At 44.2% G+C, this 72,089-nt stretch overlaps 1 long non-coding RNA gene across 1 annotated transcript; it reads right to left on the bottom strand.

The window, feature by feature from the left end:
* Window positions 1-9,925: 9,925 nt before the first annotated feature.
* Window positions 9,926-30,648, bottom strand: LOC146172448 (uncharacterized). The gene is made up of 3 exons (XR_014702446.1): window positions 30,459-30,648; window positions 30,010-30,110; window positions 9,926-10,126 (listed from the first exon to the last, which is right to left on the bottom strand). It is a non-coding gene; the product is annotated as an uncharacterized LOC146172448 (long non-coding RNA).
* Window positions 30,649-72,089: the final 41,441 nt, after the last annotated feature.

Consider the following 72,089-nt stretch of genomic DNA (forward strand, 5'->3'; position numbering starts at 1 on the left):
TTCCCTACTTGCTCACCGAGCGCAGGTGTTTTACCAGTTCGATGTCAGAAGACACTTGATAGCATCATACGTTGTTTTTATTCTGAGAAGAAAACATTTTATATACAATATTTTGCACGCATAATAAAATGTCCGAGCAGGACATCCTCCCATGTGTCGCTTTCACAAATAAAGCCGGTACATGGTGGGCTCAGAAATGTGCTGTACCTGCGTAGAAAAAAGAAAAAAGATAACTACTTTCGACAAAATACACGGACCAGAATAAAAGTTAAAATTAGGATTGCTTGTCTACCTAGGATGCAGTCTTTTGTTTCCTACGTGTTAAAGTCGTAGTTTCTTTGACAATATTATTGCGCATTGCTTTTGTAGTGTGCCATGTACAGCTATATTAAAACATGTCTTTAATTAGAAAGGCAGCTCTCACCGATCACCCGGCCCTTAAAGGACACCCTTGAAACTATACGGCACACATAGGTTGGTCGATAAGCGCTTCGGCAGAACGCGCGTTAGCGCGTAACACTCGCTGCCGCTTCCTTCTGTAAGCATCTGTAATCAATAGAGCGATCCCACCGTCTGTAATTTGATGATAAAATTACGAAAATGTAAGGCAGCTGTAAACATTTCAAAGAGATGCCACTAGTCCAGAAAGACCGTTGAGTCTTTCGGATTGGCTTTGGACATTTGCTGGGAAAACACATCGCTTCGATTCTTTTGGCATTTATCCTTAAGGACAAGAGGAGATTAGAACCTGTCGAAAGGCGCAGACGTAAATAACAAAGGTATCTATTTATTTATTTTTTATTTATTTAAGAAATACGGCAGGCATATTAAATGCCCAAGCAGGAGAGGTGGTTTGCATCAGATGTCATGCAGTTTGAAAACAATAAAACAAAGAATTTTACACAGCGATGAACTGATAACACAAAGAATACAATGCACAGTACAACATACGACAATCTGCGTGCTCTGACATTCAGTACTTCAGAAGGAATTGAGAACCGCCTGATTCATTATATCGAACTTGACTCACGGATTAAACTGCTTAAATACAGCACTGACAGCATACGGCCCGGTGGGTTGTCATAGAGTGAGTGCACGCCAACTCTGGCTAGACGACCGAGCACAAGTATTTCCCCAAAAAATGAGGTTACGCCGACACTGTATACAGGAAATCTCGTCGCATAGCAAAGCTTACTGATCCCGTGTAGAGCGCTAAGTGCATTGAGTTTACCACGCTCACAAAGAGGAATTCTTGTTGCAGCCACTTTCAGATAATCTGATAGTGTACTACTGCGCCAATGAGTAAAAGATTTCATGAAACTTCGGAAATATAAGGATTTCTGATGTGTGTGATGTTGATAAATGGTAAATTAGTAGTGTAATATTTTTTACAATGCCAATAAATCTCACTTTTTGAGAGCAGTTTGACACGCTGACAAAATATAGGATGATCAACGAGTAATTTTCAATAACGACAAAATGTAAGCAACGATTCGGCCGCTGCGAAGACGTCGCAAAAAATTGCACATGGGCGCTATCATGTTATGGCAAGAAATCTTGAGGCTAAAGATTTCTTAATCATTGTAATTATTGAGCAGTGACCCAATGTTATGCGGAGCAAAATATTAGGATTACTTGGAAAAAAAGTGTCGGATATAAAACTGTCCCGAAAGAGAGAGAGTTCATCTTATCATCCGACTATAAAGATGATTTATTCCCGACCTAAACATCGATTGTTAAGCTGTTACGAAGCTAGATTTTACTCCTATTGTCAGAACGAACGAATTTGATCGGGATACAGCAGTTGCGCTTAGAAGAAATGGCATTTTAACTTGCTACGTTTGGAGTACAGGTAGAAGCAACATGAAACGGAACATGCCAGCGCGTGGCCCCCACGATTTCAAATGCGCTGTCCCTAACAGTTGATAAGAATCAGTGTTAAAGACGCATCTAAAGTAAGCTTGGTCGGCTGCTCTTTCTCATTCTCGTCTAGTGTATGGTACCGCTTTGTAAAGCGCGGAGGTGATGTCCTCCCGTGCTGCCTTTCATATTGCTTCTAGCTGTACATTGTCCTATGTATACGATGTACAATTTAGTTTAACGATTGGGTGATTGGAAGATACATTTCTTAAACATTCGAGAATACCTCTTACGCAAAACTTGCTCACTGTTCCTGTTCCGGATGCGTAGAACCTTTCAATAGCAAAACAAAATGCTTATTGGTTTAATGCACCAAAACGACATCGGCAATGATGAATGATGTAGCAGCGGGCTGCGGTGTCGTTCACCATATGACGTTAGTTAACCTGCAGTCAAATCCCACAGCAGAGGAGTGCCTTACGAAATGGCCGCGATTCAACACCATTGCGCGAACTCAATAGTCGAGCTACTTACCACTGAGCCACCGTGACGGAGGTTTAACAGCAAAAGAATAACAATAAAAGTAAAACAAAGAAGAAGGTACTCGAGCAATTCGATCGGGCATACAGAAGACACAGCGTGGCCTGTTCAAACTGCGTCCTGCTATGAGCAGTCTGCCATCGCATGCATCAGCAGCTGTAGTATTCTAAACAAAAACGGGAATTACGCCATTTCTGAGCATTTGCCTTAAGTTGTCTTGACGGCAGCGACCTGTTGTGCTTTGACACGGCGCCTAAAGACGAGAATTGCTTCGTTTTAGACGTCGCGCGTCAAAGAAATTCAAGGGCTGAATACAGATATATGATATATTTATATGTCCAGGATGACATAATCGAAAAAGATAAGTAGTTTTTTTTATTTTTATTTTATTGTAAACGTAGCATGATAGCTTATTCACATTTCCTTTTCATGAGGCAGAAAGGTAAGCAAACGCGCACAAGAACCACGAAACAACAGCCAAAAAGACATGCTGGTACTCGGCGTATGCACGCACGTCAATCGATGCAGGCTGGCACACGACGCTAACACGCATCCACAATGAGTAGGGCTCGCCGCTGCGCCGCAAGGCGGCGACTAGGCTGAGGCCAATACTAGAAAAGAACGATAGCAAGACGGCGGAGCTCCCGAGAGGACCGCCGGTATCCCCGGGAAGACGTTTTCGGCGGCTGAAGGCGGCTCGTTTTGATGACATGTACCCAACACCACTCGTAAAGGGTGCAGTTCGCCCTGGTGTGAATGCCGTTTGATGGTCATGAAACACCGGCTGAAGTTTGGTTCGGGGGCAAGCGGCTACGAGTGCGCCATCTCCATTCGAGCGGGCATGAGGGGTGGACCGGCTGCTGGGTATAATACGTTTGAACCTGAAACTCTTTCTTTCATGCCTGTGCTAGTAATTAGGATATTTTTTTATTTCGCCCTAAATTAAAGTCGGCGTAATGTATTCGCGTCAGAACTGCAATTGCAATCTGCTTGCGTTTAAATGAAGAAGGCGCCGCGGCCGAGCCACAACTGGCTCCTCAGCCGTATAACTTTATAGCTACACGCTCCCATAAACGCGCGTCTACCTTTGTCACTCTTATAACGGAACGCAAACATTACCAAAACGTAGTGGGCTCATTACCCTACAACACGTAAGTAAACACTTACCGGTGCGCGGCACGCCGATGGCCGTGTTAGAGACTGTGCGCGGTAGGGACTAAGCGCCATGGTGGCATATCGATAAGCGGGGACAGGCGGGGATAAAGATAGTCAGAGGCTGCTTAGTGTCCACCCTAATTCTTCTATTGGATTTATGAATACGCGAGACACTATTCCGATTCGGAGCAACACGCAGCTATATCAGTACACGTTACGAAGAAGTAGTGGCATCAGTACTCACGTTTTCATGATAATGTCAGATATTTCACCTTGGACATCTCGTATGATGTTCTTAAATCTACTGTCCATAAAGCGATCAAAAGTTGTCTGCAATGGTTGAATCTCGAAAGAGAACAATTATTGGAACGCATGTTAACATGTGTTTACAATGGTCACTTCTACGTGGAATACATAGTGGCTATTTTAAAGTATATTTCCTTTTAAATTGTGGACTATGTTCTGATGTTCACGACTGTTGTTGATAAGGGATGAGACACAGGTACACAGCGGCGCAAAAAGACAAACGCTTCTCTGTATGAATTATCGTGGCCCGTGCCCTCCGTTAATACTTTCTTATGGCGTCAGCAGCGCCACACCTTCGCGTTTAAGTCAAAGATTGATGCTGCATTTTAAAAATAAATTACTTTATACCATCCACTGAGTAAAAATGTCTGTCGGGGCAATTTTGGGAAATTTAAAGCTAAGGAAGGAGTAGCAGCTGCTTCACGGCCGCCATTGAGGTGTCCTTGCCAATGCTGCAAAATTGACAAGTTGGCGCTCTCGTAACTTTATAAGGAACAAAATAATGCAATATGCCTTTTCATATTCTTTATTGCCTACGTCTTGAGCATTGTTAGAAGAACTCTGAGCAAAATACGAATAAATTTCTTTATAACTTAATGTTGAAACGCCCCGTTACAGTCAAAAATGCAAATTTTGGCATAATATCTCTTTTACGTCATTCTATATACATTAGATACAAAGTTGATGAGCGTAAATGTTGCACAAGTGCCTATTATTTGGGAAAATTCGAAGAAGTAGCGGCTGCTAATCGCGTAGAAAATAATTCGTAAACAAGGCCTGATTTCTCATGAGCGTACATACTTGTTGAATTTTTTCTTTGCAAGCAGTACCTTCCTCAGAATGGCGGAAAGACACATGACTTACTCTTTGCAACATATGGTTTGAGTGAACTGAACATATTATCCATGGATTGAATGACTACACTTGCTTACGTCATTGCAAAATCCGGACACAGCGATATGAGCGAAATGCCTGCCTGTGGCGGGCAAACTGCTATATTTTTCTCCCTTAATATTAACAATAAAAAATATTTGCATTCTTGATATAATGGGTACTACGGGCACAACATATAGAAAGTAATAATCAGTTCTGGTTAAGCTCTGGTTAACCTTAGTTAAATTGCGAAAGCAACGGCGGGACCTTATTTTGCCTGATGCGTTATTCCCCTATCAAACCCTGTCAGTGTAAAGTGCTACATCATTGGGGACACTTAAGCTCATCCTTTAAGGGTATGACACCAAAGCGTAATCTACGAGCCCAAATATAAAGTCAGGCTTCAACCAAGCCATATGAACGTGGATGCTTGTCGCGAGTGTAACGAGCATGCAAATGGTTCTGGCAGGCTGATTCTGATATCACCCTCCTATATGAAAGGAGAGACCCGAATCGGCGGCTCCTGCCCGTTGCATAGAGATAACGTGAATTCAAAAGTCATGGCAGGCCGATTAAAGTGAGGCAAAAGGCGCTTATATCCGCGCAGCGTCACCTCCTCTCCTCTGACCGCGGAGCACACATCTGGCTGAAGCGAGTGGCAGCGGCACTGGCAGTCAAGTTTACTGCTTGCATGGCTAAAGCACTCTGCCCCTTTTGAAAATTTGAGCATCTGCTCTAATCTGCGTTATTAAAAATAATCTTTTGTTAACTAACTTGCTGCGATTTCTCGTGTTTCTCATTTGCCTTTTTTACAACCATAAATAATGATACAGCTATTAGTTAGCTCTGGTTTATTTTTTATTCCAAGCCTATCATCATATTTTCACATTCACTTCTACTTGTTTTGAGTCGCAATACCTTTCAGATGGCAGTGTTTGGAACGCACACTGTGCATCCAGGTGCGTTGTGGCTAGCGCAATAAATTTTGAGCGCGTGATTTTTTCTTTCATTAAAACAATTTTTTGTCTGTTATTTCCAAAATTGTGTTTTAAATATGAGGACGCTGCTTCTCGGCGAAAATTTACTTTGGGAAAGAATGCAAGTGCACGCAGTGTACAGATATAGAATTAACACTTCGACAAAGCGTTACTGGTGCTAATGGGGAGATATTATTTTTTACCTGCCGTCCAGTTTTTTTTTTTTTCACCAAGATCGTGCTTGTTATCAAATTCTAATCTCTTGCAATGTAACTAAATAAGCAATATATTGCGCTGCAAGAACAGCCTGCCTATTGTTCGCTTTATCGATGCCTTCCCCGAGTGAAAACATTGCTTATGGTCTCCAGAACTCGTGCATCAACTTCACGTCTGTAAATGCCACTGAGCAGGAGCGGCCCAGCTGCTGTAGGCATAGCTGACCCAGGAAACTTAACCTTTCACGCAGAGGATGGGCAAAACTCTGCTTGTACAACAGGTACGCAATTAAGCCTTCCCAACCACATTTACCTACTGCCATGCAGTCAAAACTTGAAACTTCGATACGTTTTCAACATTACGCGCGTGTTTGAGCATACCACGGGCATGCATCGTGCTTCAACAACGCGCACTCTGAATTCGGGGACGCTTTACGCCTAAAATGATGGTCCTTTTCACAAGTTTTCTTGTCTGATTTTATAAGGCATCATTAGGGCAGAGGAATAAAATAAAAATATCGGCGCAGAGCTTCAACAAAGTTTTCCGCGTTCTCCCTCCGGTAGCGCGTAAGCCGTCGTGTCCTTCGGGTGGTCCGCGATAGACGGCACCACCATCGAGGCCGCCCCGTGAGGGAGAGTGGAACGGAAAAGAAGGGAAGTGGTTGGCGCTACTTTCCTTTGAGGGAATTTAGCATGGATGGATTGATGCAATATAGGAGCGTCCACTTTGAAACAGGGTGGTAGCAGTAGCTATCATGCTCATTTTTCTCCCTATATCTTAATTATTGTTTTCGATTAATTAACTATACCATCATTCTATTTATTGAATTGTTGTTTCTACATTACTAATACAATATAAATTTTTGCTTTTAAGCCACCAATTTTCCAGTCGTTTTTTGCTAGCTTCCACAGCTGGTTTATTCACCCGGCCACTGGTGTCTCTAAACCCCAGATCTTCAGGAAGATTGACTGCGCCTGCACCGACTTCACTGCATCGAGCATGGATGGGATGGAATGTAGGAGCGTCCCCTTTGAAACGGGGTGGTAGCAGTAGCTATCATGCTCATTTTTCTCCCTATATCTTAATTATTGATTTAGATTGGTAAACTAAACCATCATTCTATTTATTGAATTTTTGGTCCTGCAATACTAACATTATGTCACTTCTCTGCTTTTAAGCCACCAATCTTCCAGTAGTTTTTTGCTAGTTTCCACCGCCGGTTTATTCACCCGGCCACTGTTATCTCTAAACCCCAGAGCTTCAGGAACAGTGATTGCGCCTGCATCAACTTCCGGATGGATACAATTACATTCGAGTATAATATGGTCAATTGTTTCACTGGAGTTTCCACATACAGCACATGCGTCATCTCCATTGTTAAATTTCTTTTTGTAGCTGCGTGTTCTAAGGCACCCTGATCTAGCTTCAAAAAGTAGGGCACTGCCTCTTGAGTTATCAAAGATATCTTCCTTCCTGATCTGCATTTTCCACTTTCGGTATAATTCCACACTCTGTTTCTTTTCCATCGAATTTATCCCATTTTTACCTTCTGTGTTTTCCACCTGTTGCTTAATGCTCTTTATTTCTCCGTCCTTGTGACTAGCATACTTACTAGTTAGTTTTCTAGTTCTTTTCCTTCATTGTGAGTCAACGCTTTTTAAGTACAGGTATTTAAATACTTTAGCTGCCCATCTGTTACTCTCCAATTTCCTCAGGCGTTCTTCATATAATATTTTACTCTGAGCTTCCCGTACTTCGAGAGATGCCCAGCCCATATCTTCCTGTACCGCCTCATTTGTAGTTTTGCCGTGGGCACCTAGTGCTAATCGTCAAACGGATCACTGATTTATTTCTAATGTCGACTGTACCTCTGATTTTAGGCACAAAACCGCATTTCCAAAAGTAAGTCCGGGCACCATAATTCCTTTCCAAGTACCCCTCAAAACCTCATACCTATTGTATCCCCACAATGCATTATGCTTCATTATCCCAGCATTTCTTCGCCCTTCGGCCTTAATTGATTGCTCATGCCAATCCTTCGTTTACCCATACCCCCAGATATTTATATTGTGCAACTCTAGGTATTTCATGGCCTTGTATTTTAAGACCCTGATCAGTTGAGCCGTTGAAAATCATCAGACCCGACTTGACTGCGCTGGAACTGAAGCCTAGAGCGTCCCCTTTGTCTCCGAAATACTTAACCAGAGTTTGCAATTCTTCCAGACTCTCAGCTAGCAGCACAATTACGTCTGCATTCATCAAACAGGGGAGGCGCTGCTCTACCGCCTTTCCACCTAATCTATATGACAGGTTAAAACCTAGGTTACTGTCTTGTATCCTCCGTTCCAGGTTTATCACCGGTGATAGAGGACAGCCTTGTCTTCATCCTTTGCATACTTTGACATCCTCCGTACTTTGTCCCTTCCCACGTAATTTCTACTTTGTTATTCCGGTATATTTCCTGTAGGAACTCTAATATCTCATAACCGATACTTTCTTCTTTTAATATGTTCCACAGGAGTTCCCTGCTTACGTTGTCGTACGCCCCGTTTATGTCCAGGAAGGCCAAAACAAAGGTCTATTTTCCGCTCTAGATATTTCGATGCATTGGGTAAGCACGAACAGGCTATCATCTAAGCGCCTACTATTTCTAAAGCCGTTCTGAAGTTCTCCGAGTATCGTGTTACTTTCTACCCATGCTTGCACATTTAAATTCACCGCCTGCATGGCTAACCTGTACATAACAGGTGTTATGGTAATCGGCCTGTAGGACTTTAGGTGCATCCTGTCTCCTTTCTCTTTATAAATCAAATTCATTTTACTCTGCCGCCAGCTGTCCGCAATTTCCTTATTCGTTATTACTGTTTCCAGAGCTTTTAACAACGTTTCCTTACTTTTTCGTCCGAGTTCATTAATCAGCTTGATCGGAATTCCATCTATTCTTGCAGATCTGCTTTTAGGAATATTTTTTGTCTTTTTCCAGTTTAGATTGGTCAGTTCTAAGCTGCTTTGTATTCTGCTACCTTGTGTTGCTTCCTGATATGCGGAGATTACCCTATCGTCGCTCTTAAATGACTCGGCTATAACTGATGTAATGTAGTTCACTGCGTTGTCTCCCTTTAAACAATTTCCCTCGTTATCTTGAACCTGATCCTGCTTTCTTTGATTCTTCTTCCGTAGCCAGCTTATATGGTTCCAGAATTTTCTTGCTCCGTCTCTAGAGACATCGTGTATGTCAGCTATCCAGCGATCGGTGGACTGCCTTATTTTACTTTGGACGAGGGCCTGCACCTCAAGTTTCGTTTGTCAATATGATTCCCATTTTTTGGTCGATTTCCTCCGTAGATACCTGTGCTTTCTTTGCCATTCGGTGTTCCCTTGAAGCAGCCCGTCGTTGTTCAATAGCTTCCCTGATTTCCTTATTCCATCAGCACTCTAAGAACAGAAGGAGTACTAGAACTCCATTTGGAGGAGTTTTCGCTTGTCCCATATACGACTCCTTTTTCCAGAGTAAAAGAACTCTCTCTAGCCATAGAGTAATCGGACTCCACTGATGGAGTACTGCGCTACTCCTGTGAATAGAGTAAAGGTACTCCTCCGAAAGGAGTAAAACTACACACTGTAGTAGCGTCCTACAACTCTTCCAGGAGGAGTTCAAGGACTCCACTGATAGGAGTGCCTGTACTCCTTCAAGGAGAGTTTTATTTTACTCCTTCTGATGGAATTTCATGGCCTGTTTTACACATCCTACCATTTTTTAAACCAGTTACAGCCATATGTTTTGTAGGACTCACTTTGGCCATACCTTCCTCTGCAAAACGGTGCACAATATTTCCACTACACACTGTTCAATGGTGAATGTACAAATTTTTCCACACTTCTTGCACCATACACACAACAGTCGGTGATGTGAAATCGGTGCTTCAATAAATAGGGATGCAAAAGCACGCTGATGACAGCTTTTATTTTCTCACAATTGCTGTGCATGCCAGCAATACATTTGGAATGTGCTCTGTGAGGTCTAGGCCCATCAGTGTTTTCGACACCACAGTCTACTAGACATTAGATGCCCAGAACATTGCTACAAGCCAAGTGATCCTGTGAGCAAAGTTTTAACCAAGTGATCCTGCCGCTCGACCACATCGCAGCTTGCCGAGCCGAGTGAAGCCGCTCAAGATATCCTTGCATTTTCCAGGTGCCTGCATATAGAATAAAAACAATGCAAGGGAGGTTAAAGCAAACCATTATAAGCAACTAAACATACTCCTATACTCAAGTTTTCATTTTAACCTACAGCTAATGCAACAAAACAAAACTTGGTGTGAAGGCCTGGGGTCGCCACCTAGGTATGCCCTAGCAGTGGCACATCATGACCAAGTGTAGACTTTTCATTACAAATCATTAAACAAAGCTAGTGATCTAGAAATCCACATACCTCGTTTATTCTGACTGCCAATTTGCTATACCTCAAGTGGGAATACCACTATGCTAGTCCCTCAGAGGCTAAACACAAGCCTGGCCGGCACTGGACCGTTTGTTGCTCGAGAATTGGCTTTGGATGTAGAACACATGCAGCTGTACTGCGAACCTCCACTCCCTCTGGAGTTTACTGAGGCCGCTTCTGCAGAGTGGCATCCATCTACAACTAAAAACAGCGCTGCAGAATCTTAATTGGAGTAATGCGAAAGCACGGAATCTGCTGTTGGTTGCTTCTGTTTGCTTAATTCACTTATTGTTTACCCATTTTCTTTGGTACTTTCAAATTGTGCACCAATCCCTTCCTATGCCCTTCTTCAGCTAGACTTCCGGTTGGTAGTGTGACGTCACAGCCTCTAGCTCACATTATCCACTTCTTGTTTATTCATTTTAGTCTTTGGTACTTTCAAATTGCACAATCCCTTCCTATGCCCTTTTTCAGCTCTATTTCCAGTTGCGTGACATCACACCTTTGACGCCACTCTAATTGAGTGCCTTAACTACTTTAGTCTTTGGTACTTTGAAATTGCATGCTAATCCCTTCATATGCCTTTTTTTAGCTCGACTTCAGGTTGTGTAATGTCACATACTTGAAGTCACCTTAATTCACTGGTTTAATTATTTTAGTATTTGATACATTCAAATGTGGCACCAAGCTATTAGCTAATGAGACCATTTTTGCCTTTACTGTTTCATTTCTTGCCTCTAATTAATTACCTAATTACCTTAATGGCCTAATTCTTTGCACACATTACATCACCCTCTATCGATTAACACCACTCATTAACCTCTACGATTTCTCAATCACTCACAACTGCTACGGACACGATTTTGCATGTTTTGCCTCTAATTAATTACCTAATTACCTTATTGGCCTAATTATTATTTCGGACACAACACTACGTCACCCTCTATCAATTGGACTCATTAACCTCTACCACTTCTCAATTACTCACAACTGCTGCAGAGAACTTTTACATTTTTTGCCTGTAATTAATTACCTAACTAGCTTACTGGCCTATTTTTCGGCAGCAACATTATGTCAGCCTCTATCGATTGACACCACTCATTAACCTCTCACGTTTCTTGATTACTCGCAACTGCTGCGGACACGGTTTTGCGGGTGCGGTCTACGGATAGAAATTTGTGAACATAGCGAAGTAACGCTTTCGTGTTAATAACTTGAATGAATCCTTGAGTTTAGTTATATTTAGAATCCAGGAGAAGAAGGCTTTTGTGTCAAATATCAAGAAGGTCATAAAGGCACGTTCGGTGTGATGACTGCTCCTGAACCAGGCTAGCTTCAGCGATATAGTGAATAAAATCATGAAGCAGATATTGCAGTTTCTTGTTTTTCATGCCTTCCATGACCTATACTGATTTCTGACACAGCCATTGCTATGGCATTGAAAATGAAACAGATGATGGGAGAGATTGTATTATTTAGCAGCCATAAACAAATACTATGTGGTAATCCATGTATAGTCATGCACACTGTTACAAAGACAACACGCAAAAATATCGGGGGTCCTTTAAACTCTACCTTAAGTGTATGATGGAGCACATTGGGGCTTCCGTGTGGATTCTCATTCATGTACAGACACTTCACTACAGGGTAATTGAGTAACCCCACAATTTATTCTATTATATTGTGCATACTCATTAACGCAGTTGTAAGCCATCACATTATGTTAGACCACATAAAGATATAGAGACCTGCTTTAACCAAGAGATCTGAACCTGCCTGAGTCACCTGGGGATGCCTGGTTGACTGGATCCAAAGAACCTTGGATCCAGACAAAGACATGCTACCCCTAGGTCACTCGGGCACATTTAATGGCTTGGTTAAAGCCAGAATTCCTATCTGCCAACTTAAGGTCTATTCACACTTGCGACTACCAGTCGCGCGACCAGGGGAGAGGAGCTCGCCACTACCGATGTTCACACTTGCGACAGTCGCCTTCTCGTTCTGTTCTCGTTCCGAACAAGTTGGGAGTAGGAGAGCTCCTGGGCGATGACAGTGAACGTCGGTAGCTGCCGCCTGCCAGACACTTCAGCTTTTTCAGGCGAGCCGGTACGCATGCCGCGCTCTCGTGTTTCCAGGAAAACGCCGACGACGAATAGACAATGTCAATCACCGTGGTGTCAATATAAAATGTTGCAGCTGCCTGAAAAACCCATTTCTCAAAAGTTCATGGTATTTACCAGATAGTCCAAATATCGTTCCAATCTCCTCCCAGGCCATATCCTATCTCCCTGCCTTCGAATTCCGGGTGCCGTTTGTTGAAAAGGTAGGGGTATTCTTTAATTGCATTGAGAAGGTGCTCGATCAAGTACTCCGGGACCTCGCTGATTGGTGAAATGGTTTGCGACTAGTAGTCGCGCGACTGAAAATTCGAGCAGTGCCCGATCGGCCCGCGGCAGTCGCACGGGCCTTTAGCCGTGTCATGTAGACTCGTGACATGCACAACCACTGAGCAGTGTCCAGCCATGTCACCAGCCAACCACCACCTGCTAGAGATATGCCCATGATTTTTGCTCAAAATGCCTATATCAGACTATATCCAAAATAAAGCCATGAATGCTGTGGCATTATTATGGTGTCTATACAATTTTAAGTTAATACTGCCACTCAGGCAAGACCATGACAATGTAAATTTTGAAGTGACGCTGCTTTTGTAGTAATGAAATCTATCAAATGACAAATTACATAGGGAAGCTGGCAGCCAGCGAAACTAGAGAAAGCATAAGCAACGTTTTCAATTTTTATTCATATTTGTCTTGTTTGTACCTACTGGCAGCCAGACATGGCAGGATTATTTTATGCTCGCTGCAGCCCTCCAACTAGTAGACAATGGAGAGGTGATATAGAAGTGAGAAATTTATGCACTATTTTTAAACTGACTAGAAGGACAGGAGTATCATGCGACATTTCTTTTATCCGAGGGCATCATAGGTGCTCTTAGCTGATCCATGGTGCCCACCTATGGTATCTTTTTCTTTGTCAGCTGTCGCTGCTTATATACGTATAATATGCATGCGGCACTCTTTCCCACCAGGCAACTGACAATTGCAGATTTCTATTTCATAATGAACTCACTGAACTCGGATTCTCTATATATCTTTCATCTGTCAAGTGCATAGCCTCAGCTTATTTTATGGTATCATTTAATGACCTTCTCGAGTGTGACATCAGATCATAGCCCTCAGTACATGCTCAGGCATGCGCATTCATGCAAGCAAATCGTCAGTGTGTGAAGCACACTCTGGGTGTATGGTATTTTATTTTTCAATGCAGTGGAAATGAGGACATGCTCTGGTAATAGCTCAGATATATTTGAGATGTACCACATGCATGCACTATCATGTTTCACTTCAGCCATCAAAAAGCAATGTTTCTCAAATGGGAGTCACGATTTTAGGAGTCCAAAAACATATGTTAAAAAAAATTGAAAGGTCATGCAATAGCTTTGACCCAGCTAGACACAGCTTTAAATGGCTAAAAGGGCACAGGTTTAAAGCTGATTTTAGTTTCTCAAAGCTCAACATAAAAGGAGTGCGGAAACAGGGAGCATGAGAGAGAGAGCATCAATGGGATTTGTCGATGCCAGCATCGGTGATGCTCGAACTTTGGCTCCATTGCTGGATGGGAATGCAGTGCAGTCTTAGGAATCTATCAGGGGAAAAGAGGACACTATGTGGTAGAGCTGACACGACAGTGTGTCCGTTGCATGCCGTCATCCATGCATAATGTCGATAAGAATGTTTTTAATATGCAAGCGCCTCTACCATAAATAAAAGTTAAGCTGCACACCGCAGGTTTGAATTCTTTATGCAATTGGGGCTGGTACAAAAGCAGCCAATGGTGTGTGCTGTGCCGTCACTGTGGAGAAACCGCTAGCATGACCAACGTGACAGTCCTTGCATGTTGGTGTCCATGCATGATGCATGACGGGGAAGATTGGGAACGAATAAAGTGATAGATAGCGCATGCATTGTTCATTTCTCAAATATTTGAGTGTTTTCCAAAACACGTCCTTTTTCCACTTTGCAGAAAAATGAAATGAAGATGTGAAAAATGAGTGCACTCATGATACTGATGTACATGTACGAATTAATGTGCCTTCCTGACTAAGCACGGGTAGCTTCCATCCGCGCTAATGCCCGAGAAAGCCCTCAAATAGCAAGCTATGCAAAATAAACCGAGTATGGACTTGAGATGAAACGCATTTTACAAATCAATCGGCTTAATGCGCATAGTATGACGCAAACATCTGCACTTTTAAATGGCGAGAAGAGATATGTTGCCCCACATACACAAAATAAGTAAACAATGGCAATGGAAAGACACGCATGATGTCCATCACGAGTGGCAGAAATAAGCACTATCCTTGAGATTGTACGATATGTCGTGTTCAATGAAGTACCGCACATGCTCACCACTTCCATATCACCTCTGTTGTCTGCTAGCTACCCAAGCGCAGCCCGCACTAAATCGTCCTTGTGAAAGTCTGGCATCCAGCAGCATATCGTCGAGAAAAAATGAACGCATTCTGGAGCAACCAAAAGTAGCCCCTTTCCCCCCTACACACAGAAAAATGCAAGAGCTGGCTCCACGCTCGGGCGCCCCGTAGGCTAATGAGATAACTTAAGTGCAGTCAAAAGGCAGCACGTATGCAGAAACTAAAATAAAAACGAAGAGTAAGTGTGACAAATGTCTCAAATGTAATTTATATTCATTATTTTACCTGTTTTTGCTGTGGTTTTGGTCATTTATTTTTAATGTGACAGTATTGAAGGCCCCATTCTCCCCAAAATCTTGCATTATTGTTGACAATGTCGTGAGCAAATAGTCATAAGCAGGGTTCTAGCATTTGGTAATAAGCAGGTGACATTTTTGTGGGTCAGGCATTGAGTTTTGGTGTTAGTTTGTGTGGCATCATGAGGCCGCATGAGATGCCGAATTGCTAGGAGCTCCTTGTGATTGAAGAGTGAGATGGCAATCAAGCCCCTTCGAGTCGCACTTTTATACAATTGTTAAAGCAAGTATATATATGTCAGGTTGTCTTTCAGATAATGTGGTAGCTTATCACTGTATGCTAATAAATGTTTGAAATAAATGGATCAATGACGAAGCAACTAGCAGCATACCCTTAAAGGCAGACTTTAGGTATCCCTGCAGGTTTTAAAGTTAAGTTTAATTTATTTTTCCGAGATTTTTAATACCTGCTTTCCTTCCGGACTTTGTTTCCATTTGTAGCACCGCGTCGATTTAAGGTGGTCTCTGTTCCTGCAAGGGTGAAAAAATGAGCTAGCTGGTAGTTCATCTCTGGGAAAAAAAAAATCAGCACTCTCTTGAGACAAGGACAAAGCGCTGTGTTGTCATCTTTCTTTTTCAATGTCTTAGGAGTGCGGTTTATTTTTTTCCCAAGCTCTCTATTCTTACTGAGTTTTTTCATTCCACCCCAGATGCATTACCTACAGCAATGAAGAAGATGAATTTGTTTACGCATTATCGCCTACTGTTGTTTTTATTTTTTTTAACCTAATTTAACAGCTGCCACATGTGTGTGTATTCGATATGTCAGACTAAAGAGAAAATCCTCGACAGCTTGGTACCAGTGAGTACTTATGGAACTTGTTGGTACTGGTTTCACTACTTTTTTCTAGCTCTGAAGTAGAGCCCACCTATATTGGCCTCAGCTATAACAACTGCTTATTGTGAACGAGGGTGGAGCTACTGTCAAAATATGTGTTTATAGCCTTGAGTTTGAGACAAAAAGAACTACTGAGGTCACCCTGCTTTGTTATAACGGACAACAATGCACCATAAAGTCACCTTACTGACAAAACATGCATGAAGATCAGAGTACATCCTAACTCCCATTATCATCCTCAAAGAAAGTGTCGAGCATGTAAAAAACAGTGCAAGAAACTATAAATCAGAAGCACTAGTAAAGTTAACCACTGCCCGAGCACATGCTTACAGGCTACAAGGTCGATCAGTTGGTCCGTCAGTGTGCCGGCTAGGCAAAACTTCTGAAGTGTGAGCAGGGTCAGGGTAGCAGCAGCTTCACTAATGCTATTCTACACTGGCAGTGATCAACCACTAACAGGGCTTTGAGAAGTTTGAATACGAGCCACGAAGTATGCTTTGTTAGCCGAACTGGTCACATGACAATGTGTCACCTGCCCAACTGGATCTGCACCTTCTCAATTACTGGAGCGTGCAGATAGCACACAGAGCAAATAATCTGCACCTCTCCTTTGTAGGTAGAGCAGTGCACACTCATCAATTGAAACTAGACAGCAGCCGATGGTGTTATGCTAAAGAGCCACTTCCTACCAGGCTTGTTGGTATGTGCAGATCTACTTGTGCAGGAAGGTTGCTTCAAAAGTAGAGCAACGGCGACTGGGTATCAGTTTATTTAAAGCTCGATGTGCAGCCAGAATGCTTTAAACAAAAACTATGTGTACAATTGATGTTCTGCATGCACATGTGCTTGGTTAGCCTTTAACTGTTGAGGGTTGATGACAAAAACACCGACCCACCTAACCAACAGCTGTCGTGAACACCTCAACTGCTTTATTATTGCATTCCTAAAGCGGCACACCCACAACCAATGACTGCATCAGGCGCCTGAATGCTTGGATATCTGACTTTATTTGTATTTAACAGTAAACAAAAAGACAATGTGAAGGTGTATGTATCTATAGATAGCTCTGTTGCTGACTTTTAGTGGTCAGATTAAAGAATGTGTAAAGGCCAGCACTTTTCCACGTGCGTATGTCCATAAAATTTAGTAAGGGTTACATTTTTCATTCAGAACTGATACTGGTGTCTTTCTAATGCACCGTTAATGTGTGGTAAAAACTGCAGATTCAGTTCTTACAAAATTAATGCAGTCATGTGATTTATTTCCCAGCAGATGGCTGCGGTTTCACCCCCAGAGCACATATATGGCAATTTTGCAGTGATCTTAACTGAAGGGGTAAGGAAATAGCATCATGAAAAGGCAAGCAATTAGCTGAAAGAGCATAAATAAGACCACTGTAAAGGCAAATTGCTTTACGTTGCTAGTGGGGACGCAATAAGTATGCTTATTACGGTTGCCTGTGCATAGTGTCACTTTCCCTAGTAGCCTGAAACAACAGACGGATGCATTGCTACAGACAGACAACAGATATCTTTCAGCAGGGTGGCAAGAAGGGAGAGGTAGACTGCAGACTATCTTTGCATAATGCAGTCTAGCACTTTGCCAAGTGTAAATAATACTGAGAAAGGGCAACCCTTTTATGCAATCCATTTTCTCAAAAAGCCTAAACGACCTGATCATCCATACCAAGGAAATATAGAGTGCCTTTTACACTCGACTAAGGGCTACATTAATGTATGAGCCACTCCTTGTAAATTTGGAACCTGTTATTTGGAAGGAAATGGAATCTGCATAGTACACTGGCCCTGCATACACCCCGAGGTACTGCCCCTGCCTGTTGCCATCATTATGATCGTCTAGCTCTGTGGCATATAAAGAACAATTCAGACACATCTGTACTTTGCGCATGGCAGCAGTCAACCACGTAATGACACCATGAGGTTAGCTTGGAGTGTCACTTTAGCCTGTCTGTTTGCGTATTTTCAAATCTTTGCATGTGATGTCCCCAGATGCTGTTGTTGTTCAAAGGTTCAAATATATGGGTATTTGAGATGCAGGGCCTGTAATTGATTACTTCATATACCAGGGAGATGAGGAGCCAGGTTTTAGTACTGCAGACAACAATAGCAAGAAACAAGACTAAGAGCTGGGGCGGCCCTTACCCCATCGGTAACATGCCGATGGGTATCTCAAGACATCGGACCCGCCACATGCCCGAAGTGTTCCACACCAGCTGCAGAAGTGGATGTTCGCCACCTGCTATGCACTTGTGCAGGGACCATCAAGGACAGATTCAGCAGGAAGTAGGACTAACTGCAACAAGGCAAGAGGACTTCTCCAAATGGCTCACCGACAACGATAAGAGCAAGAGCCTTCTTCGGTTACTTATGGAAAACAATTTAGATGGGTTTTTATAATATACCTTATGGCGAGCTTGCGGAATAAAAAAAACCTAAATGTATGTGCAACTAGCCAGATATAGCATAATACTGTATTGCACAGCTGATTCCACCGAATATATTTGCAAAATTGACTGATAATTGCTACTTTCATGCAAGATCCACACACTGCCAAAAAAATTTAAAAAAAAAAGAAGTTATATCTAGCAGAGTGTAAAAGTTTTAGGACTGCCACCACTTCCTTTTTTGCATGATGCTTGCCATACCAAATTCAGTAAGCACCCTGACCCTGTCAAGCTAATGTCTAAGCTCTCTGGAGTGCTTATGTTCTTTTGACCGAGTCATTGGTTGTGGATAAGCCACTGTAGCAACGCAATAATATAGTAATCGAGGTGTTCACAACAGCTGGTGGTAGGTAGGCTGGCATTCTTGTCATCGATCTTGAATAGTCAAAGATACTGCGGCAATGCTACCAAGCACATGTGCATGCAGAACATACATTATACATGTAATATTTGTGTAATGTACTCCACCAGCCCAACAACCTTTAAGAAAGGTGATATCGGATCGCTGTTGCTTGGACCACAAAGCAACCTTTCTGCTCAATTACGTCTGCACAGACTAATAACACACTGCTCTACCTACACTCTGCAGTAGTGGAGAAGGCAGAGATCCAACTAAGAAGGTGATGCATTGCAATGTGACCAGCTGGACCAACACAGCATACTGCGTGACAAGTATTCAAACCAATTAAAACCCTGTCAGTGGTTCATTTCCTGGCAGTGTAGAGAAGCTGCTGCTACCCTAATTCTGCTAACACATCAGCCCTTACACACATACACACTGAGTGGCTGACCTCGTAGCCTGTGGGCATGTGGTCAGGCGGCAGTTAACTTCACTAGCAATGCCTACCGCCTTATTGTTTCTGCATACTAGACACTTTCTCTGAGAGTGATAACGGAAGGTAGGATATGCTCTGATTTTCATGCATGTTTTGACAGCGGGATGACTTTATGGTGCATTGTTGTTCAATATAACAAAGCAGGGCGACCTCGGTCGTTCTTTTTATCTAAAACACAGAGCTATAGACATAAGAAAAAAAAATATAATACCACAACATTAAGTGATAAGGCATAAACAAAGAGGCATGTCCTTCTTCATTACTGTAGGTTATGCATCTGAGGTGAAATGAAAAAGCTCAGTAAGAACAGAGAGCTTGGGAAAAAATAACAGCGCATTTTTGAGACATGAACAAAAAATGACAACACAGCACTTTGTCGAGTGTGCAATCATTTTTTCCTTTCCCAATATGAACCAGCAACTAGCCCGTTCTTCCATCCTTGCGAGAAATGAGACTACCTTAAATTCACACAATTATAAATGAAAACCAAATCCGGAAGGAAAACAGGTGCTAAAAACAGCCCTCGGATAAATAAATTAAAATTAAGACCTGGAGGGATACTTAAAGTCTGCCTTTAAGGGTATAATGTGGTAGTTTGACTGTCTCCAGTCTGCCTTTCTACAAGGTGACCCTCCTTTTCGTACCTGCATACTGCTATTCGCTTCGTCACTGATCCATTTATCTCAAACATTCATTAGCATACAGTGATAAGCTACCACATTATCTGAAAGACAACCTGACATAGATATATATATACCTGCTTTAGCAACATTGCACAAAAGTGCGACTCGGAAGGGCCCATCTCACCCTTCAATCGTAAGGAGCTCCAGGCAATTCGGCATCTCATGCGGCCTCATGATGCCACACAAACTAACACCAAAAATCAATGCCTGACCCACAAAAATGTCACCTGCTTATTACCAAATGCTAGAACCCTAATCATGACTTTTTTGCTCATGACGTTGCCAACAACAATGCAAGATTTTGGGGAAACGGGGCCTTCAATACTGTCACATTAAAAATAAATGACCAAAAACACAGCAAACACAGGTAAAATAATGAACATAAATTACGTTTAAGAGACATTTGTCACGCTTACTCTTTTTTATCGTTAGTTTCCGCATATGTGCCACCTTGTCACTGGACTTAAGTTATTAGCCTAAGGGGCGCCCGAGCGTGGAGCCAGCTCTTACATTTTTCTGTGTGTATGGGGGGGGGTCATTTTTTCTCTGATGATATGCCACTGAATGCCACACTCTCACAAGGATGATTTAGTGTGGGTTGCGCTTGGGCGGCTAGCAGACAACAGAGGTTATATGGAAGTGGTGAGCATGTGCGGTACTTCAGTGAACGAGACATTTCGTACAATCTCAAGGATAGTGCTTATTTCTGCCAGTCGTGGTGGACATCTTGTGTGTCTTTCAATTGCCATTGCTTACTTATTTTGTGTATGTGGGGCAACATATCTCTTCTCACCATTTACAAGTGCAGATGTTTGCATCATACTATGCTCATTAAATCGATTTATTTGCAAAATACGTTTCATCTCTCAAGTCCGTACTCAGCTTATTTTACTTGACTTGCTGTTTCAGGACCTTCTCGAGCACTGCCGTGGGTTGCAGCTCCCAGTACGTACTCGAGAAGGCACATTAATAAGTGCATGTACCGTCTTTGCCAAAAGTAACCAGGCTGCATGTTTTGCTTCTTGCTTGCATTCTGAAGCTAACATGGCTCCCCTGAGGATCATAACTTTTTGGCAAGTGAAGACAGGAGCTGTCATTTATGTTGCACCAATTTACAGCATCAGAAGTTTTATGAATTCTCTGCTAACCGACTGAGAAGCGGAACACGCAGCCTGGTTACTTCTGGCAAAGACAGTACATCAGTATAATGAGTGCATTAATTTTTCACATCTTCATTTCATTTTTCTGCACAGTGAAAAAAGGATGTGTTTTCGGAAGCACTCAGAAATATTTGAGAAATGCCAAATGCATGCACTATCTATCACCTTATTTTTTCCCAATCTTCCCCGTGTGAGCCATCATGCATGGAAAACAACATGCAAGGCCGTACTTCCACGCTGGTCATGCTAGCAGTTGTTCCCCACAGTGAAGGCACAGCACACACCATTGGCTGCTTTTGTACCAGCCCCAATTGCATAATGAATTCAAATCAGAGGTGTGCTGCTAAAGTTTTATTAAAGTAGAGGCGCTTTCATATTAAAAACATTCTTATCACTGCGGACATGAGACTATGCACGGTGGAGCGTCGTCTGAAATGCAGGCTGCAATATCAAAGGACACTTTTTTTTTTTTCTTTGCAGGTAGGGGGGGGGGGAGGGAGTTGATTGACTCAGTGGCCGACCGTCAGACAAAAGCGCTTGATGAAGATGCTACTGCACAAAAGCAATATAGAATAAGGCATGTTTTCTTCAGCATAAGGGACGGTCAGTCAGCTTATCAGCTTTAGCTTATCGACGCATGATGTTTCGCATTACACTGGCGACGACGCCAGCACGACCAGCACCTATCACCGTAGTGTGAGGTTTTCGGCCCCGCGACACCGACGGAAGTGATCAATGGAAGGTCGTCAAGAGGTACTGCTTTGTTTAAAAGTTTTGTCTGCTCCTTTAATGTTGCAAGGTACGCTCTCGCCTCAAGGTAATGCTTGCTTACTCTTAGTTTTTGGACCGAAAGAGCAACGGCAATACCTCAGCAATCAGGAACATAATGCTAACCCCTCCCCACTTTCGTGGTGCGGGTACACGGCGGGAAGAAACGGACAAGTACCTTTTTATATGCGTGAGTGCTTGTTGCTAAAACAAGCTAAATCTCATAGCGTAAGAATAATATGCTTCTGATTGTATGCTGAATTATACAGCATGAGCCCGTCCATTTCAGCCTCCTCGGCAATCTCTAGATGAAGCCCAAAACAAGTCCGAGGATCACTAAAGTCGCATATTATAGTAAAGGCTTTTCAAAGAAAAGAGAATATGCGAATAAAATATTTTTGCTGAAAAAAAAAAATCTGTGACCACCATCCAAGCATGAATGCAAAAGTGCAGCCTACATAGACTACATCGCGAATAGCAGACGACATGGGAATGATATCTCATGACGTCAGCGGCCAATGGTTGCCAGACCAGAAAGCCAATTTCAATAATAATAAAAATTATTTTTAAAACTATCTGCTGCACCGAATGAGCTCAAATTTCGAGGATTTATAATTTAACGCGTGAGGAGTGAAATCCAATAACTAGTTTATGCTCAGTTGTTAGCTGTCGTGACCACCTTAATGAATCAAGTGAAACGTGATAGTGCATGCATGCGTTACATCTTAAAATATTTCTGAGCAATTACCAAAGTATGTCCTTTCCACTGCGCTACAAAAGTAAATACCGAACACTCGGACCGTATGTCGCATGTTGACGATATACTTGCATGAATGTGCATGCCTGAGTGCACAGGGAATTGAGGTCTGCTCTCACGCTCGAGAAGGTTCTCGAACAATGCTGTAAAATAAGTTGATGCTAGAACTTGACAGATCAAATATAATTTGCAAATCCGAACTCATTAAGCTCAATATGGAACGAACATCTGATCTTGGAAATTATGTGATGGGAGACAATGTCACACATACAAAATATGTATGCGGCGACAGTTAAAGATGTAATAAATGAGCACTGCAGACCAGCTGAAATGAGCACCTGCCTGCACATTATTAAAGACACCCTAAAAACAAAAGATAATTTCACCCGAAGCTCTGCGGTCCTAGTGAATAAAAACAGCCACAGACATTCCTCACCTCCCCATCCCCTCTCCGTTGTTTGGATGCGAGCAGCCAACATAAAATCATCCTGGCAAGTCTAGCAGCCAGCAGGTAGCCCGGAACTGTCCACCTGGAGAAAGACTAACGCCAGAGCAACCCTAGTAAACAAATGGCTGGGCTGTACTCAGGCGACCTGCGGACAGTGGATAATCTAAGAGGCCCACTGATATACACAATGACAGTCAAGGAAAGAATACATATCATCAAATATAAAGCAAAGTCAACTAGTGTATTACAAAAAAAACAGCATTGAAGAACTGTGATTGAGTCCCCTTGAGTACAATTACATGTTTGGGAACAGAACAGATACAGTGACTTATAAACAAGAATCACTGATTCTCATGTGCTGCCAAGCAGAAGCACACCTGCTGGAAGGGCACAAGATCAACCAGTTCACTAATTATTGCCATTACTTAACACAAGACAATGACAACAAAATTATTAAACCAAGCATTGGCTGAAGGAAGTGCTTGAGAACTCTACACTCAATCAGTGTCACATGCTGCATGGTAGCAATAGCAATAAATCAATTGACAAAATAAGGTAGTGATCCATTTTATGCAATTACCTACACAGAGCATTCTCTCAAGATTAAATAAGGAGTGCAACAATTAACACACACATAGCATGGAAGGTAATAGTAGGCCTGTAATAACTGCACTTAGCCACAAAGTGATTGGTCAAGAGGTTGTACATGGGTTGAATAGCATGCCCACATCTGCTATACTGTTCTTTAAGGATGTTACTCCACATTAGCACACTTCAGATGAACAGGCAGCATGAGTAGACAAACGGCCTTGCTCATGTTTTATGTTCTGAAGACTGTCCTATACAGCAAACAATTGAAGAAATGCAATTTAAACACTGGCCAAACACACCCATTTATGGATCGTTCATTTCTCACTTTCTGATGTGAACGCTTTTTCAATCTGTAAAATGGACAGTTATCAACATGCATTGCTTAGAGCTTCAGCATGGCTACGGACCTATAAGGCTGCCGCGATACCTCAAGCGAAAAGATTCTGAATTAGAGGGACATCACTGGACAGCGCACTACAGAAAAGCAACTGGAGTGGCTGAGGCTTCAGAGGGCATAATCATACATACTTACCGGGATGAAGACCAAATCAAAGATGCTTCCCACTATCTCACCAAAAAGCAACCAAAAAGAATTTACAAATTGTTGCCTCTGTTAGTGACAGCCTGTTCGTAACAGGGGGTGAGATAAGGGCTGCCCTGAGCCTTAATGTGTCAGATAAATTTATTAGGCAAAGGCATGACAAAGCAGGATTCAGATAGGATGGCTACACAAAAGCCCTAACTTTAAGGCATTACTGGGTGGGCCTGTACTGGGTGGGCCTGTACTGGGTGGGCCTAGAAACAAAAAGAGTGCTGCCTAGTTGCTAAAAAGTAAATGATTATACTTTTGTCTTTTGACCTGTGGCTTGCTTTCTTATATACCATGTTTGTTTTGCTGCCAAGGCTGTAACTTTCATTAAATACTGCTATTTTAAGGTATGATCCCCTTTATGTCAATGGCCTCAGGCCAAGCACTCAAAAATCCTTAAACATGTGAAGGGGAGGGGGGGAGGTTACCACAAAAACAGCCTCTCACCTCTTCCCTGCATTGATGGTCAGCTGAGCTCCCAAGCTTATTTTGTAATCATTGCCACCAGCTCCTTTCTCACCTGCTAAAAGGACCTTGCAAGGATAGAAAAAGTTGTCGGGCTAATGGTGTTGATTCATGATTGACAGTGCTTAATTAACCACACAGACAGAGTAAACACATAAAAGACGAACACAGGCTCTGAACTTTAACCTTATTCTGGAACCACCGATACTCTGCTTATATACCCATAAAGGCACCGACTAGTGGTGATTTTCGACACTTGTGACAAATAAAAACAAAAGGAAGTACCGTAAGAGCAAACCCGAACAAGGGGAGAACAAAATAGGCAAATCATTTTTTAAGCCGCCAACACGTGGAACAACGGACTAATAACAGAAAAAAAAATGCAATGGTAACAGAAAATGGGTAACAGACGTAAGCTAACAATTAACACAGCAAAACGCACAAGATGAAGTACACTAAAACTGAAAGAAAAAGTGCATGACAAGAAAGATGAAGCCAACAATTGACCGCTAAATGCAGAAGATGAGCACTAAATAGCTAAAACAAAGCAAATGAAGGAAATGCTCATGAGCAACAAGGGTGAAGTCTACAATTACATTGCGAAAGGATGAAGATGAGGTGCATAAAACGAAACAATAAAGATAAAATGTCAAGAAATGAATTCAACAAATGTTATAAAGCTAAAACCAGGCTAGATTAGAGAAGTCCATAAAGAAAGGCAATCTTTTTTTCCAAGAGTGAAATGGAGGGGGTGCTAACACAATCATCCTTGAGCCTCAAAATCTTGGCAGCTTTAACTATTTCATGTGTCAGCTTATAACGATGTGTTTTTACACAGTTTTTTTTTCGAAGATTGGGTGGCATGGCTTCTTTAAGTCGGTTCCTGCAGTGGACGGGCAGAGTCCTGGGGGATATACCTGAGAAGTCATTTTAATGCTCCATTAGCCTTCATCGGCCAGTTGGTCCATGTATAGCTTACGGCAAGTGAAAGGCTTAGAGTGAGCGCCTTCCGCACGTGCTGCTAAGGGTTTTCTGTGCTTCTTAGTGCGGCCTCTTTTTTATTTATTTTTTTTGCTTTTCTTTTTCATTAACGATTCACCAAAGCTGCAATAGTTGCTCAAGGACAGAAAACAACGTCAACTCCTGCTTTCTTTTCACTCGTCGTAAAGTTGTGGGAATTTTGGTGCATGTAAGGAATCCCTGGAACATTATCGTGTTGCCTATGTGCTTCAGCTCTTTTTCTGAGACAGTGGAAAGGACTTGTAACGGGTACCCTGATTGCGTGAGCCTGCATACCTTTTTTCGAGAAGCTTTTTTGTAATTTGTGCTCGCATGACTTGTTCAGGGCATTGACAAGGGCAGACTGGATGATATTTCTTCTAACCAGCTTTGAACGAGCGGAGTCATATTATAGAAAGGGCTAGTTGCCCCTTGGTTCAAATGCCCAGCTCACGTGACTGGGTGTGAAGATGCTTAGTTCCAAGAAGCACATGGAATCATTGTCTGGCATTTCTTGCTTTAATTCAAGGGGAGCCAGGATACTCTTAAAGACACTCAAAACTTCAGGTACTTCATGAAAAAAGGTTTCTACGTCACGGTTTAAATTAACTAAGAAGTCGTCCCCAAAGCAGAAAATTTTTTGAATTCGTGAGTTTTCAAAGTGATTCCCGAGAGTACTGTCATGCATAACTAAGAACAGATCACTGAGCAAGGGAGTAAGTAATACATGATATGATGCAGATCCCGTGCTTTTGGATAAGGTGTGAATCATTCCTTTCTGCAAATGTTTATTTTAGATACACAGAAAACAATTCTAAGAGACCATCTACAGAGACACCACACTCACTCTGGGAGGATATGGTTCCATGTCTGTCAATAGCTTTGCGAACGCATTTCATGAGGTCCATCTTGAGGTATAGAATAAAACAAGCCTTTTGCATTTATAGAAAAGGCATGATAGGCTTTGTTTCTTTTCCCGTTCAAAAACCTAATGACTACATCTGCCTTCTTTACCAGAAAGGGATCATCGATAAAAAGCAATTTCAGGTTGCCATGCAAATACATAGTGACGTCTTTCTGCCAGATATACCTCTCGTGCCCTCTGTGCATTATTGTTTCGGAGGATACCTGGCAGAAAGACGTCTCTATGTATTTGCAAAGCAACCAGAAATTGCTTTCTATCGATGATACCTTTCTGGTAAAAAATGCAGATGAAATCATTAGGTCTTTGAACTAGAATAGAAAGAAAGCCTACCATGTTTTTCTACAGATGTTAAAATTATTTTATTCTATACCTCAAGATGGGGGACATCATGAAATGAGTTGGTAAAGCTATCGACAAACCTGGAGCAGTATCCTTCCAGAATGAGTGTGGTGTCTCTGTAGATGGTTTCTTGGTTATGATTTCTGTGTACCTAAAATCAACATTTCTAGAATGGAATGGTTTACACTTTATCCAAAGTCACAGGATCTGCATTGGATCATGTATTGCCCCGTTATCAGTGATCTGTTCTTAGCTATGCATGACAAAAGTCTCAGGAACCATTTCAAACACTAACAAGTTAAAAATATTTTCTGCTTTGTAGATGATTTTTTAGTACCTTTTCGACTGTGACAAGGAAGCCTTTTTTTTTCATGAAGTACCTGAAATTTTTAGTGTCCTTAAGAGTGCCCTGGCTCCCCTTAAATTTATGCACGAAATGCCTGACAATGATTCCATGCACATTATGGAACTAAGAATCTTCTTTACACCCAGTTATGTGTGCCGGGCATTTGGACCAAGGGGAAACAATCCCTTCCTAACATGCAGCTCCGCTCGTTCCAAAGCTGGTCAAAAGAAATATCATCCAGTCTGCCCTTGTCAACGCCTTGAACAAGTCATGCGAGCACAAATTGCAAGAAAGCTTCTTGAAAAAGGTATGCAGGCTCACGCAATCAGGGTGCCCATTACAAGTCCTCTCCACTGTCGCAGAAAAAGTGCTGAAAAACACCAAGTGCAAAAACACAACCACTGGCTGAAGTGCACAGGCCACGCAAAAAGGTTGCAGTGATTCGTTGCATGCACCAAATTTCCCACAACCTTACGATGAGTGAAAAGAAAGCAGGAGTTGACGTTCTTTTCTGCCCCTGAGCAACTATTGCAGCTTTCGTGGATCGTTAATGAAAAAGAAAAGATGCCGCACCAAGAAGCACAGAAAACCCTTAGCAGCAGTGTACAGAAGGCGCTCACTCTAAGCCTTTCACTTGCCGTAAGGTATACATGGACAAACAAGCCCTTTTGATGCATCAATGAAAGGCTAATGGAGCATTAAAATGACTTCTCAGGTAATCCCCCAGGAATCTGCCCGTCCACTGCAGAAACTGACTCAAAGAAGCCATGCCACTCAATCTTTGAAAAAAAAAACAGTGTTAAAAACACATTGGTAAAGCTGACACATGAAATAGTCGAAGCTGCCAAGATTTTGAGGCTCAAGGATAATTGTGTTAGCACCCCCTCTATTTCACTTTTGGAAAAAGAGATTGCCTTTCTTTATGGACTTCTGTAATCTAGCCTGGTTTTAGCTTTGTTACATTTGTTGAATTCATTTCTTGACATTTTATCTTTCTTGTTTGGTTTTATGCACCTCATCTTCATCCTTTCGCTATCTTAATTGTTGACTTCACCCTTGTTGATCATGCGTGTTTCGTTCATTTGCTTTGGTTTAGCTATTTAGTACTGCTTGTGTTCTGCATTTGGCAATGTCAATTGTTGGCTTCATTGTCGCTGTTCATGACGCTTTTTTTTCAGTTTTAGTGCACTTCATCTCATGCATTTTGCTGTGCTAATTGTTACCTTTACCTCTGCTACCCATTTTCTGCTCTCCTTCCACATTTGTATTTTTTTTGTACTTATTAGTCCACTTTCCATGTGTTGGCGGCTTAAAAGATAACTTGCCTATCTCGTTCTCTCCTCGTTCGGGTTTGCCCTTTCAGTACTTTTTTTGGTTTTTATTTGTCACATTAGTTTTTGTTGCCACAAGTGTCAAAAATCGCCACTTGTCTGTGCCTTTATGGGTATATAAGCAGAATATTAGTGGTTACAGAATAAAATTGAAGTTCAGCCCCTGTGTTCGTCATTTATGTGTTCTTTACTCTGGCAGTGTGGTTAAGAGCTATCAATCATGGCTTACAAGAATGGGCATTTTCTGCCGCAGCATTCTTTCCCTATCCTCACGGCGCACATTGTGAAAGTGCACCTTGAAAAGCTTTGTAGCCCATTACACTAGCTTGGCTTCCTAAGGTCGCTGATATGAAAGTCACTGAAAACATTTCAGGCATTAAAAGCCAATTTGCAAAAAAGGGTCCTGCACACTGCAAATTCTGATGAGTTATGGAAGGCCATCAAAAGTGCGTAGAAAGAGCTGAAGCCGATGCAACACTGTCGTGCCAGTGCTCTATGACTCCTTGCCATGCCAAGTCTGCTGTCATAGAGCTCGGTGATGACTTCCTCCGCTACTCAACTTCCTGTGTGCACTCAACATTGGTCCCCACCCTCATTTTCTTTTTTGTGTGTGTGTGTGTTTCAGCAAGCACGCAGCAGGTCACTGAAATGTTTCCAGATTTTTTTTTTTAGATGTAGGACATTTTGCATTATTTTGCACAGCAACAAAGAATATTCTTTATGACTCGACAATTAATTCGTGAGCCATTCTTAGCAGCTTCTCTTTCTTATGAGCATGACCTAAATAGCAACTTTACTTTTTTGAGGTTTCAAAGTGGCTTTATAACAGCATGTCCATGCTGCAGCTATAAAAAAAGTATGCATGCTGTTTATAAGTGACTTTTCTGCAGAAGAAAAAAAGTATGCCAGGAAGTGAAAAATGAACAATTCATTTTCTTCGGATTAACTCACGATCACTTCCTTGATTGGCTGCTACACACGACACTAATCTTCAGAACATAAAGTGCAAGCAAACACATTCGCATACTCAAGCTGCTTGACCATCTGAAGTGCCCTAATATGCAATGACGTCTTCAGACAGAACAGCCTAGGAGACCATGGCAACAGCTGACCACACTTTGTGGGCGTGTGCTTAGCCTAAGGCCGCGGTTCCTCCACTTGTAAAGCATAGGTAGGCAAATAAAGCATTTATCACCATTAATCATGGTAGTGCCTTTTGAGAATCATGTGACGGCAGAACACACTTACGAGCTTAATGCTGTTCACGGGACGCCTTTAGCAACCAAGCAAGCATCCACCCTGAGCAAGCAGCTGTCTTCCAGGAGAACATTTTCAAAAACAGTGTACACCTGGAAGTGCAAGGAACAAAACTGTAATGCCTCACACAACCGGACGTAAACGTGACGGCCGATGCATATTTGTGATGATAAAAAATGGAAGTTATTAAAGTATGTATGCACAAGAACACATACTACTGTGTCTACGGAAGAAAATTAGCGGTTACAGCACTGCCAAAACAAATAGCGCCTACGCGCCTCCCATGTTCGAACAAGCGACAATGCCACTGCTCCCAGTACAAGAAAATAGCGCTTGGTAAAACTGAGGCTTCAAAATATGTGCTAATGAACAGAAGTCTACACGCTTTTGCGCGTATTTTAAACTTGCAGTTGCGGAAAAAAAATAGAAGCGAACCTTACCTGAATGACTCCATTATTGTCCAGAGACCGTTGATGCCGTTGGCGAGCGAGCATTGAAAGCAAGTTGCAGGTCATACATATCCTGTGTGCGCGCTGCAAATGGTGAACACTTCGAAGGCTTGAGGCTTGCGATGCATTTCATAATGATATAACAGGGTAGTTTAAGAGGTCAAGCCGGCGATAATAAAGGATTGCTAAGCGAAATACGATGCAACTGACAGGCCGCAAGAACAAACAACGCACAGCTAACGCAGCGCTTGAACTGAACAAGAAGAGCAACAGTTGCGCAACGCAAAAAAAAAGAAAGAAGAGGGAGCATGAGTTTGATAACTATCAAGTATTTGTGAATGCATAAATTATTTTCAAATAATAAAGTTCATTTGTGAAGTTAGATGGTCGTAGGTTATTCATTTCTTCAGGTAAATTTGGTTTGAGCAGTTGACAGTTTCGTAGTTGAAAACAGTAGCAGACGACACGCCTGGAAGCCTTTACCCTTGATAGCTGATTACTACTATTTAATGCGGTATCACGCAGACAGGAGGAAAAAATGAAAAAGAAGCCTGCTTCAATGTTCAATACGGACACTTGTGCTGCCCGAGCAACAATCGAAACATGTGTGGTACGGAAAGTTATAATTTCTTTATCGCAGGAGTAAAACAACCTTTAACGCTATCTAAATCTGCAGGAGTAGAATGTTCACTTTACTCATTTTTTCTTGGAAGATTGAAAGGCCATTTCACTCTTCCTCGCATATGGCAGGAGTAAAGTGACATCTGCAGGAGTAATTAGGCTGTTTGACTCTTGAAATAAGAGTTCCAGTTCTTAGAGTGAGCTCCGCGGCTTCCTCTTTCCATTGCAGCGGTTTGCTACTTTAACCTCTTGAATTTTCCTCCTTATGAGTAGTTCTACCTGTTCATAATCCCAGTCTTCCATGGGGCTTTTCTCTATTGCTTCATCTGTGTCTCCTGCTATCTGCGCTATTTGGTCGTCGTTTAATTTTGCGTTTACGTTTTGTCTAAGTTCCATTTCTCTTTTCATCAAGGGCTCCATCTGCAGACTAATACGTTTATGATCCCTTCCCAGACTACACTCCCCTTCTTCGTCTATTTCCATTTTTGTGACCTTGCTATAAATTTTCTGCGACGTTAGATAATAGTCAATGGTCGTCTGCCTGTTGCGGAATTCCCACGGGATTTGGCCTTCACATTTTGTTTCTCCATTTACTATAACCAGATCGTGTCGCTGACAGAAATCTAGCATTAGCTTCCCGTTACAATCCGTGTATCCATCTAGATCGTCGATGTGGCCGTTTATGTCCCCCAGTAGAATAATATTGGCCCCGTTTCCAAACTGGCTTATATTGTCACTGAGACATTCAACAAGATCCTTGTTTTCTTGCCTGCATTGATGTCCTGTTCTAAATAAACTACCCCTAGCCATGTCCTTATGTCGGCAATGGTTCCTGAAACCCAGATATGTTCTTTACAAGATGATTTAATTCTTTGCCAATTTGTTCCCTGGTGTATCAACATACCTACCGGACTGCGCAGTGCTGACTGCGGCGCCACCTAGCGGAGCGAGCGACTGCGCGCGCGGCAGCAGCGCGGCGACGACGCCATAACCTGGGGCCCTATTCTCGACACACAAGGCTGTCGTTCGGGGCCATTTTGTTTCTCCGATTGGCTCTCAGAACAGTCACGTGTTTCAAATTTGTGGTGCGAAATTTCAGTGAATCGGAATGACTTTTTGCGGTGACGTAAAAATTACCTGAACATGAAAACAAATTTTAATCAGCGGTATTCATTATGCATGGTGGATATATATAAGTAATTATGAAGGGAAAACAGAGGAATATATGATAGAAAGGAAAGCACTTACGCTTTTAGTACGTATGGGCTGAAATGAACTCGACCTGATTCCTGAAATATAATTGGCTGACGTTGTGTGGCGGGAAATACGTCATGCACACTCATTCATAGGTGACGTCAAATTGACGTTTCATTACTTAAATGATGTTCTGCCATTGATGTAAATGACCAAAGTGGGGCGCCGCATTTTGAACCACTTGAGGCGGCTCCGAAAAAAAAAACCATGGCGAATTCGACGTGCAGTGTAGGCAACTGTTAACTCACCGCAGTTTGGTAGACATTTTGGTGGGTAGTGAAGTGAGCTGACAAATCATGATGTAATTGCAGAAAGCACTTAAACGGCGTCATAAGGAAACTTTTCAGCTGCGTCATCTTTTAGAGGATTAATAATGAAGATGCAGATTTACAGCCGCACGAGGGTCGTAGCTACACTCCCGTTGCAAATGCTTTGCTCTCTTAGGAGAAACCATCGATCCGTGCCGTCGTTGCCAAGCGCAACAGTGCGGCCCGCTAACTTAGGCGGTTGATCTAGGCGAGACGAGGCATTTCAGAGAGCAACAGAAGGGAAAGGTGGGCGAGTTGTAGGTTGTTTATGATAGTTTCGTGGTCGCTCTTCAACACAAAAACAAAGAAAAGCGATATAAAGGCGCCAGTCCCATGTTTTCCCCTCTTTGTCTCCAAAGAATAGAAGATAAATAAAGGCGCCACTCCTGTGCTTTTTCCTCTTTGTCTCTGTGTTAAACAGCGCCCACCAAACCATCATGGATTTCTGACAGCACCGCGATGCTTTCTAATTATCTTTCTGGTCTGTTCGTGAGTACAACCTGAGGGGTCATATGGTTCGATGGCTGTACAGGAACTTCGCGCGACAGGCAGCGAGGGATCACCGAAGACTGTATTAAACGTCGGTCCTAAACACTGCCTTTTTTGCCTTGCATTATGTACTCGCTGCAATGCTAATAAATTGAACGGCCGTTCCACGAAAAGAAAAGCAAGCAAAAATACTCATAGATTCAATTATAATAAAGGAATGTATGTTCCATGTACCGTCTTTGCGAAAAGTAACCAGGCTGCAGGGCCTGCTTCCTATCCACGTGGTAGTAAATTCGCAGCCTGTCTGAACCTCTAAATTTTTGCAATGTGAAGGCGAGCGCCTGTCCTCACTTCTTAACTATTTCTTATCATATGGAAATCCTTATTGGCTTTACTACTACAAGAGAGAAGCAAAGCATGCAGCCTGGTTACTTATGAGAAAAGACGCTACATGGCACATGTTTACTTGCCACATATATGTGACGTGTTTCATATATAAAGTTTTGTTTTAATGTGCTTGCGGGCTCACCATTTTTATTTTTTAGAAAAAAAAATAAGTACTCCGGCTCACGTTATGACGGTATGCTCTAATCATATGATGTAGTTGAGTGACATTTTGTGTTGCTTTTTTTAATACAGCCGGAAAATAATCTCCATTTATTGATTTGCATTTTACCGTTTCGACAGTAAGGAATATGCGCGCGCGGCGCCACTCTAGCTTCGTACCACGATTTCCTCAGTCATCGTTCGCTTTCTTTCCTTATTGTCCGTTTATCCCCCAATGCACATGCATGGTAGCCTGGTCATCGACTAATTAACCTTCCTGCTATTCCGTTCTTCTGTTTTTTTCTCTTTCTCGGACATCTTTTGCTTTTCTCTAGAGCTTTTCGCCATCCACCGCATGAAAGTCTAACCAACTAGGTGTAAGGCCCAGCGTAGGCCTTCCACTTCGCGTGTGTGTGTGTGTGGAAGACTCTCTCTCGCTCTCTCCCTCCATCTCTCCCTCTCTGCGCTGCTATCCGCGCTCTACAGAACTAAAGCCGGCACAATATGCTAGAAACTTAAGCAGACTTGGTGACCTGACGGTAGCTGCTGATCATAACGCGGCTTTTCGAAAAAGGTGGGTAGCACAGCAAGTACCTAACAGTAATTGATGCTTTAAGACTGCGAGCATTGTCCTCAGATATGGACCATGCCGGCTGCGGCGCCGGTGTCTCTTCGTCAGTGCTGGAGCTACTTTGGAAATCTGTCGATTCCTTCTGCTTACGACCAAGTCCTTAAACGTTTTAGTTCCTGCATTTAAAAGCTATTGATAAATGAACGTGAGAGGTCATCGGCGCTTGAACAGCAATGCTGTTTCCGCTCTCATTTTGCGCCAACCCTCTGCTAATATTCCGTTGCCGTTCTTGCTCTTCAGCTGAAACTCGCGCGCCTTCCTGCGCGTAGCTGATGCCGAATGTTCGACCGCAGGTATGTCAAGACACACTGATACCGCAAACGCTACAACACACTTCACTAGCCTCATTGCAACCCGAGGCTTCCGAATCACGGAATGCACCGCAGCGTATTGGTTCCCGCAGGAGCATCGTCGTTTTTCATTCTTGGCGCCAACATATAGTAGGAGACGACAGCGCGCTTTTTTCTGTCGCTTTATTTGTGTTTTTCTTCAGAATGCGCAACACAATTGTGTGCTTACGTAACCTGGAACCACCCTACTGCACACGTCACGCGTACGTCACAATTTGGACAAAATGGCGAATTGTTGAGAATAAGGCCCCTGGTGGTGATCGGCTGAAACGGTTGCTAGGCAACGGCTGTTCAAGGGCATTCGTTCCCTCCGGCCACCGGCTACGCGACGAGGCAAAACCTAGCGTAATGTTGCTTTCGCAACAATACATTACAAATATCAATATTGTAGCAGCAAGATCTCCCCTGCAATCACCCGTATATGTTTCATGAGCATGAAAAATTAAAACACGAGGAGGTGTCGCAGCGAAGGCGGCCTTCGCTCGCTATGCAACCTTAATGCAAACGTAGCCGACATAGACATGCATAACGGTTTGGATGTCTGCGTCCCTCCGCGCATACGTAAACACCAAGAAGGTTAAAAAAAAAGAAAAAACGCTGGAGTGGAAGGAGCGCCCGTCAAGTCAAGCTTCCGTGACGCTATCTTGCGAAGAGTAAGGCAGCACGGTCTCTGGGGGTACCATCACAGTGTTGATATGAAACGCCCCAAGCGTACAGTTGTTCTTCAGCACATCCAAGGTCGACAGAGGGTCCGTTCTCCCTGTGCACGGCTTGTTGTAACTTTGGGGACCTTAAACACAGTTGACATAGTGTTAGGTGCAATAAAATAGCTTAATAGCTTAAAAAGCCTAATAAAATTGCTTGTATCAATGTGCCGTTGAGGATTATTATTTACAGCAGGCTGTGTTTCTTTTTCTGATGCATCGGGAGCTACGTTTCTCTTCTTCCTTTTTTCAATATATTGAACTCAATATTTACGCAGGTTTGTTGCATGCATTGTTATTTATCACGCTTTAAATTCTTTTATCTTGATAACTTACATGACTGTTCGCTGCTAGATCTCAAGTGAGTGAATTAAAGATTAAGAAACGCGAATTGCAGTGTATATCGTTTTTGTGCTTCAGACCGGAACTAAGTATATCTTAAGCTTTAAAAGGAGCTTTACCTCCAGCTGCAGTTCACCTTGACAGCGGCATTAACCTGGTATCTACAGGTAATGGTCCCGATCCCGATCGAGGGAGTTGCTTAACGGTGCTGCTAAAATGGAAAATAAATGGCAGCCTTACTCGATTGAACGGAGTCTGACGAACACTGGCTATGATTCTGCGTGGCTTTTGCGTTGTTTAGTGTTTGACTGGATTATATTATTTGAGACCATTCCAATAATACATGACTTGATATGGAGCATACCGTCCAATTATAATCAAATTACTGATCATTAGAAAATAAGACGTTAGTGTAGTGTAAGCACATTCGTTTAGTACAACGTACAACATATATGCTTCGCTACGATATGTGACGTGGAAGTATAACATCCATTTAGATTTTAATAGCAATTGACTAATTAGCTTGCACCTTTCAATTTCGGTGCCGCGCAATTCTCCACCAGATAAAAAAAATTCGCGTTCCGATGGAATTGCATAAACAGGTCTGGGGTGCGACCTGATGCCTGTGAACACCTCCGGTGAAGTTATTTTTAGGACTCCTGAATTCAGGTATTGCTAGCCAATAGTTATTACATCGCTGTTATAAAAATGACAGTTCATTCTTCGCAAGAACAAGGTTTGAAGGCATTAGCAAGTTTTTGACAGCGGTGGTTGCTGCATGGGCGCATATACGTGGACGTGCAATGTTGCATCGCCGATGCCACTTTTGCTGCCGCTGCTGTTGGTAAAGAACCCGACGAGGACAGTAACGTGTGATCTTAACCAAGCAAATTTATTACGACATTTCGTCAAGGCGATTTTTTGATATCGAATATCGGGCGGTGAGGGCAGTCTCTAGAGCATCGCTCGGGTACCTCCAAACAGCACTTCAGCGAAGACTAAGTCAAAGTCATATCTCATGTGACCCCAGATAGATTTTATTGTGACTAGGTTCACATATGCCAAAGCCCTGCAGTTTTCGCAGGATCGTCTTTAAATCCCACTAGAGAAGTTTCGGTGCCATTAAGATACGCAGTCCCTTTATCAAAGCCAAAGCCTTAGAACTATCACATGGTCTCCTTATTACTTAGTCACCATAGGAACTCTTGTCCTAGCACTTTCTATCACCTTCATATTGCGTAATACATCCTGTCTACCCTTCACTGAAATAAACGTGGCGCCGCTGTGACTGAGATGTTACAGACTTGCTTTCTACAAGGTATTCCTGCCGAATACGCTCTGACGGACTTTTTATCGGTGATATCTTTTTCGGTTTATGAGAAGGCACTGGCACATCGCTCAAATCGCTTTCTGCGGCCGATAAAACTAGCGCATTCAAAATATTGGCTGCGGGCCGGTTTAATGTGCTCAGCTTCGCTTATATGATAAAAAACAACGATTGTTTGATTCTTCACAGATTTTAAAAAATATTTTTGATTTCTCTGAAGTTCGTCTGACCAAGGCGAACGTTGGCAGTGTCCGAAAGCGCTTGCTTGTGGCGGTTGCTGCAATCGTCTTAGACCAAAGCAAAGACGCGAAAAAAAGTGGTCGTGCAGTGTCTTCAATTTTTATTGTCTGAAATAGTGCACAGTGGAAAGCCTTTGCGACACCAAATGTGGTGCAGGTGCCTCATGATTTCAATGACTTCGCTGGGAAAGCTCAGAGGTGGTAGATATCCGCTCCATGACGGCACATGTGCGAGGTCCTACGTTTATGTAGGGCGTGTATCAACACCAAAAAAAGTGGTTTTGTACCCCAGTGAACGTACTAAAAACGAAGTATTTTCACAGCGCGCTTAAAGGTTTATGCTCACCAATGAAGGCAACAAACATCTATCCGAAAATAAGATCAGGGTGCTACCTAATTCCGTCATTTCTAAAATGGATGTTGAAATCATACACGTTTTTAGAAAAGCGGCCCAGGATTCATAGCGGTGCCCTCTACAGAATATTATTTACGGAACCTTCCCCAAAGCTCTCACTTTCCTTCTTCCTCTGTTATTAAGCTAACAAATATATGTTGCTTTAAAGCGCTACAAGTGTAGAAAAAAGCCATTTCACATAAAATCTGCGTCTTTTGTACTACCGACAGTGCTTGCAAACAAAAACTCGCTGCGACAACTTCGCAGATTTTTGGCCCTTAGCTGTAGTCTAAGCCATCTTCATTTGATGTCGCACAAAAGTATCCTGTAGAGAATAGCATTAGTCACATCAAGACGCTCATCCTAATCCGAGCTTATATTCTGCTTGCTCACTAAATGCAGTTATGTTATCAGTTCGAAGTCAGATGACACTTGATAACATCGTAAGTTGTTTTTAATCTGACAAGAAGATATTTAAAACACAATATTTTGTACGCATAGCAAAATATCTTCCAAAATATCTTCCATTCCTCCATTGTATCGGTTTTAGCCATAAAGCCTGTGCATCATGCGCTCACAACAGGGCTGCACCTGCATAGAAATAAGAAAAAAGAAAACTGCCTTTCAGAAAATACTTGATCCAGATTAAAAAGTTATGTTTACGATTATTTGTCGGCTTAGGCGGAAACCTTTTCTTTCCAACCTGTTATGGTAGTAGTTTCATTGACGATGGTGTTATCATTTCTGTTGTCGTAGGGCATTCAGAGTTATAATAGTAGAGCTCTTCCATTAGACGAACAACTCTCACTGATCATCCAGCCCTTAAAACACCCACTAAAAGCATACCGCACACTTAGTTTGGCCGATAAGTGCTTCAGCAGAGGGCGCTTTCGCGTGTAACACTCATTGGCACTGCCTTCTGTAAGCATGTTTAACCAATAGACCGATTCCACCACGGCTGTAATTTGATGATAAAATTACGAAAACGCAAGGTTGCAGTAAAAATTTTTAAGCGTTGCCAACAATCCAGAAAAATCCTTTTGAGGACATGCTTGAGTCTTTCGCGTTGGCTTTGGACTTTTCCGGGAAAAAACATCGCTCTCATTTGTCATTTATCCTCGAGGATGTGGAAATCAGACCCTGTCAAAAGGAGTAGACATAAATGACAAAAATATTACACTTCCCGTAAACTACTCTTAGAATGCGACAACCGCGAGCTTTGTAATCATGATGAAATGGCAATTATTTGATGACAATATTTTTTGTTCCGTCTAGGCGCCTGCAGAATTTTACTAATTGACCCCTCTCGCTGTGGTCTTCGTAAGAAAAATCTGTATTTGAGATTGCGACACGAGCACTGTCAGGAGCATGACCGGAGCCACAAAAGACCACAATTTTAGCTACAGTACTTATTTTCTGCATAAGTGAATTGACGCATAATGATCTTGCAAGGCTTTATAGTGCATATGCACGAAGATGAGAAACGACGCACGCACTAACAAGCACTATCTGTGAAATGTTTTCATTCGAAGTATGTCACACCTCACACAAGACGAAGTGTTAATTTCTATCTTCAGGTAAGTGAAAGCAAAGCTTTTGGATCATACCAGTTGCGAATCTGCGCTTCAAGAAGTGATCGTTTTTTTACGCATTTTTCGGGTGTCTATGAATTGACGCGCCATCTGGAAGCTCTCAATACAAGCTTTTTGCTATTGTCACCGTTGCCTTTTGGAAATCAAACTGTTCTCTCCTCTTGTCCATCTTAACTATAAAGCTGTAACCCCAATAATTTTTACCGCTGCAAGTCTTCATGTAATTTTATTTTCTATAGTGGTTGTGCTTTTATACACAATCAGAACGTTTGGAATATAAACGCAGTTTTCTTTAATGGCCGTGGGTGCCGCCACCATTCGTAAACACCCGAATTCTGACCAAACAAGACCGCTTTTTCTTTATACATGGGCCCGATGGGAAGTTTCGCCACTGGAAGTATTGAAGAGCTCTGAGGGAAAATATAATAAAAACATGGTAAAACGTCCGACCGCCTGGCGACGTTCAGTATTTTCATCCTTGGCTGCGCTTAGTTTGTTTAATAGGCCGCCCTTAATGGCTCGCGACGAGGAAGCTTCCGTAACTGTAGAGTCTTGCCGCAATACTCATGAAGTGCATCTCAAGGTGTATTGGAAGTAACTACTCCTGTGGGGACGCTGGCAATGGGAATTATTCGTCCCATGGCATGCTGGTTTGCTCAGAATATATCGCGTCATCTGCAGAATGTGTAGAAGCTTCTGTAAGCACGTGTAACCGAAAGACAGATCGTACCCACCTAGCTGCTTATGCGCCACTTTTCCGCAATTTTTTCCATGCGGTCGAATCTGTGCTCATCACTGCAGCCATGGAGGACCACACACTGAAGCTGTGGATCCTACAGCAAACAGTGCCTGCAAGACGGCAGCCCCTCATTCGGATCTAGTACACATATTTCGGGCGAAATCAGGCCCCGTTCTGCTCCTGGCAATGGGTACGACGGTGAAGCAGTCCTTCAGCGGCGGCCTTGATAACAGCATCCGCTGCTGAAACGTGCCTAGCTGAGCCATAAACTTATATGACTCCTTTGAGTCGGATGCCCAGTTAGGCACCCTGTGGGGCCACACAGATGCTGTTGGGCTCCTCCATCGACATCATCAAGCTGCAGCTGCTGTTCTGCTCGGGCGATGGCACCACCCGACTCTAGTCTTCCGAAAGCAATGTGCCCCTGCCCCGCACCGACATAGCCCCAGACCATGCTGACAAAATCCCGTCAGTGAACTTTGTCCGAGCGCATGCCAATGAGATGACAGTGACCTAAACGATGTCACGCTCGCTCATCATGCACATGGAGTCGGGAAAGCTATGGTGCGGCTCGACAGTGACCAAAACACAGATGTGAGTGTTGTGAGGAAGCAGATCAACTGCGTGATGAGCCATTCGCTTTGCCCGTGACGATAATGGCGCATGAGGATTCCCACCTTCTTCGACAAAACTAGCAAAATAGTGCATTGAGTGGTGGCTCCCCTGGTTGCTGTCACAAGTCTGGCCATAGACCGCAATGGCCTCTACCTCTTTTCAGGAAGCCACGACTGCTCTAACCGGTTGTGAAACCTGGACAACAATACGTGTACCGAGGGGTTGGAATTCTGAGAAGCGCAAGACAATTGCCAGTCCGCGTGCTCCGGTGAGCCGAGCCTGTGTCGTCGTCTACACATGAGACGTTAATAGACAACGAAAACTGGGGGACATGCGAAGTGCCGTTATACTTAGCACTGTCAATAAAATACAGCACATTACATGTGCAGCTGTATCCCCAACTGCTCAAAGTTATACGACACATCCTTAATTTTTCCAGCGCTATTGTAATCCACGCTGCATCAGCCTACTAGGGCCTCAAAAGCATATTTAGCAGCCCTATCCATCAGCGTAGAAATATAAGGAAATTAGGCGCTTGTCATCAGACACATACCAAAAAAGGAAGCAGCCACTGAAATCAAGGAAAGCTTGGAACCGTTTTAGTGGTTTAATCAATATCAATGGATGATAAAACATTGTGATGGATAACATAAATTGCTTAAACAATTAGGTGAAGAAACTGCCACAAGACCCGCGTAGGATTCAAGCCTGCTTCAGCAGATTTCGCGGGCGTTACTCGATCTGCACTGGGCTATAGCTGTAGGTATTTAACTGTCTAGTTTGGTTAGTAGTTATGTTGAGTATAGCTTATCCTTTAGAGTATCCATCGGCGGCTTCCTCGTGAATAGCTACGGCGTGAGTACGAGTGGTAGTTACGAATTGCTAGCTGCAGCATCCTATAAGCGAGAGGTTCTTCATGCCTTGCATTGGTTCTAGTTGCATTTCTTATCCTAGTGAGTCTCAAGCGAACCGTGTGAGCAATACTAAATTGATTGCATTCTTCCGGAGAGCGGCCGAAAGGATAGATGACGTTTCAATGTCTAAGAATGACGAATGGCGTCGATGGGTTGGAAAGATCGGAAGTCAGCAGCTATTATTACCGGTCTGCTTATTGTTTTACCTAGTGGAACACATAAAGTTATGAATGTCGTTGATATGAATTTATGTTCACAACACATCACGTTCAGAAAAGCATTATGAATTTTGACGTGTTCAGTATCGGCTACAGATGCGCTATGGTGGTGCAGAGGTTCGGGAGCTTGACTTCTGCGCCCAAGGAGGAGGGACTGTAACACGGCAGCGGCGCCAGCTTTTCCATTGAGGCGAAAGGCAAGGCGCCCGAGTGCTTTGCGATGTCTGTGCAAGTAAAAGAGCTCCAGGTGGCTGAAATTTTCGGACCTCTCCACTACGGCGTCATTCATAGCATGGGTTGCTTTGGGACCTTAAACTCCTCAAATCAAACCATCACGTTACAACTCCCGATTGCTAATGCTGCGAACTGCAAGTTTTGAAGACAACTACGCGGCATTTTCAGGCACATGAGGTAAATATATTTTGAAATCACAGTACACTAGAAAGCTGAGAGCATATCGATAGCAGCAACTCGACATCTGAATATCCCTTGATGCACGAGCAACTAAAGAGGGTCAAAGCTTGTGCGTGTCGTACAGACAGTGGAGAAATTCGGTATATTTGCTGTCCCGAAAATGCGTTTTGCTGGGATCTGAAAGCTACTATTTGCCTATCACAATCCAGACTCAGGAGTGAATTTTGAGTTAATTGTTGTAATTCTGCTTGAAACTTTAGGGAGGCTTCGCATTTACAAATATAGCCCGATAGCATTTCCAAAACATGGACGATGTTTTGCGCCTTTATATATATGTTTGTATTTTTTTTTCTCTTATAACCTGCCGGGCGATGACGTTACCGGTAAGCTCACAGGCCGATTCTTGAAATTTGATGCGTACCTGCGCGCGTTCTTTTTGATCTCGATGCAACGCCACAATACACAAGCTCCACCTACAAAGTTATTACGCGATGGCGTTTTACATAATCGGACGACGCTTTTTGCGTTTTTTTATTCATTTTTTCGTTTTATTTAGAAGTATTTTTTACACCGATACGTAGTATCAGGAGTCATCGCCTTTCCAGTCTGAGCATTTTACCCTATAAACAAATTTAACATTTTTCATTTTCTATATATTTGGTTGACCGTATGAAGAGATTTATCATTTTTTTGTATATTTGGTTTGGTTTGTCGGGTTTAATGTCCCAAAGCGACTCAGGCTATAAGACGCTGTAGGGCAGGACTCTGGAAATTTAGACCACATGGGGTCTATAACGTGCACTGACAGCACACAGCATACGAGCGCCTTGCTTTTCACCTCCATCGAAAGGCGGCTGCCGAGGCCGGGATACGATCCCGCAAACTTGAGCACAAGAGTGCCGTAACTTTTGCATCACATCGGCGGGTGTTATTAATATAGTCATACCTCTCGAGCAGCATGCGGCCAGCCTCCTTGTTGAGCGCCGACTCGGGGTTGGGGGCGATGAGCAGGACCTTGATGGCGAGCAGTATCTGCTTGAGGCTCACTCCAGGCTTCCAGTCCTTCTTCAGGGTGTTGACGCACATTTCGCCTGATGGAACGGCCAAGTTTGTGTGGAAGATGCGCGTCGTGAAGAAACCCCGTGGCGGCGACGCCGGGAAGTCCTTCGGCAGCACCAGGCGCAGTTTGAAGACACCACCAGCGTAGGGGGTGCCTTGAGGACCCTCGATGGAGGCCTCAATGCATGTAGCGTCCTCTTCGTTGACGATGACCCGGATTCCCTCGTGTGGCTGACGAACCAGTTCGCAGAGCTCCCGCGACACCTGCCGCAGAACCTGCGGTGGAAGGTTTTCGACGTTGAGCTACTGGACATGATGAAACCAGCCAACCAACACACGACGGACTGCTTCAGGAAAAGCACCGAAGGTACAGCGAGCAGCACAGCGTCGGACGAACCGCCAGCACCGCCTGCCACGGCGGTCATCACGCCACTACTTTACAACGTGGCTATGATCGTACTCGCGAGACAAAGCGTAAATATCTAAGGCATACAGCACGCTATGTACACTGACGACTTCACGGTCTGGTTTACGTCCGGGTCGCTCGGCCCAAAGGAAGAACGACTGCAAGCAGCGGCTCCCTGCGTGGAAGAGTATGTCCATGCACGAGGCCTCGCAGGCTCCAAAGAAAATCCGAATCATTCCGAGTTCACAAAGGACAACACAAGGCAGGCACCCTCAATGTCTCCTTCGAAGGACAGCAACTTCCCGAAAGACACAAGATACGAGTCTTGGGGGAATGTGGCGGCAGAGAAACCAGCGATGCGGCCATAGGCTCGGCATTCTAAAGCAATCGACCACCCAGATCGCCAGGATGATCACGCGCGTGTCGCAGAAGCGGAGCGGCATACGAGAGGGGGATACCCTGCGCCCTGCGCTTAAGACAAAGACCAAAATCTCAACAGCTATAGTGATTATCGTGATTATTGTATCTAGCTATAAACCTCACCAGAAAAGTCATCGGTGTCAAACTCCCGCGGTGGTCGATGCCCGGACGACTGACTGCTCTGCCGGGCTCGGCGATGTCCCGGGCCTGCAGACTTGGTTTCTGCCGACGTACGTGTCGACAGCTTCGGCCGATACCCCCTCCGTGTACTCCGAGCATGGAGGCGTAGAGTAGGCCTAATACTGTAGATGCCTGGTAGACCACGAAGGCCGCTGGTCGCCGGGGTGACCGCTCCGCCGAGACCACGTTGTGAACCCAGTTTATGAGCCGGGAGCCGAAGCCACGCCAACGCGATTGACTCAGGAGGTGCGTTGAAGGAAACCAGGCTTCCACCTAAGACCAAGGAGGAGGGCTGTTGGAAGGTGGCTGGTTGCTGTGAAAAAACGCTCGGGGCAGTGCCTACGTTCGAATCAGCGAGTGCTGAATGAGGAACGCGGAACACGTGCGCTCTCGTAATTCAACCTTGCTGTTCTGTCTCTTCTTCTTCGTGGTGCTCTCGCAAGGAACAGTGCTGGCCGGACTTTTGGCGCAAACATGAGTCAGCAGTTCTTAGCGAGACGCGTCTGAGTCAGAGAATACGGCATAAATCAACAAATGTTACTTTACAAAGATTCATTTGTACAAAGCAGCCTGTTTAATTCTGATGCCACACTATGCTTTATTTTTTTGTGATGTTTGTTGCCTCAGGGCATCATGCTTTATAATCTTCCTTTTAGACACTGATAGTGCCGAGAGCTTACATGTGTACAGAGTCAAAGCATTTGTTTTTGTCTCAAAATAATTAGTACTTTGCTGTCGTGTCCTCAAGGAACAGCGTATAATCTCGCCGTTAGAATATTCGTACGCCAATAAATGTATTGCCTAGCATATGCGAGCGAGTGTATGCGAGAGTTAAAGAGAAAAATACTTGTTTATATATGCAAAAACTCTTTCAGAGCTCAACATTAACCGCGCATATGGAGCCACAGCCTGTAAAGAGACGGCCAAGTGTCAAGAGGTTGAGAGGTTTACCGGGTTGCCATCTGATTTCCTGACACAGCACGGAAGAAAGACGAAAAAAAAAGGACATTCTCGTTTATGTTCCCCAGGAGATAAGCCGCATGGAAAGGTCTAGGGCATAAATAGTGCCCACCCAATCAAATGGACAAATTGCCGATGCATTTAGAACAATATCTAATGCTAAGGAAGAAGATGCAAACCTTAACACATATTTTTCTAACCCTGGCAACCGTAGATCTATCTATGAATATATCAAAACCTAGGGGAATGGAGAATGAACTAATGTCTTGCCCTCCTTTTGTATATTATCACGCACAGTATCCCTTCCCTCCCCCTGAGGCAAAAAAGGTCAACTGGAATCCATATTCCAAGACCTTGATGCACAATTTCAAGCTCGCATTACCTCTCTTTTAATCTCATTAATTTTGGGCACTGACTTCACTGAAGAGTCTGTATCTGAATTAGTGTCTGCAGTTTTATGCCTGCGTTTTGCTGCCCCTGGTTTTGACAGAGTATGAGATGCCGGGCTGAATACATTAACGGAAGACTTCGCCCTGAACCTCTTAAGATCATGAACTGCATTCGAAAACATCTGGATCCCACATGATGTAAAACTGCGAAAATAATTTTATTGCTGAAGACTGAGGCAAATGGTTTGGTATCGACGTATTCGGCCTATTCCTCTAATTTCAAATGTAGGTAAGATTGTAGACGGGTAGTATACAGTTGTATAACGAATCATGTTCTGAGGCTTTAGCGAGCTGATATTGTTTTTCGACGCAGGTTTTCGACCTGTAGCACGCACATAGACTTGCAGAGCCGCATCAGTGCTGTTATGATGAAAAATGAGATATCAGCTCTAGTTACTTTAGATATCACAAATCTGTACGGCATCGTAGAATGCAGAATATTTCTTCATAAAATATCTGGTCTCCAACCTCATCTATAGTTCTTCTAGTAGATAAGAGAATCCTCTAGAGACATATCATTCTTCAGCTATAAAGGCACCTTGCATTCTAACACCTGCGCCAAGTGAAGAGCTACACCACAAGGCTCTCTCCTCCCTCTGTTATTGCTTGTATAAAGAACAAACCTTTATTACATTTAATATACTAATGCGTGCTAATCCTATTCACCCGGCCGTCAAAGTTTATAGGAACGCAAACAATTTCCTTTTTTGGCTTAAGCCAGCAAATAATCACAACCTATATGGTTTGTTCGAAGAGTGGCTATGGAAATGCTTTGGAAGTCTGGCTGTACAGCCTCAAGTTAGATTTAAATGTGAAGAAATGTGGGGAGGCGCCCTCATTTTACCACTGGCGTCACCTTTTAAAGTTAATTTTTCGTATCATTCGGCCCTAATCCCGCCGGTTACTTTTCTGAAAAACGCGGCCCACAGTTATATTGATGGACCCAAATTAGAAGCCTTGTGCTGAAAGGGTCAGTGAGGAGCAACAACAAAACATTACATGGATTCAATGCTGCTGAACCGAGTGTGGAGCGAAAGCTGTGGCGGCGGGCGACCGAACGTGCATCGAACAGAACAAGCGTACCGTTGGACGCATCAGATTTCACCGGCATTTTAGGTCGCGGTGAAGAAGGCGTTTAATACATCTAAATGTGGGGGACACTTAAACTCCGCCTTTAAGGGTATGACGCGATAGCGTTTGCTACCAGCCCGCATATGAAGCCCCGCTTTATTCAAGATGTATGAACGTGCTTAAGTAGCCTATAGGGGTAACATGAATACCAGGGTCCTGGCGGGCTTTTTTTGGCATAACCGTCCCATGTGAAACGAAAGACCCAAGTCTGCAGCTCCTGCCATGGTGCCATGGAGCCACGGTGCTTTACCGACGGCTTGAAAAGGTACTGTAGTGTAGCTTTCGCTGTAAAACACAGCATGCGTCGGACATTCTGCTCTTTTTATAAGCCCTATATATGGCCAATACTTAAATTCAGCTCCGTTTTCTTTTCTGGGGTCTAAGGATACAAGACTGAACCACTGTGGGTTTTGGAGCGGCGCGCTTTGCGCGTTTGCTCAGGTCTGCCAAGAACAGTGGCTAATGCTGTACTGTTATTGGAGGCGCGGATACCTAACCTAAATTCGCCGTTTCAGCTTCTTTACCATTACAAACGTTTTAAGGTATTTGGAGCCCGTTCCTGAATTGGCTAACCGCATATTTACACATAGCCCATCTCACTTATTTGATCTCATTGCCCTAGGAAAAAGCTACCTAAGGATGTATTCACCAATTCCCTGGGGTCGAAAATTTCTGCATCAATCAATTATTTAGTACAATTTAACCACCGGAGGCCTAATATTGTATACAGATTTTATGACACCCTCCCATATAATGCTGAGAGTTTGCGAATGTAATAAAAGGGCTGAGAGAGGAGTGTCTACACAATTTTGATAACCATATTGCCATTTTTAGAGATTCAGAATGAAATGCAGCTATTACAATATACGGCCGAGCTCTTGTCTGGAGGTATTTATTCTGGTCCCTAATTTTCTTGTTGAGTTTCTGGTCATTGATGTGACCTTAATAAAGATTACTTTCAATACGTCTAAGGTTCATATACATTCCCCGAGTGTTTCCCTCTTGGCAGAGCTAAAACATCAAAGGATATTCCCCTCAGCCGTTTCCTTCATTTTTTATTCCACATTGTTTTAAGGAGTAAGTTTTCACTGGGTCCCTTTCTACTGTGCCATTAGACCTAATGGGAGAGCAGATTGTTTTAGCACAGTTCACCTTTGTGGACGTATTGCCTCAAGCGTTCCAAATACTGTCAAATTTACTAAATCATGCTTTCAACAATTGAAGTGTCTCCGCTCCCTGAAGCATGAGCCACTTCTTGTTGCACCGGATTACCAACACCTGAAATGCAATGACCCAGGGTGGTGGTGTTGGGGGTGGTGGTAAAACGTTAATCTGCAACAGACACAGGACTAAACGACGACATGGAGTCCTTACCCGGGCGGCGTGTTCGGCCAGTCTGATTACATCTAGCTGAGTCTCAGGGTGAGCTCAAATGTAGTGTCCCAAACTTCTTCCGTTTTTGACGGTTCATTTATATTTTTTTCTTTCTTGACCCATCCGTATCATATGTACCAGATCCGCCTTATCCTGACGAAGTTGGCACCTACATAAGAATTGTTCCGGGTACCATCGAGTTAGGGTAGCTAGGTTCGGAAAAGTCCTTTATTGTAAGTGCCCCTGGAGTGTGCGGATGTGCAGTTCAAGGCAATGTCAAAAGGCCACTTGTATTATCAAGAGATTGGGTTTATCAAGAGATTGAACAAGGCAATGTTAGCAGTCCACTCGAATTCTTTATTCAACTCCATACCTGCACTTGCGCAAGCATGATGAAGACATCCTGGAGGTCACTCCGCATGATCATCAAGAGGGCGCTCGACCTCCCATCCCTATCTGCAATGCGAGGCTCCTTGCATTGGGGGTGGTGAATACCTATCGGGAGCTACGCGAAGCGCACCTCACTAATCAATACACGCGTCTTGCCCAGACCGTCTCCGGTCGTCGCCTTTTGGACCGGCTACATATACAACACTACCATCACATTTAGGAAAGGGTACGAGTGCCAAAGCTATGGAGAGGCGACCACCGTGTTGGACGCCTTCCTACCAAAATGGAAGAGAAGACCACAATGGACGGCGTCAGGCGTGGGCAAATGCCCTGCACCGCCATTATGGCTCTAAACACAATGTTTTCTATGTGGACGTTGCGGGCCCGCACCATTCCAAGGGAGGATGGTACACGGCTGCAGTCGTTCGCGAGGAAAGACAGGCGGATGGCCTCACTTTTAAGGCCCCAAGCGCAACCCACGCGGAGGAGGTAGCAATCGCCCTGGCTGCCTCCCACCCTCAATCTAAATTCATCCTATCGACTCGCGAGGGGCCTGTCGGAATTATGAGCTGGGCTGGATAACGCCTACAGCACAAAGAATACTTCGGAGAGCAGCTTGGGATCAGGATCCCCAGACCCGATTTCTCATTTGGACTCCAGGCCACCAGAGCCTACCCGGGAATGAGGCCGCGGCCCGCGCACTCACTAACCGGGCGTCCGGCGTAGACCCTACCGATCTGGACCAGGACACTTATCCTCTCTTAGCTTTTCAAGAAATCTGTGCGTATTACCGGGACTCGCACCGTCAGTACCAGGCTCCTCTCAAGAGGCTAGGGAAAGCGGGCGAAAGAATACTTCTTAGACTTCTTACCAACACTCTACTGTGCCCGGCAGTACTCAAACATTTCGACCCTTCCTTTTCTGGCCTCTGCCCTTTCTGTGCAGAGGTGGTTGACACCTTTCACATGGTCTAGGCATGCCAGCTAAATCCTTCTCTTTTACCCATAACCCCTTCCCCTACCCGAGAGGACTGGGAGGCGGCCCTGCTCGGCTTCCTGGATCTAGCGGCACAACAAGCGCTGGTCCAGCGAGCTCGTGTGGCGGCCCAGACCAACGGAGTCCCGGAATAAGGGACTCCATAAGGGAGCGGCCCACTAGGGGTGGCTCTCCAAGCAATCTCTCCTTTTGTAATAAATGCTTTCCACCACCACCACTTGTATTATCAGGAGATTGAACACAAGCAGCTGGAAAAATATTCGAAACAGCGATTGTCTAAGGAATGTACAGTGCTCAGATAAATTTTCCTAGCAAAGCAGAGTTAAAGAATAGGGTTGGAAATGTTGGGTATGTTGAGTTCTCTGTATTTATGTGCATAAATTTATTTAAACTCCTTTGTTCATCAAAATGTTGTTATTTATCACCTGGGCTAGGAGCTCAGAGGCGGGTCAGTTTTCTGAGAGATGGGGCAATCAGTGAATATAAGGCTAAATAGACATCGGGCAGACTGAGCCAAACGCCTTCCTGAAGCAGTTTCGTCACATTTCTATGAGAAAGACCGTACGTTAGGAGAAATGATATTTGGATATTTATTCTCTAGTCATGTTTTAGATCTTCAAATGACAGAAAATATAGGGAGGCATATCTAATCCAAAAATTTAGAAAACTGGAACCAACAGGAATAATAATCCCGAAATGCACAAAAAAACGGCTAAACATATTCGCTCTGCGCCGTAACTAGTCGAGAAAACAATACCAATATAGCCTTCATTCTACAAATCGTTCACAGCTCGTGTGCACTGTAACGCCCCTGCGCTATATCGTAAGGTTCATATATTTTTTCTGAACATGTTTCCTTTTTATCACTTTCTACAATAGTTTTTCTTTTCCTTTTCTGCAGACAACGTCAGAATCAGCAGGTACGGTTCATTCGATTTGTTATTAATGTGTTTCTTTGTACTTCTACCCTTGTTTCGGCATGTGTTTTGTAGGTATTCTTTTTGCAACAGCATTCTTTATCAGGACCGTTGGAATGCCTGCCCCTTTTGAGAATTGCGTGTCAGCATCGAACCTGCTTAGGGGCCTACTCATCATTCACCCCGCGTTGTAGTTTTTGATGCTGCCGCTTTTGATTTTCTTTTTCAGGCGACGCGATACTGATTCCAGGCTCTGAACTTCATTCCGAAGAGACATTCTTTCCTTTCTTGCCCTACTTCTTTCTACCCTATCCTCATCCTTTCCGGCTCCATGACTTTTCTTCTTCGGAAGCAAAAGCGTATTGAAAACGCCGCCAGTGATCATCGTGCTGCCCAAACGAAGACAAGTCCATCTGTCGAAACGATGGTTCGGCTTGCAAACTGAGGCTCCCCTCACCCTGGTTCAGTGCTCTTTCATACTGTGTAGACATCATCTTTCTCTTCTACTACTCTAGTACTACATTCGCGGCGAGATCAGCATAGCGGTGGCGCCACCGTCGATCGGCAGCCGGAGGCGCTCGCAGACACGCACGCGGCGTAGGTCTCCTTGCAAGTTTACGGCGGGTCGTTGGCGAATAAAATGTGCCTTCTCCAATGCATTAGGGGTGTACTGTTTAGTATGTTCCTATATTGCAGAAAAAAAGCTGTGGAGATGGCCAATGCTGCGGAACAGAAGCGCTGCTTAACCAAAGGAAGCCCACCCATCCGCCAGCCTTTTAGACTTACTGTTTGTAAGCTCTTTGCGCTTTACCACGCTCATGGGCCAGATATATTTGCTGTATACCTCTTTCGTAATGATAGCTTTGTTTTTTTGTGTGTCACTTTTTCAATAGAGTACGCGCCTTATACGAGTGCAAGAGAGGCAAATTTGGTGTAAAGCCCACGCGGATGCAATGTTCGTGCTCTGGCATGCAGTACTTTTGAAGGAATCCAGACACCGCCTGCTTCATTATATCGAACTTGACTGAAGGATTAAACTATTTAAATACAGCACTGACAGCGTACTGCGTGGTCGGTTGTCATAGAGTGAGTGCACGTCAACTCTGGCTAGACAATCCGGCACAAGTATTTCCCCAAAAAATGAGGTTACGCCGACACTGTATACAGGAAATCTCGTCGCGTAGGAAAGCTGACTGATCTCGTGTAGAGCGCTGAGTGCATTCAGTTTACCTCGCTCACAAAGAGGAATTCTTCTTGCGGCCACTTTCGAAGAATCTGGTAGTGTACCACTCCGCCCATGGCTAAAAGAGTTCCTGAAACCGCGGAAATATGAGGACTGCTGATGTGTGTGATGTTGATAAATGGTAAATTAAAAGTGTAACAATTTTTTTAAAATGCCTATAAATCTCACTTTGTGAGAGCAGTTTAACACATTGACAAAATTTAGGATGATTTTCAACAACGTCAAAGTGCAAGCAATGAATAGGTCGCTGCGATGACGTCGCTAAAAGCAGCACATGGGTGCTCTCATGTTCTGACAAGAAATCTTGAGGCTGATGATTTCTTTGTCATTGTAATTGTTGAGCAGTGACTCAATGTTATTTGGAGCAAAATATTAGGGTTACTTTGAAAAAAAAAGTGCCGGATATAAAACTGTCCCGAAAGAAAGATTCTTCGTCTTATGATGAGACTATAAAGATGTTTTATTCCCGAACTAAACACTGATAGTTAAGCTGTTATGAAGCTATATTTTGCTTCTCTTGTCAGAAAGAACGAGTTTGCTCGGGAGACAGCTGTTGCGCTTATGCAAAATGGCATTTTAACGAGCTGCTTGTGAAGTACAGCTAGAAGCAATATAAAAGGCAACATGGCAGCGCGTGTCCCCCCCGAATTCAAATACGCTGTCGCTAACAGATGATAAGAATCAGTGTTAAAGTGGCATCCAAAGTAAGCTTGATCGGCTCCTCTTTCCCATTTTTCACTTGTGTATGGTACCGCTTTTCAAAGCGCGGAGGTCATGCCCTCCGGTGTTGCTTTTCATATTGCTTCTAGCTGTACATTGTCCTAAGTATATGATGTACTATTATTTTAACAGTTGGGTGATTGGAAGATATATTTCTTAAACATTCGAGAATACCTCTTACGCAAAACTTGCTCACTGTTCCTGTTCCGGATGCGCAAAACCTTTCAATAGCAAAACAAAATGCTTATTGGTTTAATGCACCAAAACGACATCGGCAATGATGAATGATGTAGCAGCGGGCTGCGGTGTCGTTCACCATATGACGTTATTTAACCTGCACTCAAATCCCACAGCAGGGGAGCGCCTTACAAAATGGCCGCGATTCAACACCATTTCGCAAACTCAGTAGTCGAGCTCCTTACCACTAAGCCACCCTGACGGAGGTTAAACAGCAAACGAATAGCAATAAAAAATGAAACAACAAAGAAAAAGGCACTTTAACAAATTGATCGTGCATACAGAAGACACACAGTGGCCTGTTCAAACTGAGTTCTGCTATCAGCAGCCTGCCATCGCATGCTTCAGTAGCTGTGGTATTCTAAAGCGAAACGACAATCCCGTCATTTCTGAGCGTTTGCATTAAGTTGTCTTGACGGCAGCGACCTGTTGTGCTTTGACACGCCGCCTAACGACAGAATTTCTTCGTTTTAGACATCATGCGTCCTTTAATTAAAGAGCTGAATACCGACTGATGATTTCCTTATATATCCAGCATGACATACTCGACAGGGGCAAGCATTTTTTTTATCTTTCTTTTATTGTAAACGCGGGATGATAGCTTGTTCACGTTTACTTTCCAAGAGGCAGATAGGTAAGAAAACGCGTGCAAGAACCGCGAAATAACAGCAAAGAAGACACGCTGGTGCTCGCCGCACGCGCGCACGTAAATCGATGCAGGCTGGCACACGACGCTAACACGCATCCACTCTGAGTAGGGCAGGCCGCTGCGCCGCAAGGCGGCAACTAGGCTGAGGCCAATACTAGAAGAGAACAATAGCAAGAAGGCGGAGCTCCGGAGGGGTCCGCCGGTATCATCGGGAAGCTGTTTTCGGCGGCTGAAGACGTCTCGGTTTCATGACGTGTACACAACACCACTCGTAAAGGGTGCAGTTCACCCTCATGTGAATGCCGTTTGATGGTCATGAAACTCCCGCTGAAGTTTGGTTCCGGGGAAAGCGGCTACGAAGGCGCCATCTCCCATCGAGCGGGCATTAGGGGTGGACCGGCTGCTGGGTATAATACGCTGCACATGAATCTCTTTCGTTCATGCCTGTGCTAGTATTTAGTATTTTTTTTTACTTCGCACCTAATGAAAGTCGGCGTAATGTATTCGCTGCAGAACTGCAATTGAATCTGCTTGGCGTCTAAATGAAGAAGGCGCCACGGCAGAGCTAGCCACAGCTGGCTCCTCAACCGTATAGCTTTATAGCTACACGCTTCCGTAAACGCGCGTCTACCTTTGACACACGTACAACGGAACGCAAACATTATCAAAACGTAGTGGGCTAATTACCCGACAACATGTAACGAAACACTGAGCGGTGCGCGGCACGGCGATGGCCGTGTTAGAGACTGCGCGCGGTAGGAACTAAGCGCCCTGGTGGCATATCGATAACGGGGGACAGCCGGAGATAAAGATAGTCAGGGGCTGCTTAGTGTCCACCCTAGTTCTCCTATGGGATGTACGAATTCACGAGACACTATTCCGATTCGGCGCAACACGCAGCTGTATCAGTACACCTTACGAAGAAGTTGTGGCATTAGTACACACATTTGCATGAAAATTTCAGATATTTTCACCTTAGACATCTCGTATGATTCTCATCCCTGATTGTCAAAAATAGCAAAAATAGAAACTGATTTTGTTTTACACCTGGATCATGAAAAGCACTATTACAGTCAAAACTGCAATATTTGGCATAATATTTCTTTTACGTCCCCTCTATATAGATTATAAACATAGTTGGTGAGCGTAAATGTTGCACAAGTGCCTATTAATTGGGAAACTTCGAAGAAGGTGCGGCAGCTAGTCGTGTAGAAATTCAATTCGTAAACAAGGTCTCATTTCTCGTGAGCGTACGTACTTGTTGATTCTTTTTTTCTTGTAAGCAGTACCTTCCTCAGAATGGCGGGAAGACACCTGACTTACTCTTTGCCACATACAGTTGGGTGAACTAAACTTATTATCCATGGCTTGACTGACTACACTTGCTTGCGTCATTGCGAATTCCGGACACAGCGATATGTGCGAAATGTCTGCCTGTGGCGTGCAATCATTGCTATCTTTTTCTCCCTTAATATTAACATTACAAAAAATATTTGCATTCTTGGCATAATGGGTACTTAGGGCAACAACACATAGAAAATGTTAATTAGTTGTGGTTTAGCTCTGGTAAACCTTAGTTGAATTGCGAAAGCAATGGCGGGACCTTCTTTTGCCTGCTACATTTTTTTTTTCAAGGAACTTTATTGACAAAACCAAATAAAATGTACAAACACTGTTTGGACCGATAGCTCAGTAGGCTAGTGGCCGGTCCAAATACAAATATTACTATCAGGTTCAGCCATAGAGGATCAATGATTGAAAGGAACAGTAATGATATAAACGCAACATTACTGCTACAGTTGCGTACATAGACAAGAATACAGCAAACAGCAAGTAAAATAAAATACCCACATAATTATGAGTACCAAATAAAATCGATAAGCATAATAGTACTACAATGAAGAAAAGAAAAATGAGAAAGAATATGGTTACAAAGTACAATAAAGTGCAAGCGAACTACACCATACACTCACAAAAATTATTGAGCACACGCTATTGCATCTACGCAACAACAAATACAAGTGTAAAGCATGTTTCAAGAACTAGGCTACATATGGGAATTTCACTAAGAAAGAAATTCAGGCAGAATTTGATTAGACTGGTAATATAGTTTACATGTCAATTTAAAATTTCTGGCGGCTTTTACCTCGATCGGCAATTCATTCCATATTTTAACACCATTGAACTCCATCAGTCGTTCACCATACACATTTCTACATTTGGGAAGGTTAAAATTACAGTTAGATGCCTGCCTAGTATTACGCGAAGGCTGGACAAATAGACTTAATGGAAGGGGGGAGTTAGTGCTAATTATATTGTTGATCACAAGCGCAACTTTGTAGTTACGCAAGGTTAGGTACGATAGTATATTGTTGGCATCAAAAATGTTGCTGCTGGATTGATCAAAATTACTAGTTGTTATTGCATTCAATGCCCGCTTTTGAAGACGATGTAAAGGCGACAAATATGTTTTATATGTTTGACCCCAAGATTCACTGCAGTAACTGATATGTGAATGGAAAAACGAGAAGTAGAGGGAACGTAGTATATCGTAAGGAAAATAGTATCTCGCCTTAATGAGCGTGTGGCACCCAAATGCTAATTTTTTGCATACGTTGTTAATTTGTTCTTTCCAGTGTAAATGGCAATCAAATATAACCCCTAAATATTTAAAAGAAGAAACTGGTTCTATTAACGAGTTACCTAGAGTAAGTGTAAATATATTGTAAATAGTCTTGTGTCTAGAGTGAAAGATTATATACTTAGTTTTGGCAATGTTCAGCGTTAAGCGATTGTTGAGGAACCAGGAAGACAGCATTGTCAGCTCATTCATTATGATCGTCTGAATTGCCTGAAGAGATTCCCCAGTAACCACAAGAGCGGTGTCGTCTGCATACAGTAGTACTTGAGAAAAGCGTAGCACTTGCGGGAGATCGTTGAGATAAAGTGAGAACAACATGGGACCCAAAACAGAACCCTGTGGCACACCACAGGTTACATCGTTCACATCTGATATAAAATCATTAATAAGTACTCTTTGCTTACGGTTAGATAGATAGCTGTGAAAAAATTTGGACGAGTTATCGACAAAACCGTAACTTTCCAATTTCTGCAACAATATAGGATGACATACCGTATCAAATGCCTTTTGAATATCTAAAAAAACAACAACAGCTATTTTGTTCTGATGCAGGGCAGAATTAATAGCTTGTGATAAAGTTAACACTGCTGTGGAAGTTGACCTATTTTCGACAAATCCATGTTGCTGAGGTGTAATGATATTATTGTTGTCAAGAAATGTTTTTACTTGTTTTGCTATTAGTTTTTCGAAAAGTGTATTAATCACACTTAGTACAGATATCGGCCTGTAACTACCTGGCTGGTTACGATCTCCTGCTTTATATATTGGAACTATTTTAGCAACTTTCAGTGTATCAGGATAGCGATTATTTTCTAGGGAACGATTGAACAAGTGGCAAAGGTAAGGGCAGAGGATATCTATGTTATCTTTGACTACCCTTGATTGAATGCCGTCAAGACCGGTTGCTTTGTTTACTGACATCTTACTTACAACAGCTTTTATGTCTTCAGTGGTAATAGCGCGAAAATGAAAATGTTCGCATACAGTTGCTGGTACAGATGAACTAGATAGCGATAGTGGGGATTGGCTAGAAAGGCTATTACTAATGTTAGTGAAGTATTCGTTGAAATCATTAGCAACTTGAAGAGAAATGCTATTGGGGGTGACCTCTTTGTGTTTATCTATACCAGTTACATTTCTAACTATCTTCCATAGTTGTTTCGTGTCCCCTTTGTTTTGACTAACAAGTTTGGTATAATACAGTTTTCTCGATTTTTTGATCATGGCTACTGACTTATTCCTGTAATATTTAAACTGCGTTCGGTAATAGTCATTTACTTTGTTTTTCTTCCATTTATTGTACCATGAATCCTTTCTCTTCAGGACGTCAAGTATATCCTGAGTTATCCATGGGCATACAGGATCTTTGTAGTTGCGTTTGACACACTCCCGTGTTGATTGGCCGATTGCATTTTTGATGTACGAGAGAAAATTTTCAAATTCAATATTTACGTCGTCATCATTACATATAGTACTGAAAGTAATGCTCTTAAGTATATTTCTAACTCGCGTGTAATCAATACGGAAAGATCGCTTTGGATGATTTTGACTAGACGGTGACATACAGGATCGGGGCAAGAACATAAATGTCGGACAATGATCAGCAATCAGAACATCACACACACCTGCCCGAAAATTCATATCAAGGTTACACAACATATGGTCGATGAGGGATGCAGTTTGACTGGTTATCCGAGTTGCAGAGTTGATGACATTTTTAAAATTGAATGATTGGAGAAGAAAAACGTAGTCACTGCAGTTGTCTGATAATAGGTCAATGTTGAAGTCACCACAGATAACAATGGGATTTTTTATACTCGCATATGACATCAAAATAGTTTCCATGTCAGAAATGAATTGTGGTATTTTAGAATTCGGAGGACGGTAAACCACGCCAATTACGGGGCCACACTGAAGTTTAATGAAAAGAGCTTCAATTGCTTCGTTGCTGTATTTCTTAATATCGGAGCTACAATAATGTAATGCAGTTTTGACAAAAAGGGCAACACCACCGCCACGTGAACTGCCAGACCTTGATAGTGACAGCATTTTGTAGCCTGGAATAAAAACGGATTCGGCCTCTCTTAACCACGTCTCTGTGATCGCAATCACGTCATATGTGAATGAAAACTGTGACAGGTACGCTAGAAGATTGTCAGAATTTTTGCGAATGCTTCGTACGTTGCAATTTAAGATAGATAAGTCATCGTGCGCAAGCCTGGCTTGCTCTATCTGGGAAATATTGTATGCCATCTGTTTAGACAACTCTGCTCAGATCTTCGACGCATGTCACATGAAGTACCTTTGTTTTGTCTGCTTTTCGCATGAGGATTTTGCCGTCGGATACCCAAGTATACTTCCATTCTCCTATCTCACTCTACCAGTGTAAAGTGCTACATTATTGGGGACACTTAAGCTCATCCTTTAAGGGTATGTCACGAAAGCGTAATCTACGAGCCCAAATATAAAGTCAGGCTTCAACCAAGCCATATGAACGTGGATGCTTGTCGCGAGTGTAACGAGTATGCAAATGGTTCTGGCAGGCTGATTCTGATATCACCCTCCCATACGAAAGGAGCGACCCGAATCGGCGGCTCCTGCCGGTTGCATAGAGATAACGTGAATTCAAAAGTCATGGCAGGCTGATTACACTGAAGCAAAGCGCGCTTATATCCGTGAAGCGTCACCTCTTCTCCTCTGCCTTGCGGAGCACACATGTGGCGGAAGCAAGCCGCAGCGGCATGGATGGATGGAACATAAGAGCGTTCCCTTTGAAACGGGGTGCTAGCAGTTGCTATCATGCTCTTCTCCCTATATCTGAATTATTGTTTTATATTTGCTTAACTATACCATCATTCTATTTATTGAATTTGTGTTTCTACATTACTAACATTGTGTCACTTTTCTGCTTTTAAGCCACCAATCTTCCAGACGTTTTTTGCTAGCTTCCACCGCCGGATTTTTCATGCTGCCACTGGTATCTCTAAACCCCAGAGCTTCAGGAAGAGTGACCTAGCCTGCATCGACTTCTGGATGGATACCATTACATTCGAGTATAATATGGTCAATTGTTTCAATGGAGACCACATACAGCACATGCGTCGTCTTCATTGTTAATTTTCCTTTTGTTGCAGCGTGTTCTAAGGCACCCTGATTTAGCTTCAAAAAGTGGGGCACTGCCTATTTAGTTATTAAAGCTTCCTACCTGATCTGCCTTTTCCCCTTTCGGTGTAATTCCACACTCTGTTTCTTTTCCATCGACTTTATCCAATTTGTACCTTCTGTGTTTTTGACCTGTTGCTTGACGCTCGTTATTTCTTCGTCCTTGTGACCAACATACTTACTGGTTAGTTTCCTAGTTCTTTTCCTCCATTGTGAGTCAACTCTTTTTAGGTACAGGTATTTAAGTACTTTAGCTGCCCATCTGTTACTGTCCAATTTCTTCAGGCGTTCCTCATATATTTTACTCTGAGCTTCCCGCACTTGGAAAGATGCCCAGCACTAATCTGTCTGGACCGCCTCATTTGTGGTTTTGCCGTGGGCACCTAGTGCTAATCCCCCCCCCCCCCCCCCATCTGACGACTCTGACATATTTCTGATGTCGACTGTCCCTTTGATTTTAGGCACAAAGCTGCATTTCCGAAAGTAAGCCCGGGCACCATATTTCATTTTCAAATACCCCTCAAAACCTCATACCTGTTGTATCCCCAAAATGCCCTATGCTTCATTATGCCGGCATTTCTTCGCCCGTTGTCCTTAAGTGATTGCTCATACTTTCCAATCTATGCCAATCCTTCGTTTACCCATACCCCCAGATATTTATATTCGGCTACTCTAGGTATTTCAAGGCCTTGTATTTTAGGACCCTGATCAGTTGAGCCGTTGAAAATCATCAGACCCGACTTAACTGCGCTGAAACTGAAGCCTAAAGCGTCCCCTTCGTCTCCGCAATACTTAACTAGAGTTTGCAATTCTTCCAGACTCTCAGTTAGCAGCACAATATCGTCTGCATACATCAAACCGGGGAGGCGCTGCTCTACCGCCTTAACACCTAATCTATGTGATAGGTTAAAACCTAGGTTACTTTCTTGTATACTCCGTTCCAGTTTTATCATATAAAGCATGAACAGCAGCGGTGATAGAAGACAACCTTGTCTTAATCCTTTAGATACCTTGACAGCTTCCGTACTTCTTATCCCTTCTCATGTAATTTCTACTTGGTTATCCCAGAATATTTACTGTAGGAACTCTGTTATAACCGATACTAATATGTTCCACAGGAGTTCCCTGTTTACATTGTCGTACACCCCGTTTATGTCCAGGAAGGCCCAAATACAAAGTCTATTTTCCACTCTAGATATTTCGATGCATTGGGTAAGCACGAACAGGTTATCATCTCAGCGCCTACCATTTATAAAGCCGTTCTGAAGTTCTCCGAGTATCTTGTTACTTTCTACCCATGCTTGCACCTTTAATTTCACCGCCTCCATGGCAAACCTGTACATTACAGATGTTATGGTAATCGGCCTGTAGGATTTTATGTGCATCCTGTCTCCTTTCCCTTTATAAATCAAATTCATTTTACTCTGCCGCCAGCTGTCCGGAACTTGCTTATTCGTTATGACTGTTTCCAGAGCTTTTAACAATGTTTCCTTACTTTTTGGACCGAGTTCATTAATCAGCTTAATCGGAATTCCGTCTATTCCTGTAGATGTGTTTTTAGGAATTTTTTTTCTGCCTTTCTCCAGTTAAGATTGGTCAGTTCTAAGCTGCTTTGTACTCTGCTACCTTGTCTTGCTTCCTGATTTGCGCAGATTACCCTATCGTCGCTCTTAAATGGCTCGGCTATAACCGATGTAATGTAATTCACTGCGTTGTCTCCCTTTAAACAATTTCCCTCGTTATTTTGAGTCCGATCCTGCTTTTTTGATTCTTTTTCCTTAGCCAGCTTATATGGTTCCAGAATTTTCTTGCTCCGCCTCTAGAGGCATCGTGTATGTCAGCCATCCAGCGATCGGAGGACTGCCTTATTTTACTTTGGACAAGGGCCGGCGCCTCAAGTTTCGTTTGTCGATATGATTCCCATTTTTTGGTCGATTTCCTCCGTAGATACCTGTGCTTTCTTTGCCATTCGGTGTTCCCTTGAAGCAGCCCGTCGTTGTTCAATAGCTTCCCTGATTTCCTTATTCCATCAGCTCCGCGGCTTCCTCTTTCCATTGCAGCGGTTTGCTACTTTAACCTCTTGAATTTTCCTCCTTATGAGTAGTTCTACCTGTTCATAATCCCAGTCTTCCATGGGGCTTTTCTCTATTGCTTCATCTGTGTCTCCTGCTATCTGCGCTATTTGGTCGTCGTTTAATTTTGCGTTTACGTTTTGTCTAAGTTCCATTTCTCTTTTCATCAAGGGCTCCATCTGCAGACTAATACGTTTATGATCCCTTCCCAGACTACACTCCCCTTCTTCGTCTATTTCCATTTTTGTGACCTTGCTATAAATTTCCTGCGACATTAGACAGTAGCCAATGGCCGTCTGCCTGTTGCGGAAATCCCACCTTATTTGGCCTTCACATTTTGTTTCTCTATTTACTATAACTAGATCGTGTCGCTCACAGAAATCTAGCATTAGCTTCCCGTTACAATCCATGCATCCATCCAGATCGCCGATGTGGCCGTTCATGTCCCCCAGTAGAATAATATTGGCCCCGTTTCCAAACTGGCTTATATCGTCACTCAGACATTCAACAAGATCCTTGTTTTCTTGCCTGCATCGATGTCCTGTTCCTAAATAAACTATCCCTAGCCAGGTCCTTATGCCGGCAATTGTTCTTGAAACCCAGATATGTTCTTTACAAGATGATTTAATTCTTTGCCAAATTGTTCCCTGATCTATCAACATACCTACCCCTCCACCCTTTTTTTCCGTTCTCGTTCTGTTGTACCCTTCCCAGACGTAGCCTTCTATAAATGGCGGATCTTTTAGATCCCTGAGATGAGTCTCGCAAAGAGCGTACACACCTATTTGGTCATCTTTCAGCTCCTGTTTCATCTCTAGCCATTTCGCTCTTTTTCTGCCTCCTTGCATGCTTATGTAGCTGAGCCTAGTGTTAAATTCCTTTTTTGTACTTTTCTTTCTAGACCTACTCTTTGCCATTTTTTGGGGCTCAGCCTAAGTTATTACACTTTCTTCTGCTTCACTTCTAACTACCTTTGTGCACGGAGTCCTCGCCGACGCCCTAAAAGAGCTACAGCCCTGCCTGCCAGGCGCCAGCCGATGTCTGCTCCCACCCTTCTGTGTAAATGAATGCCATCTCGCTGAAAAGCCATACCAAAACCTGCTTTATGCACCTCCCTGTTTACCTCAACCACTTCGAAACGTTTCTCCAGGCTTAATTTTCTTATGTCCTGATTAACTGTCACCACGTCCTTTTCCAGCTTTTCGTTCAATCCTAGCACCTCTGGTACTGCGCATACAACTGTCTGCGCTTGCTGTGCTATCTCCCTGATCTCGTCAACTCCCTTAGCTAAACTTTCCACCACTTCTGCAGCGTCACCATTTAGGACATCGTTTAGCCCCGCAGCTACTATTAGCATAGTGCGCTCTGCGGAATTCTTCAACAGCCTATTTTTACTCTCTTTCAGCACTGCCCTCATTGTGCTCCCTGGGAAGGCTCCAACTAACACTCTCTTACCACCCTTTACATGTTCCAAGATATCTCGCTTGCACCTGCTCATGTTAGAATTTCTGGCGATAAGCACCTGGGCCTTCTCTCTCCCTCTCCCAACTGTTGGCTCCTGCTTTCGGTTATCTGTGTCCTTATCTCTGCGATTTTCATTCTTCCTTCTTTTTCCGGCTTCTTAGTAGCTGCTTCTAAATAACTCTGACGGTTCGGATCCGCATGACCTACTTTGCTTATGCCTTCCATGCCAGTGCTGGCCTCAGCCACGTGGCCCGCACTGGAATGTTCGTCCTCGTTAGTTCCAAGGATAAAGTCGGCCTTTTCCTTTTCCATTTGAGGAAGCTGTCGAAGCAGTTTCTGATTTTCCGCCCTTAACAAACCTACTTCATTTTCTAAATCATCCACACGAGACACTAAACTGCCCCCTTCTTGATCAAATCTATCTAGATGCGCACTCAGCACGCAACACCGACACAAAAAGTCGCTGCCTCCCGCTTCACCTACAGAGTCAAAACGCGTTTCCTTGAGATTAACCTGCGCCTCACACTGAGTACACTTTACCTTCTTTTGATTACACATCTTAAGCATGCATCGACTGAACTATATCTATTACGAATTCTCAGAATATAAATTGACAAAAGAAGACACAAGAAAGGACTAGCAAACACACGTTAAAAACCAATTCTGCGAATGCTATTAGCATAGAAAAAAAGAATCTATCTAAACATGATAGTTAAAGAATGAACGCCAAGAAAACCTAGCTGCTGGCATGAAAAACCAGGCCGCTAGGACAAAGAGCTAAAATCTATCTTTAGGCTGCACCTAACCTAACAAGCTGAAAACGAAACAAAGTTAATAAAAGAAAGAACTCATCTATTTGAACTTCGGGAGCTCCCGATGTCGCCAGTCCGTCCGTTTACGGTAGCCACGTGCAATCGGAGGAGCGATGGAGCACGCGCCCGCACCACACGGCTGTCAATTAGCACTGCGCTGATCGCGGCGCCATCTGGCGGAGCGAGCAACTGGGCGCGGCAGCAGCGCGGCGCCGACGGCGACATCAGCTGGTGGAGATCGGCTGAAACGGTTGCTTCGCAACGGCGGTTCAAAGCCATTCGTGCCAACCGGCCACCGGCTACGCGACGAGGCAAAACCTGGCGTAATGTTGCTTTCGCAACAATAAATTGGAAATATCAATATTTTGGCAGTTAGATCTCTCTTGGAATCACCCGTGTATGTTTCATGAGCATGAAAAATAACACGAGGAGGTGACGCAGCGAAGGCGGCCTTCGCTCGCTGCGCAGTCTCAATGCAAACGTACCCGACATAGACATGCATAACGGTTTGGATGTCTCCGTCACTTCGCTCATACGTAAACACCAAGAAGGTTAGAAAAAAGTCTGCTGGAGTGGAAGGAGCGCCCGTCAAGTCAATTGACGCTATCTTGCGGAGGGCAGCACGGATTCTGGGGGTTTCATAACAGTGTTCATATTGTCACGATATTGGCGACTAGGTCTAGGCTATCAGAGCCGGTGCAGGTGGAATTATAAGGTCCAAGCTTTAGGTACGTCCTTCTAGTCCGGAGCCGATTCACTTCGTCCTCTTTCTCCGAGCGCCACTTCAACGTCTTTCGCTGCGAGCGCCCCCTGGCATTCCTCCCTCCTTAAGCGTGACGCACACGGCACACGTGCACACAGGTGGACAAAAGCAAACGAAAAAAAAAAGTTTGCAGATGCCGTCTTTCAGTTACCGCGTAAAATACGGCTTCATGCGTAGGACATGAACTGTCTCTGGACGAGGTAGCCGACGGCCTCTCTGCTCTGGGCCATCTGGGAGGACCTCATAGTTAACGTCGCTGAGGCGCCGCAAGACTTTATATGGTCCGAAGTAACGGCAAATCAGCTTTTCTGATAGGCCACGGCGTCGAACAGGAGTCCACACCCACACCTGGTCCCCGGTGTTGTAGGAAGCTTGTTTGTGGCGGAGGTTGTACCGGCGTGAATCCTTGTCCTGTTGCTGGGCGATGTGGACGCGTGCTAGTTGGCGTGCTTGCTCAGCATGTTGGGCAAAGTGTTCGGCGTCCGTAGAAAGCTCGGTATCTGTTTCGCAAGGGAGCATTGCGTCCAGCATCGTCCGAACCTCTCTGCCGTAAACTAGGCGAAACGGCGTGAAGCGTGTCGTCTCTTGGACTGCCGTATTGTACGCGAATGTCACATATGGTAGGATAGCATCCCAAGTCTTGTGCTGGGCGTCGACATACATCGCCAGCATGTCCGCAATGGTCTTATTAAGCCTTTCAGTCAGCCCATTGGTTTGCGGATGGTAAGCAGTAGCTTTTCGATGCGTCGTACCGCTGAGATGAAAAACTTCGGCCATCATTTGTGAAGTAAAGGCAGTCCCTCTGTCAGTAATAATACAGGTCGGAGCACCGTGCCGCAGCATGATCTGGTGTACGAAGAAATGGGCAACCTCCGATGCTGTACCACTAGGTAACGCTTTGGTCTCGGCATATCGAGTCAGGTAGTCTGTGGCGATGATTATCCAGCGGTTGCCCCCGGAGGATCGAGGGAAAGGGCCGAGAAGGTCCATGCCGACTTGATCAAACGGTGCGCGTGGTGGTGTTATGGGCACGAGAAGGCCTGCAGGCTTTGATTGCGGAACCTTCCGACGCTGACATTGCCGACAGCTCTTAACATAGCGCTTAACGACAGTTGCAAGGTTAGGCCAGTAGAATGTTTTTCGTATTCTAGCAAGTGTGCGAGTATAGCCCAAGTGACCAGAAGTTGGTTCATCATGGCACGCGGAAAGGATTTCCTCTCGCAGTGCTGCGGGTACCACGAGGAGGTAGGTTCTCGAATCGGATCTAGAGCTGTGCTTATAGAGTACACCACTTCTCAGGCAGAAAGTTGAGAGGCTCCGAGAAAAGCACTTAGGTATTGTGGCTGGCTGACCTTCTAAATAATCGATCAGGGCTCGTAACTCTGGATCAGCACGCTGCTGATGAGACATGTCTGAAGCATCAACAGCTCCGAGAAAACTGCCAGAGTCACCCGTATGTGGTGAAGCGAGCTCGACGGGCGCACGAGAGAGCGCGTCAGCATCTTCATGTTTATGTCCGGACTTGTAGACTATAGTAAGGTCAAACTCCTGTAGGCGAAGGCTCCATCGCGCCAGGCGGCCGCATGGGTCACGCAGGTTGGCCAGCCAACAGAAGGAATGGTGGTCAGTGACCACTTTAAATGGGCGACCATAGAGGTAGGGGCGAAATTTTGCAGCCGCCCAAATTACGGCGAGGCATTCCTTCTCAGTAGTTGAGTAGTTCATCTCGGCGCGGGATAAAGCACGGCTGGCATAGGCGACGACTCGTTCCACACCCTCTTGACGTTGCACGAGAACCGCCCCAAGGCCAATGTTACTGGCGTCAGTGTGGATTTCTGTTTCACCGTGCTCATCGAAATGGGCTAGAATAGGCGGCGATTGGAGACGGAGACGCAACTCGGTAAAAGCAGCTTCTTGCTCGTGACTCCAAACAAAAGGGGTGTCTCCCCGGGTGAGCCGAGTCAGCGGTTCAGCAAGATCAGCGAAGTTATCGATAAAACGGCGGTAATAACTGCACAAGCCGAGAAATCTACGAACAGCTTTCTTGTCACGTGGAATCGGAAATTTCGCAACAGCAGTAAGCTTGTCAGGGTCGGGCTTCACGCCGGCAGCGCTTACGACATGACCGAGGAATTTAAGCTCTTGGTAGCCAAAGTGACATTTCTGTGGCTTAAGCGTCAATTTAGCGGATCGAAGGGCTTCGAGTACTGACCGCAGGCGTTTAAGATGTTGTGAAAACGATTCTGCGAAGACCACCACGTCATCTAGGTAGACTAGGCAACACTGCCATTTAAGCCCGGCGAGGACAGTGTCCATCATCCGCTGAAATGTGGCCGGCGCGGAACAAAGTCCGAAAGGTAGAACTTTAAATTCGTAAAGTCCGTCGGGTGTGACAAAGGCCGTTTTTTCACGATCTCGCTCATCTACCTCAATCTGCCAATAGCCACTTTTTAGATCGATTGACGAAAAGTACTTCGCACGCCGAAGGCGGTCGAGAGAGTCGTCAATCCGCGGCAAGGGGTATACATCCTTCTTGGTTACGGCGTTCAGCTTGCGGTAATCGACGCAAAAACGTAACGTGCCGTCTTTCTTTTTAACTAGAACGACTGGGGAGGACCATGGGCTATTTGAAGGCTGGATAACATCATCTTCGAGCATTTGTTTAACTTGTGACTTAATAACTTCGCGCTCGGTCGAAGAGACGCGGTAGGGGTGCTGGTGAATTGGGCGGACATCATCGAACGTCACGATCTGGTGCTTGGCAATGGGAGTCTGATGCACTTTTGACGATGATGCAAAACACTCTCTGAATTCAAGTAACAATGAAAACAGCTGTTCACGCTGGCTCACCGATAGCTCTGAGCTAATATCGAGGTTGTCGAGGGATGTGGACGGTGGCACGGGTTCTGTGGACAAGCACTCGGAGACTTCAGATATGCGTTCCGCGAAAGCTACGGAAGTATTCCGAAAAAGGTGTCGATACTCGTGCGAAAAATTGGTAACAAGTACCTTGGACTGGCCACAGTTAAGATGGATCAAACTGCGAGCCACGCAGACTCCCTGCGTCAACAGTAACGAGAGGTTAGTTTCGGCTATTGCATCACCATCGTGAAGTGCATTGCATTTGACATTAACGAAGGTGCTGGTTCGGGGTGGCAGCGTGACACTGTCCGCATAAACTCGTAGCACATTGAGTGGTCGCTGTGTACTGCTGAGGGCCACTGCTTTCTCAGTTGAAAACGAGACCTTAAAATCCCGGAGGTCAATAATTGCGCCATATTCACGAAGAAAATCTACGCCCAGAATTAGGTCACGTGAGCAGCTTTTCAGAACGAGGCAGCTTACCACAAATGTCGACTCTTGAATTTGAACCCTGGCCGTGCACATGCCTAGAGGAGTAACCAGATGACCACCCGCAGTGCGAACGTGTGTGCCAGCCCACGGAGTCAAAACCTTCTTGAGAATCGCGGCAAACTGGCTGCTCAAAATAGAATAATCAGCGCCAGTATCCAACAAAGCTCGAACATGGCGACCATCCAGTATTACTGGTATGTCCAACGACAGCTTCTCGCGAATATCAGGCTTCTGAGTGTTTGAGTGCTCTGCGTCGGTGTACGCGGTATGCTTCACCTGCAATTCGTCGTTGTTGCAGGCGCGTTGCGGTTTCCGTTCCACCGGCAATTCTTCGTCGTTGCGGGTGCGTTGTCGTGTCATCTGTTCCACCGGCAATGCGTCGTTGTTGCGGGTGCGTTGTTGCGTCGTCTGTTTCACCGGTAATTCGTCGTTGTTGCGGGTGCATTGTTGCGTTGTCTGTTTCACCGGCAATTCGTCGTTGTTGCGGGTGCGTTGGTGCGTCGGTTCCACCGGCAATTCGTCGTCGTTGCGGGTGCGTCGTGGTGGCGTCGAGGTAGCGTTATAATTGGCAACCGCGGACTTTTCCAATGTCGATTCGTAGAGTTTCCGTGTCCGCGTCGATGGGGGGTCTCCCGCGCAGCGAAGTCCAGCGAGCCTACCCCCGAAGGTCGCTGGTTTCAGTTTTCCCGCTGGGGGCTGGGCGATCGGCCCTGCGCTGCCCATGAGGACCTCGCAGCAGATGGCGAAGGGCGAGCCCTGGGCGACGGTGATCGAGATTGCCGCAGACGAGACGGGACACCACGGCGCTGGTCATTGAGGAAATCTTCAACGGCTCGGGGCCGTTCGCCGTAGCGAGGCCGCGGAGAATCGGCGGAAAAACCTTCGAGGCCCAGTCGACGGTAGGGACAGCGCCGATAGACATGTCCTGGTTCACCGCAGTGAAAGCATAAAGGCCGTCGGTCGGGGGTACGCCACTCGTCTGCTTTCCGTCTAGACTGTCGGGAATCCGTTACGTACTGGATCACGGGGGCCGGTGTTGTTGGTGCAGCTACGTTAGCAGGAATTAGGGTCGGCGACTGGGGTGGCGAGTATTGTAGCACCTCGGCGTATGTGGGACGCTGGCGCTCAGGTGGCGTAAGGGGAGGAGCAGGGTGAGGTTCACCGCTTGGAAACGGAGGCCGGAGCGCTTGCTGCACTTCGTCGCGGACAACGCTCGCAATGGAGGTAGAAGCTGGTTGATGTGCGCCATACAGCAGTCTGAGTTCGTCGCGCACAATCGAACGTACGAGCTCACGTAGCGCCGATGCGTCCATGCCATGCGATGGTAACTCGGCAGAGACGGAGGTGGCGTGGACGGTACGATTCTGTGCCGAAGCTCGCTGCTGAAGCACTCTTTCTATTGTGGATGTTTCCGCAAGGAATTCTGCGACAGTTTTCGGTGGGCTTCGCACCAGGCCAGCAAAAAGCTGCTCTTTAACGCCAAGCATAAGGTAGCGCAGCTTTTTGTCCTCGGGCATTGCAGGGTCTGCCCGCTTGAAGAGGCGTGTCATGTCTTCGATATATGCCGCGACCGTCTCGTTGGGCATTTGAACCCGAGATTGGAGAGCGCGTTCGGCCCGTTCGCGGCGATCTGAGCTACCGTAAGCAGCCGCAAGATGACGCTTGAACTCACTCCAGGATGACAGCTGGTCTTCATGGTTCTCAAACCATGTCCGAGCGCCATCTTCAAGGCTGAAGTAGACGTTGCGAAGTCGGGCGGCGTCATCCCAGAGGTTGAAGGTAGCTACCCTTTCGTAGTGCTGCAACCAGTCGTCGACGTCTTCATAGGTGTCCCCGTGAAAGGTCTTTGGGACGCGGGGGTTCTGAATCGTCACGTAAGTAGGGGCCGCTCCAGGCATTGCGACGACGTCGTGGCTGTCGGTAGTCATAGCCGATGGGGAAAACTCAGGTGGTAGGCCTCGTTGCCTGCGGCTGGTGCGGTGAACAGGCGTTTCTTCGAATATATGACCAGCACTCCTGCTTAGCGGAGGGGTACGGGACATCAGACCTGACCTCCACCAGATTTGTCACGATATTGGCGACTAGGTCTAGGCTATCAGAGCCGGTGCAGGTGGAATTATAACGTCCAAGCTTTAGGTACGTCCTTCTAGTCCGGAGCCGATTCACTTCGTCCTCTTTCTCCGAGCGCCACTTCAACGTCTTTCGCTGCGAGCGCCCCCTGGCAATATCAAACACCCCAAGCGTACAGTTGTTCTTCAGGACATCCGAGGTCCACAGAGAGTCCGTTCTCCTGTGCACGGCTTGCTGTCACAGTGGGGACCTTAAACACAGTTGACATAGTGTGAAGTGCAATCGTCGTGGGTACGGCCGTCATCCCGAAGCATTTACTCCCTCCTCCCGGACTTCTGGGAGGGGGGGTGCCGGGGATGACGAATGAATGATGATGGGTCGATATGGTTATGCGAGACCTTGAGGCGCGGTGCCTCCTGGCCCTAAACCACCCCCCATCTGACAACGACCCGCAGAACAGCGACCCTTATAAAAATTTTGTATGCGTGTCTGATGAAAGTATGTCACTATTTTACAATAGAAACACCAGTCTCTTCTGAGTTTCAAATGAAATTTCTCATGAGTTCTTACTGTGTGTCTAAAACAAACTGGCCACCGTGTTTCTGGTTGGTACTTAATGTGGGCATTTCTTGTGAGGTCCTCATGAGTATTGACCAATGAGCGTCTCGTGGCTTTCACTTTAGTTTTTGATGTGATCTTGGTTGCCGACACTACATGCAACTGAGTTAGTGCCTGTATTTCTAGGTACAGAAACCAAAAACAGACATTGCATTCCGTGAAAATGGTCTTGTTTTATTCATAATGTGCAGCAGAGCTCGGATGCCATTCGCATGCCTGTTTTTTATGCTATGCAAGGAAATAAATTTACTCTATTTCCCTGCACAGCATAAAGGATAGGCCATTTTGGATGTGAAGCGGCATTGTCGGGAAGTAGTCGCACGTGTACCCTAACAAATACAACACGAAATCGCTTTGTATGACTGCTCATAATACTTAAAATAATTTAAGCTTCATTTCCAACTCATGCAGCACATGCCGTTGAAGAATTCACATGTGGAACCAAGTTTTGTGGAACAAAAATCATGAGAATTTCAAAAAAAACAGGCATGCCCCACAGTGTTTTCCTGGCACCTGTAAATTTCAAACCCTGATAGTCAGCAGTTGGTGGGAAAAATATGCTGCACGGTTCACTGAGAAAACACAAAACCATAACTTTCAGATATATCATACATGGTACGAGGTTTGGTTTTGCTATTCACAACAATACAAACAAGTTTTCTTCAGAATTATTTTTTTCACTGACTAAACCATTAGTAAAAGGAAGATTTCAAAGAAAGAGATAAAGCAACCAAACCAAGGCAGCTATCCATTCATACCAGCATTTTTAGCTATGCTAAGGGTGTGTACTTAATCATGCATCCCTGAGCGTGTCATAAAATCTGGTGATGGCTTGGAGAAGGGCACTGCAGTGTGCTTGCTGGTAGATAATTTAGTCTGTTTCTCGTTCGTGCTGTGGGGTGTAGGTGAGCAGCAGGTGGGCTCCAGGCATCGGCCAGTCTGAAGTGCTCAGGTAACTGCGTGTATAAAGAGGTAAAAAAATCGACAAGTGAGACTGAGCACACAACTCCTTTCCCGGTAATGAAAAGAGATACAGCTATATATTCAGTACCTACAATTATAAGGATTCCGGGCAAACAGCTTTAAGACGACTGCTCAAAGCATAATTAAGAAAGTACTGGACTACAGCCTCAATGAAATCTCCCATGTCTGTCAAAAGTAACCAGCCTGCATGGTTTGCTTCTCTTTTGTGTAGGAGAGCCTTTCCAGTTTCCCTAAAGATGAAAAGGTCATGATTCAAAAGAGGCTATTTTGAATCGCATTTTTTCTCCACGAATGTTAGGTGCACCTACTTTAAAGGTGCAGAATTGATAAAAAATAGGTGCGTAAAGGTGTATGAATGTTTCTGTTATGCATAAAATGAAAACACATGAAACATTTTCCCAATTATGTCATGTTTGAACAGAGTATAGAGCTTCAAAACTCAAAGAAAAATCACCTCATCAGCCCATAAATTACGTTTGGAGGAGATGGAAAAAAAAGAGTTATAGAGAACACATTGCGTTATTCTATTTCCAACAATGTTATCAAAGGTGAAACATGCAGCTTCTCAAGCATCACTGCAAGTGTTTCAATGGAGGTACATAAGTAGCGAACACAATGCCCTTTGCTAGAATTTGAAAGTTATCGCGCGAGCGCCGACCGAGAACATGAACAGCGCCATGGCCTAGAATTCCCTGCCGAGGTGAGGGAGGCATCAGGCCAGTTTCCCCAACTCTTTTTGCTGTTCCTTCAGCAGCCGTCACTCCCTGCTGAGCTGTTTCTTTTTTTTTTCTTTTCTTTTTTTTTTGATTCTGCGAACAGGGAGTTATCTTAGTGCGCAAGACGTATTCTAGGTA

Source organism: Amblyomma maculatum, unplaced genomic scaffold, assembly GCF_055883805.1.
Source record: "Amblyomma maculatum isolate TAMU_Amacu unplaced genomic scaffold, ASM5588380v1 scaffold_13, whole genome shotgun sequence".
Taxonomy (NCBI): domain Eukaryota; kingdom Metazoa; phylum Arthropoda; class Arachnida; order Ixodida; family Ixodidae; genus Amblyomma; species Amblyomma maculatum.